This window comes from Melozone crissalis, unplaced genomic scaffold (assembly GCF_028551555.1).
Source record: "Melozone crissalis strain CALT ecotype California unplaced genomic scaffold, PUWL_Pcris_2 ptg000260l_1, whole genome shotgun sequence".
Taxonomy (NCBI): domain Eukaryota; kingdom Metazoa; phylum Chordata; class Aves; order Passeriformes; family Passerellidae; genus Melozone; species Melozone crissalis.
In genome coordinates this window covers 387,206-459,294 of record NW_026536015.1, presented here as the reverse complement: position 1 = coordinate 459,294, position 72,089 = coordinate 387,206, and the positions used below count along the sequence as shown (strand labels likewise).

Below are 72,089 nucleotides of genomic sequence, written 5' to 3'. Positions count from 1 at the left end.
AGCATTAAATTCAGATTGCAGTCTCAGAACTGTGATGGCAATGTGTTACATCTTGCATCATTTGCAAAATCTCAATGCAGTTAGCAACTCAGAAAACTGTGATCAGTTCCATTTTCACTGCTGAAGAATGTATCACTACAGTGATGGTAATTTGCTGTAAAATAAAGTATAGAGACAACAAGTGTTATGTCTGTATTCCCGCTGGTGCACAATATATATATATATTTATATATATATATATACACTCATTGTTATGAAGAGAAATACATATTACTGTGCACTACACCTTTTTCCCTTTTGTTTTGTGTCTTCCCTTTTCTAGACAGTGGAAGAGGATGAAGATTATCAGCCAATAAAAACTGTAGCAAACACTAGGCAAAGAGATAGAGGAGTTTGACATACAGCCAGCATCCCAAGGTCAAGCTCCTGCGACATGGATTGCTGTAGGGAAGCACAGAGTAAGAAAATAAGTATGAACATCCAGCTGCCTCAAATAAGAATAGATATAAAGCTCTCCTATCTGCCTTGTGTGCTGATCTGGAATTTAAGTTGCCTTAATTGCTATTAGTCTTCATTTTGCTGTTTCAATAACACACTAGAGAAATGGGAGATATTATGACACATTTTCTGTCAAACCTAGTCATGAACTGAGCAGTACACTGGGAGAAAATGATTGAGGAAACTGTTGAAGTACCATGCAAGAGGGCTGCAACTTCTCAAGTTACCAGATGAGCAATGAAAGCAGGAAGCTAGATTGTAAAACAAAATTCTGGCAGAGGAAAACTAAGTACTAGAAGCTTCCTGTGGTGTCATAGATCTATATTGCTGATAGTGGCAGGGATTTATTGACACAGAGATGATTCAGATTGAGACTCACGAGAGTATTTAATCCATAGAAGGAACTTCTCATGTGTCTGGTTATCTTTTGTAGTATCTTCTTTGAGGACATGAACTCATATCTACTTATGTAGGTTATTCATTAAATCATGAATTGCTAATTAGATCATAACTTAAAAAGGAGATAGGAGGTGTTAGAGCAAAACAAAAGGCCAGCATATTTAGTAGGTCACAGGATTATGACAGTATTTATGATCCATGAGGGTGCAATCACAAACCATGAAAATACCTGAAGGCCATTTGATCCACACAGTTCCCTTCTTAGCTAAGGTGCATCTACCCTTCTCCCTAACACTAAGCAGTGCTCAGCTGAAAAAAGAATCCGTAATTCGGAAATGTGCCTTTCAGAACACTAATCATAGAAAAGAGTTTTGAATTAATGTCATATTGTAATGAAAAGAAAAATCAATTGACTCAGCCCCAAAATGTTCCATTTAAAACCTGTCACATCATAGCAGTCTTCTTCTCCAGACACCTAACAGGTATGGGGGCTGCACCTCAAGCACAGAAATTAGTGGGAGTATTCTGTAATGCTGGCTTTGCAAAAGTCAGGATCCTGTGTTTTGTGTGCTTCATGCTCTTGAACATAGCAACGACGTTTTCTTAACTCTACAATTTTCCCTTGTGCAAATGGCTGTTTGCGTGTCTGTTTGTGTGTGTGAGTGCAGACAATTAATAACTTGACAGGAATTTCAGTGCCTTAGTAGCACTAGAAGTTGTCATATTTTCATTTTAATGGTGTCCAAAAAAATTATCTGTTAAAAATAAACTGCATGGTAGCACAATGGGAAGCAGAATTTAGCAGGCGGAAGATCAAAAGGAATTTAGTTCCAGAACTCTAGCCTATGTGCTTGTAAAAATTGATTTGACTTAATAAGTTTAATGCAAAAGGGAATTGCATAGTGTGCACTGCTTTCCTGTTGATTTTTAAAAAGTGTGGGATCACATCTCCCCTGCTGATGTCCATTAACCATGCCATTGAATATGTGAATATAAACTGGGTGCTCCACTTTTTTGTTTTTTGAACTCTTACTCAGTATTTTATACCTAAGTACACTAACTGGATTCACACACAAAAAACCTGCTAACACCTACTACTTCCCACCCATGAAATGATCACTTCTATTTCCCATACTGATATTAAAAAAGCAAAAACCTTGATTTAAATTTTTTTTTTAATTAATTCTTTCTTTCAACAAAGCATGGAGGTGGTGTATCATGAGGAGGTAAAGGTAGTCATTAAAAGTATTCATTTATACTAGATGATGTTATTTTGTGAGTTGTTTTTAATTCCTGCTGAAAATTACCTTGATTTGTATCAAATATTCCCATTGAACAGTGTAAATAATTAACCGATTTAAACTTAATTAAAAGTACTTAGAAGCAAGTAATTTATATTTACATTAGGACTTGCAATCAACCTCTAAAATTTTCTTTATCTTTTCTTTATCTAAAATGCTTTGTAACCTTTGGATGTGACTACAATTTTTATCTATCATATAAAAAGCATTAAACCTTGATGCATTGTTACACTCCTTACCTCCTCAGCTGAGCACTGTCCTCTTCCCTTGCTGTTGGCAGAATGTACAAAGTGGAACAACCATTTTTCCCTCAAAATCATTTTGCCTTTATGAGAATGTTTGTGCACAATATCTGTTTGGCCAATCAGCAACAGCCTTGTTTGAAAAATAGGAAAAGCCAGACTGTAATATTTCCTACCAGAGAGAAGTTAAATTCAAATAGAGAGTATTGAGAATCTACCTAGATTTAAGTAGGAAACCAGACTTAAGCTCCTATTTATGTGATGTTTTTTAAATGCTGATAAGTGCCCAAAAAAGTTGGGTATTAGATCATACTAACAAACCCAGACCCCATTCAGATGCTTTTGAGTATTTTGCTCCACTAAAAAAGTCCATCTAAAGAAAGTGTGCTGATGGCATATATTTCCTTCTGTGCACAAGTTCATTAGCATCAGCTACTTATTATAATAATTTACAGGAAACTGCCATCAACTTCCTTGCCATGACCATGAGTAAGTTCTTCCTGTGTGGGGCCTTGTACAAACAAAATGTTTTTGCAGTTCTGAACCAAAGTTCAGGAATGCTAATGATTCTGAAAGCAGTCACAAAACCTGCTCCTTGGAGTTTCTCACCTGAAGTGCCCCATTTCTGGTTCTTTGCCTGTGAAGAGTGACTTTAGGACTAGAGCTTAAACCTTTCTGCCTCTAAAAGGAAACTACTGAGGAACAGTATCACCCAAGGGGTGAATTCTGCTCTGGTTATCTACGGCAGTTGTTCAAGTCAGCAGTCCTGTAAACTGCAGCAATCAAAATTATTGTTCCATGAAAAATGGATATAACATGTAGGCTTTGCTGGGGAAAGAGAGCAGTATTCTTTCCTTGTTGTTCTGCTGTCATTCTTCCAGCTTTGCACCTGTGGTCTGGTACTGGTCTTTCCCATTTCTCTCTCTGTTTTTTCCCCAGAAGCAACTTACTATTAGAGTCACCACATGCAACATGCCACAAGCTAAAGCTTTGTTCATGTGAGCCTATCTTTGGTGCCGCACTTCCAATAGCAAAACTATTTGATTGCTACAAATATCACAAGATCCATTTTTCAACTGATCATATGTCACTGCCCTTTCCTATCGTACAACATATAAAAGTATTAAAATGTAAATATAACATGTATGTATATACGTGTAAACAAACACATAGAAGAAATCTTTCAATTCAGCTTCTTATCCCAGCTTATTTAGAAGCAGTTTACATCTATGCCTCTAATAACGTCAAGGATTTTCCCTGCAGCAGAGCAAGTGTACTTCTCATTTATGCCCTGGGCTAGGACTGGGCACAGACAGCCTACACAGAAATGCAAAGGGTCAGTTTAGTTAGGCATAGCAAACAGCACACAGTCCAGTTTGCATCTAGAACCTTCTTGTCCTTAATTACATGAAGAGCATCTGTCACATACCCGTTGAAGGCTGTGATTTGTACAAGATTTGTCACTCACAGGAAAGCTCTTGCCTAGCAGAAGCAGCATTTGTGAACACATTCTGTTACAGGCAGCAATGGTCAGCCCAGTGTGGAACCCTGCAGACTGTGGTTCAGAAATATTATGTCACATACTCAAGCATGCTCTGAAGTAGCACTGGAAAGGGAATCAGTGAAAACATATTTTTGCTATCATATTATTCTATTATCTCACTTCAGCTTTAGGTTCTTTCTCCTTTTCTGTCTTACATCATTGTGAGAAGAAAGCGGCTCCCAGTTTATGAGGAAAATAAAATCCATAAACATGCAAAGTGAGACAAAGTAATTTTAAAATACTTTCACTTTTATTACTAAGAGACAAAACTCCTAGGCTCCTGTTAGCTGAATGCTAACAGCTTTTTAATTTATTTCCAAAGAAGCACCAATTCCCAGTGTTTTCTAAAGGTTATCAAGAACTCTGCAAGCAATTAAAATCTCACTAAATATATTTTAGTAAAACTAAAAATGCTAACATATAAACAGAGTTATTAAATTATGCAACCACCTTCTACTCGTAGTACTGACAGTACAGATGAGCCACATTTTATCATATACCCAAACAGAAGATCTGTTTGCTACATTTCAGCCAGCCATGGGGAACTTACCTTTCATTGTGGTGAGGGATCATATAATAAATCCAGATTCCAACAGAAACTCAAGAAAACAGCACAGAAGCGATCCATAATTATTTCCCAAGGAAATAATTTGCTGAGATGGTGAAGATGTGATACCAGACAAAGCATGAGACATCACCTTTTTAAAAGTCTTCATTACGAAAAGCCTTGATCCCACCTGAATTAAAGATCAACAGTTATGTGAAAGGGATCTCCTTATGGGCATTTGAATGTTTTGTTTGCTTTGAACTAGAAAATGCATGACCCACCTGGTTCTGAGATGAAAGTTATGGTAAGATTAAGAAGAATATGAACTATTAATTTTTGCCCATTGCCGGCTTTTAAATGTTATTTCAGAACTTTTCTTAAATCCTTGCTCCTAGAGGTGATGAGACCTGTGAGTGGGCTTCCCCCAACTGCTTCAGGAGGGAACACACTCTCATCAGCATGGACAATCCTCCCTCTGGGCAACGCCACCGCAATGACAATGAAAAATGAATAACGAACAGAAAAGTCAGAAACATAAAAAATAAACATTAAATTTATTTAAATAAAAATATACACATAGTGTACAATGGACATGGCTTACAGACAGCAATGAAACAAAACTGATAAACCCTGAAATATAAAAAGCATTGAATTCCTATAGTTGTGCTTTGTTTCTCTGGACACACACATGCTGCGGACTGAGGTCCTGTTAATGTTACTGATACACAGCCCTGTGTGCTCCAGAATCTAAGACAGGAACATCACAAGGAACAGCTACACAAAAGGAAAACAAGTACCAAAGTAATTTGGGATTTTAGAAGTTTTAAAGTCAGACCATTCATAAACAGAAGTGCTGAAAACTTTCAAGGCATTTTGCATGCAAGGAAGGAGTAACCAAACACCACTGCAGCGTGGTTGAATTCTCACTGCTCTGAACCTGGCATGGCCAGGGCACTCTTTTAGCACAGACTCCAACTGTAACCTTTTTTCCCAGTCAGCACACAAATCCTGTACCTTATGTTTCAGCTCTTTGGAATAGGGAGACGCTGGTTCACAAGTGTCTTACAGTTCATTTATCCTGAAGTATTTGCTCATATCTGAGCAAATGTAAGTTTTTAACTTGGATCGTGAGTATCATGCTGATAGTCACGGCTGTTATATTACTTATTCAGCAGATGCTATGAAAGAAAGAGAAAATAAATGTTTGAGTCCTGCAGAGTGCAAGCCAAATGCTTGGCAGCACAACAGTTGAGGTGTTGTATGGCTAAGGGAAAACCCCAGTGTTTTAAGGACTGAAGTCTGTGATTTTTTTCTCTCTAAAAAAGCCTTTGTATGATTTTTTTTTTGTAAACACGCAATATACAAGGTAAGTTTGTGTTTTTGAGAACAGTAAATTACTTTAAAGCATTTCCATTGTAAACATCTGCTTTTAAGCTGCAAGGAAGTGAAAAGCAAGATGCAAACATGCGTCATGGCACTACCTATGCAGTGCACTTCTTTATAATAAAAAAGAACATAAATATAAATATCAATAGTTTCAAGTTTACAACATAACCAACTGACACAATGTACGTATAAGACTGTTAAGTGATTACATACATTAATTCACACAAGTAATTTTGCTGCATAGTTTTCAATGCAATTCCTTTCTTTATTACACTGGTGGATGTTCAGTGCATTTCATGCTTTTTTTAAAATGGACCAAAGGATTTCTTGGAACTTGTGTTTAATCTAGAAATAAAAATAATTTTTTCCTGAAACTTCTAATAGGCACATTATAGAGTAGGCTTCAGAACAGAGTGTTGCAGTTCTTTATACCAAAATTACTAATGAAGATTTAGAATATCATTACAAGTTATTCCACTGCAACTAAGTGAATTTTCATCAGGAGAGATTGATTTAGACACAAAATTGTTTGTTAATTTCCTCATTTCACTTATGTAATGGCAAAATTCAGACAGAAAAAAATTAACATTGCAAAGGGCTTCATTAAGGCTACTTCGCAGTTAATATTTTGTTTCAGCTGTCCTCCTAAATTATTTTTTTTTATAACACAGACATTGCTAGGATTCCATAAAAATACATAGCTTCACATAGGCAAAAATCACACAACATGATTAAAAATTTTTGCTTTCTAATTGCTCCATAAAAGCCAAAGTATGAACATTAATCAGAATGTATTTTAAATTCCTCAAAAGACTTAAAAAAAAAAAAAGACCTGCCTGCTCAATGTCAGTCATAAACATGTATTATAAACAATCGGTAATATAATGTCACTCATAGACATGTATTATAACAATATTACAATCATTTCTGGGGAAAAAATACTTTAACATTCCTTTCCTTATGTTTTTAGTTATTTTAGACTAGCTCTCTATTTAGTCACTACTCTGTGGTACAAAACTCCCATGTAAGTGTGTGATGCATTGTACAAATATTGAAAGCTAGAAGCCCTAATTTCAGGATTCCTCGAAACAGATCCTGATTTGATTTCTACAAATAATATCATCTCTAAGACAAGATTTGGCTTTAGATGCCAGATGTATTTTTGAATTTTCATCTTCTAGCTCTTGAGAACTGCCCTCCTCTAAAAGCAGATTATTTTATACCTTACGAAAGTTTTAAGACAGCAGTTATGGAACAGTTTTTGTGGAGCCACCATCAAAATCACTCTGCTTATGTTATCCCTCTGCAAGACAAACAATGTAGTTTGCTCATAAAAATTAAGTAGTGCACTGAAATGCACAGTGAGCTAGAAGATAATGTGCAAGACCCCAGGGATGATTTAACTCCTCTGTCAGACACTCAAACAACCCACAGGGCTGGGAGCAGCTGCTACAAAGAGTAAATGTACTCCATGTAACACAACCATCAACCTGCAGCAAGCCCCTTTTTGTTTCTCCATAAAAGGCAAACCAGAAAACCCCAAAATTTTGAATCCATGGCCAGCTGACGGCACAGCCTTTGCCCACAGGGACCACAGTAGCCCCAGCAGGCACTGACCAAACAACAAAATCTTTGGGCCTGTTTTGCTACTGAAGCAATGAGGTTTTTCCAGGAGACTTGGAGCACTTGTGCAGGTTTTACAAAGCTCTCCAGACCTACAACAAGATGTTCCAATCCAAATATCAGTGAGAAAAATTTCAGCACTATTTAGCACAGAACTCAGGCAACTCTTCTGTAATGGCCCAAGCACGAGGCTTCACTGCAGCTGACTGATGTATTTGTGGTTTTGTCTAATTATCTTTAGCAAATAAGGGATTTATTTAATTTCACAAGAACATACTGTGAATGGTTGTTAAAACAAAAAGGATAGCAATCCAGTGCCATTTTTTCTTTCTCCTCATCAAATCCATGGCTTCAGCATGAAAAACAATTTCAACGCAAAAATAACATGGTAGTGATAACAGCAATTTAGAGCCTGGGCAGGGCTAAAATGCTGAGGCAAAATCTTGAAATACTATTTTCCTGGCAAGAAAATCTAGAATAATTTCATAGTTTTAATTTGACAGAATGCCAATGGGACTCAGATGAAGAAGTCTAGGTACCTATAGCACCCAGCAAAGAGCACCATCTCCACTGAGATTTTTGCAGACAGTTTCAGAATTACTGTGCAATGGTTGGCATTCTCTACTGCATGCCTGGAGGTTATTTCAGAGACCCATAAGTAATTTATCACTATCGCTAAACTGCATATGTAGGGGTTCTTTAAGCTAATAATAAACATGTATATAGTGAGGGTCAGTGCAGCAGCCTGACAGAAGAAAAATTACTTTTCTAGGAAAGATTATGTTCCATAAATTCAGAAAAAAGTTTCACACAGATCAGCTACATTATATTAATAGACAAACACTAATTTATGCACATATCCAGCCACCCAATGAGTATTGTCCCCTTCTACCGGCACATGACAAGAAGAAATCAAGGCATTATGTTCTCATGAGTCTGAGCTTATCTGTGATGCATTGTCAACTCTTCTGACATATACTGAATACATTCCAAGAAAAAGGAAGCAATTAATGACAGCATATTATATAATAGAAATAAAAAACTAATGCACCAAAACACTACTTACATTATCTACTTTTCTTGGAAAAAATAGTTCCAATTAGCTAATGTATTGTATAGGTGAATTTCTGGCTCCACTGAAGTCAATGAGTATTAGAACAAGAATCTCTTTCTGATGTTTTCCTACAAACTCCAAAGCCTGATCTTGCAAATACACAAGATGGATTTAATTTTAGGCAAATGATAGATCAGTTCCATGGATCACCCAAATAGAATTTGCAGAATCAGGCTCTTAAATTCTGTTATAGTTACAGATTTATACCCAGTAATGAATATTAATGGATTAAAAAGAACAAATAAAAGTCACAGTGTATAGAGATTTCTTTGACTTCCATAGGAGTAAGCAAACATTTACTTCTTTATCCATGGCAATTACAATTTCCTACAGATGCTCAAATTCCCAGGGTAGTTTCATTAGGCTACATTTCTCATACTTCTGCTCTAGATATAAAAAGAAGGCATTGCATAAAGGTCAGTAACCAGTGAATACTTGGGAATTTTAAATTGTATTCCTCTCTGGGAGGCAGAAGAAGGTAAATAGAAGTAAATAGACACAATTAGAAAACACAAATGTTCTTTGCAAGACAAATTTCAGGATTAACACCAGCTGGCAGAACATTAACATTCATTTTTAAAGCTGATAGCTCTTCATCTTAGAGTGTCTACCTGCAGCATTACAAATTTGATATAAATCAGCTGCTGTGGCTAACTAGTCCTAGTACAGCAGTTTACTCATAACATTTATTTTAGGCTTTCTAATAACATACAAGTTTTCAGAGTCTAAAGATACATTAACTCCTGTATATACAACTTATTTTCCCTAGCACTAAAGAAAATTTGCTTTTAAGGGTTTACACCAAAGAGGAGGTGAAATTCAAGTCACATTACTTGTGGAATTAATCGTCCTGATTTCAGTGTGATCTATGTGAAAGTGAATTAAGTGGTATTTGGCTGGGGTACAGAAAACCAAGAGTGATACATCCAAATGAACCGCAGGGAATCAAAATGGAATTACTGAAATTACAGTCTGCAATTACTAAAAACACATTATGAAGTTACCATGCTTATGTAAAGAAGCTAATTGTAATTACCAAAATTATATTTAGCCCAGGTATTATCATTAGCATCTATCATAAACATTTCTGTGAAGGGTTTAATCCTTAGTGATCAAGACCTCAGTGCTCTGCTGGTTACAGAAAACACCTTTTCCAGCAGTAAGATACCCCTTAAATCAAATCTCAGGGTTTGGTTTGGAGTCAGAATGCCACCTTCCAGATTACTAATCTCTGTTCCTACAGCAAATGCCATTTCCCTTTTTAATCTTCAATCAAATGACCCCAGAAACTAATTCCAGCTGGCTTATGAGTCATACTAAGCTTCAATTTCACAAAGATAAGTTGAATATATTTGATTTTCAGAATATCCAGTCCATTGCTTTTTCATGGTTTTATTTCATAATGACTAATCAGATTAATTTCAGTGTAAAGTGATAAAACCTGCTAAAAATAACACCTCCACTGGTCATACATTCCCAATTCATATGTCATAAACAGCAGTTGTTATATTCACTAATTAGCATGATACATGCTCCTGATTACACTTTTGTTAAACTTAGGTGTCAGCTTTTCCATATGTCCCCTCTGGAGGTCTGTAGTACTTTGGGAAAGCCATCAGCTGTATCATGTTGAATGCATACTTTCTGCATTTGACATTCTTCAGAACATTCTCTATGCGGCATCCTTCTCTAGTGAAAGGGGGAAAAAGTACAACTACATGAAACATCGAATAAATAAATATGTTTTATTTGTTCATTGCAGAGTTTCAGCAACAGTTGAAGTAAAAATAACAAGGATTCAACTCTACATTTTTGTTTTCCATGAGTGATGATACATCTTACAGAATTAAATCCAAGGCCAGGCCCAGTACACTTATTGCCCTCAGAAATAGGTGATAAGATTCCCCTAATATATCTGCCCTTGCGGTTTAAAGTTCAGTAAAAAAATTTAATAACTTTAATGATACATTTTGTTCTAATTCCAGAAATATATTTGCCTTTTAAACCTTTTCATACCTTTCTTTTTCAATTGATTTGTTATATATGTGTGAGTATACATTGCCCTAAAATGCGCATTCTAGGAATAAGGAATTTTATTAAGTCTGGCCCTAGAGATTCGTGAAGGAAAGTTTCATCTCTGCTTCATTTGCTGTATGTTCAGCTTTGCAATGAAAAAAAGAGAGAATGGCTTTTCAAACAGCCCAATCCACCTCTCTGCTTTATAAAGGAAGGATGTTCGTTCACATACAGTACAAAAGTCACAAGTGCCAAAGTGGTGCATCAAGACATAAACAGGACTTTGTTAAAAAGAATATAAAAGTGTACTGAAAGCAAAAGCAACTAAAGCAACAATTACAAACAGGCTAATTTCATTACAAAACAGAACTTAGTATATTCTATTTACTCTACAGAAAAGGGTTAGTTGTAGCAAAGTAATAATAATTTATTAAACAAAAACAATCCCATCAGCTAGTTACAATGAAAAAACACAACGGAAGATAAGTCTCACAAACCATTGCCCTGCCATATTTGTCTAGGGGTTAGTTTGTGTTGTGCAAATTTTTTTTCTTTTTTTTTTTTTTTTGTCAGACTAATTACTCTGGAAAGAGGGATTCAAGCATTCAGGATTCCACAACTTCTATACAGTGACAGCATTGTAAGTGGGTTTTCTTTGTGCTAATTACAGTGGGAAAGCTTTACCATGAACAGAAAGAGCAAATCAATTCACTCAATGCATAGTATACTTCTCGGAGTTCAGAAAAAAAGAATGAAAACGCAGTACATTTCAGACATTGGAATCTTAAAGATGAATCCTTGGGGTCTCAGACTGTAGAAATATTACAACGTGATTCTTTTTTTCTAGAGTTAGTTCGTTGCTGTTTGTAGAAAAGAAAGGAACACAAGTAAAGTTTATTGATATTTGGCTAATAGCAAAGCAAGACTTAAAATAAGCCACACAACCAGCAGGTGTGAGCTGACAAGCAGCAAGGCAACAGGATAGAAGTGTCGAGCAGTTGGCTTGTTATCAGTTAGACAGCCTGTTTCGGGATCATCCGAGTCAGTCAGTGCTCCCTGGGTCTGTCTGCTGTTAAACAGGGAAGTTAGGAACAGATAGAACAGCATTTCAGCAGCAAAGAAACCCAACATGCAGGCATTTTGACAAAATGAAAGTACAGAGCCATTTTGAGGAAATAGATTTATCTAAGTACTTCCAGTATAACTTTTGTGTTCTACAGCTGACACAGGAAGCATGATCACTGGGCAGCTACTAACATACTAATGCTACTAGGTGCCTTGGAGTAGTATTCACAAGTGAACATTAAATCACTTCCACAATGAACTACACCATCACTAAAATCAACACACACACTGAACAGAAATGAAATAAGGAGGTTGAAAAAAAAAGTTAAGGAAGCAAAGAAAAAAAGATCATGAGTACATCATAATGCAACACTGAACAAATAATGTCTCCATGGTGCTCACAGGCTTTTCAGTCCTGCTTCAGTATCTATTAGGAAGTTTATTGGCAGAAATGAAAAGGCCACACACTAACAGCTATTCTAAAATAGTATTAAATGATGGTAAACTGACTTCAAAAATTCATCACTGCTGGTGACTCAAAGTCAATAGCAGTTCTTTTTATTCAAAGGCTCGCACCTGCATTCCTGTAAGTAAATCACCTTGTATCTTTATCAGTCAACACAGGGAGGAGCTAATCTACTTAGAAGGAAGTTCTACTGAATCACGCTGGATTGTGTGGTCCTTGTCCTACCAGAGCAACAGGGAACTTCCACTGCCAGGCTTTCCTTTTGTATTCTTGACAGATTCTCTGTAAGTAGAATTACTCACACTGCAACCACACTTCTTCAATTCCTCTGAAGCTTACTTGCATACACTCAGGAGTCCTGTTTATAGACTTCCTTTGGGCAGCAAGGACTGGCAAGATTTTTTTTTTTTCTATTTACTATGAATATCCTGTGATGAAAAGATAACTTGCCATTTTTTAATGTGGACTTGAGAATATCCAAATATATCAGATGACAATGCAGTGCCCTTTCAGAAGGACATGTCACAAGTATGCTCTTGCTTTCAAGAGAGAAAAAGCTGGCAGACATGATCTTTACTGTCCCACAGCTGCAGGTAAGATGAAAAGGATACTCTGAAAACAGCAGCAGCCACATCACCTTACAGAAAGCCTGCCTTCTGACTCGTGTGTTAAAGGGCAACGCTACATTTCTTAAGCTTGGATAGCAAGAGAGGTGCAAGAACTGCATTTGCAGGTGGAACCCTAGGCAAGGGGGGGGTTGATCAAAACCTTTCCTTGCCCAATTTCTCTTTTGAACAAGCCTTCCATAATAAGTTCTTAGTCTTAGTCTTTGCTTTGAACTTCAGTCTGTATGTTACACTAGTAAAGGGATCAATACATACTATTTTAAATAGCAAAATAAGAGAAAAAAAAATAAAATCCCTGCTATTTTCATCTAGGTCAAAGTAATTGCTGGTGGCAGGGTGTTTGCAGCTTTTGTTCTACAGATTTGAAGTGTCCATGGATAGAACTTGGGCAGAACTCAGACTTTGCTGTAGACATTATCTCAGAAACTATCAAGAAATTAAGCTAATTGCATGGTTTATTGGCCTTGTCAGCACTGAAATAAGTAATTCTGTGTTTCTCTATCAGACTGCCCCAGCTATGCCTCTGTCCTAGGGCACACCTACAGAACTTCCTTCCTCTTCTGCTCACAGTGACATTACTATTTGTGATCAGCTGGGAGGACTAACTTTATTGTTCCCAGTTAATGTTGTCCTCCATTATGTATTTCTATATACCTTTTTAAGAACCTGATGCTTGCTGGTTTTCCTTTTTTTTTTTTAATCTCCACAGCATCCCACAGGTTTGTCCCTTTGACACTGTCCCCTCACTCCCTTCCAACTCTTCAAGGTGAGCCTGCAGGTTTCAGCTTACTCCCCTTATGCCCACAACTCATGAGAAGTCCAGCTCAACCCTCCCAGTCCCATCTCTTCCTTCCCAGTCACAGAGTCCGGGTGATTTTTGTTAGCCCTGCATCCCTTCCCTCACAGACATCACGTGTGCTCCTATGCACACACCAAACTTTTTTCTTCTGGAGAAATCCATCTGGCCAGCAGTGAAGTTGAGCATTCAGTAGCTTGCACAGCCACTGCATTAATCAGATTGATTGTTTACACCAATCTGGAGAGCCCTGGCTTTGCACACCAATGGTTCATTCCAAGCAGGCTGAGTCACACACTTGCAGGTTGTTCCTACAGGGATGAACCCTCTTGCTTCTGTGGTGTGCCTTGCTCTGTTGGACTCCACATCTCAACAGTGTCTGGCTTTTATCTGCATTGCTACAAGTCACATTAGCTTCAGTGAGATTTATGCAGGAGTAATGATGGAAATACAGATAAAAGCCATTTGTTCTCTTTTTTTTTTTCAACAGAAAAGCCTACAGTACATTTGTTCTTTGATATGCTGAAAAGAATGATCGGTGTCTTTTAACATAAAAAGTTTATCTTCCCCCCAGGAAAGCAACCGTGAACAGCTGATGCACAGGCACTCTGTTCCACAAATTAGTCATATCATTCAATGCATGATTCAATAAGATGTCCCCAAAATAGAGCAAGAGGATCCAAGTCCATTATTAGCTTCCTAAGAACAAGCTGAGCAGAATAGCTACGCATGCTTTTAATTGAGGAGGAATATTTGATCAGGGTCAGATGCCTTGCTACAGCGTGTGCCAACATTTCTCAGTGCAGTGCAGTGACAGTGCCTTCCAACACATCCCAAAGTGTCCTCTGCAGTGACTATTGAACAAAGCAAAGACCTACACCCAGCTGTCAGCACCATTACATTGCTTCCCCTGGCTCACCCCACCCTGGAGGAGTTTCACTGCAAACAGCAGAAATCCCACTAGTGCCCTGTCAGCTGGATTCATGTGGCTTCTGACTGACAGCACAACCAGAACAGAGCGCTAAGGGTGCTACATGCTCAGGTGTGAAGATACAGCCATAGTTTCAGACGTTATCTCCATCACAAATTAACCTTTAACAGCAAAAGGAAGGAAGAAAACTTGAAAAACAACCAGCAAGTTTCTATTTTACAAATAATTTAAACAGAAGTAGTGAAACCACCTAAGTTCGCAATATCTGGAGTCATGAACACCCCACTAACCTATCATACAATTTTTATTCATTTACTCTCAAATTGTTCATTTGACACCTCCGGCACAGCACAAACACATTGTAGCAGCCAAGGGTTCTGTAAGTTAATGACAATATAACCATTTCAGCCTGACTTCTATCTCATTTGATGTTTTATCATCCTTAACTGTTAGGAGTTGCTACATGCTTATCAAATGAGGCAAAGGCAAAACAGCAGGTATTTTTTGTTCTTTTCAAATTCAGCTGATAAATTATTTGGACCTCAAAGTAGTGAAGCAGAGATGATGAAAATGGTGTGAGGAAAAAGCCTCTCAAGTCCTTAAGAGAGTCAAGCACACACATGAGGGAACATTCTGGCTTTCGATTATCAGTCACACTGATGTCCCTGAGCAACGTTTTTGGAGGAGATGATTTTCACATTTTGGGATGTATGCTTCTTTTTTAGAACTTTTCCAGCTACAGTTATTAGCAACACTGGAAACGTTGAACTCTTCTACACGATTTCTTCAGGTGGAATAAATAGGCAGCTTTCTATTAACAGGTGTCCCACATGCTAGTGGTGACTACAGTTTGAATTCATGTCCTACTGCACTTGTACTTTATGGGAATTTCCCTTTTTTTTTTTGTAGACAGATTCAAGCAAGGTTTTTCTGGTCCTGATGTGTTTTTCTTGTTAAACTTCAGTGCTGACACAGAAAATAGCAAAAATAAGTTGCCTCTCTAGAGTGCCATCTGGTAATAGTAGAGACATTTCTTCAAATAGAAAGGATTGCTAACAGTTCTCAGTCTTACACAATTTTGATAACTTACCTATTCCATTTAGTTCAAGACAGTCAAGTTCATAAGCAGCTTTCAAGAAGCAGCTTCTCTTAAGAAGTTTTTGGAACGAAAGCATCCTAATTTCTACATGATACATGTTACTGGGATTGACTGAAACACTTCAGAGAATAATCACCTGTATCAATGTACAGCACTACAGTTCAAGAAGGCAGCCTTAACTTTTTCAAAGAGAAAATGTGGGATCCTTGTGAACATCTCCTAGCCATTACCAAGCTGCTGCACTAGCACATCTAGAAGAATAAAACATTATGCAGAAGGAAATAAACGAGTATCAGCCTAGTCCTGAAGAATTTCAGTATCAGAGCAGAACTCAGATAAAACATATAAAGGAATATCGGGAAACAAAATTTTATTTTGAAATATGAAGTTGATGCAACCTCCAACAATTTTAAAGAACAAAAAATGGTTCTGCATTGTTTCAAAATGGAAGATAATGGAGGGGAATCAGCAGAGACATCTTTTGTATCAATGATCTTTAAAATTATTCTTTTTCTGATACGCATTTAATAACTTAAATGTTTTCCCTCAAATCTACATGGCACTAAATAAAGTAGAAGATGCTAGAAATCAATTTTTGCTGCTTACATGATCCTATAATCTCAGCTCAAAACAACTAGAATTGCTGAAACTGATAAGCAGTCTTAGATCCAAGAATACTGAGAAATTCAGTGAGTGATTTAGAAAGCTGCTATTTAAACATACACAAAAAACCCAGACTGTTTATCAAATCTGTTTTATCAAATTGTCACACTAAATTCCCTCCTCCTGTTTTAACCTTTTGTAATGCAAGTTTTTCCCTACTCTTGTTGCTAGAATAGAAATCCTCTATTTCCCCACTCCTTTCTTCTCTCCTTGCTTGGTTATAACACACGACTTTTCTAATGCATTATTTAGGAAATAAAAAGGAAAGTAGATCATACAAAATGAGGCTTGACCACTGAGTTGGACCATGCAGCAGATTCATGGTGCAGTCATGATGATAGGACACCTAGATCTTGAAAATCAGCTATTGTGAAGTAACTGTGGGGTTTGGGCTCAAAACTATTATGGAGTTTCAGTCTGTACAGAGCTAAAAATTCAGTTTTGAGGAGGTGGTCAGAGACAGCAAGCTACTGGAGGCTCAGTGCTGGACAGGGTACAGGTTTTCAGCACTATTATGAACAGGCCTTAACAGTTCAGTACAGAGCAACAGATTAATAAAGAAACCCTCTTGCAGCAATATTTAATAACAGGCAAGGAGACACTTGGTCCCACAGCCACGCAACCACATCCGGGAAAACCCTGTTGTCTTATGTGCTGACATGGACAGGGATCCTTTGGAAGGAATGCTGAAGTCAAAATTCAATTTACACAGTTGCTCTTTTGCTCTGCTGTGTATGTGTTCTCCTTGAAGTCAAAATAATTATAAATGTGCAAATTTATGACCTGTTTTATCAGCTTAGCTGTGTTTGGTTTTCCCAGAGCAAGTGAAAGAGGCACATACCCTGCACTGCAGGCAACAAAACAGCACAACTCACTCCAGCTTTGGGCCATGGAAACATCTCCCAAATTGCTGGTTCACACAGAGCAACACCCCTATATTTGTCTATGTTTACTTTTTAACATACAATTAACTCCAAAGAATAGACGGGAAAAGGGCAGTTTCAAGCTTGATATCTAATATGCATAAAACATGCTACTGGGTAATATACATCTCTACCAGTGTTCATCTTAGCACTTTAGAAATCTCTGCTGATTGCAAAAGAATTAATATTTTCCTTTTTGACTGATACAGAATGCCTTCAAGAATGTTTTTCCCTCAATGTTAAAGAGTATCTATGTGGTAAAAAAATAACATTGACAAAATTATTATAGTGAAAATACAAGAAACATTAAGAAAAAAATTCCAGTTAGAATCACAATTTTTGTCACTGGTGCATTTAGGACACCTCCATTAGCAGGCTAAATTCACCCGCAGCATCTGAACAGCAAAGCCAAGTTGACTTTCTGTGCCTGTGTCCCTTAATCTGCCAAAATGGACAGCAGATGCTGCCCCATGGGCACAGTATCCTGGTCATGCCAACTCCCAAAGTGCCCTGGAATCACTTGAGAGCACACTTAATCTGCCAAAACTGCATCCGGAAACATTTAATAATTTCACTGTATAAAATGACTGAGATCATGTTCTAGCATCTATCCCCAGAGGTTTTCAATTTACAGCTGTGGCCAGAAGCTTCAAGTCCTGCAAAGTCATTGTGGTGACTGTGTGAGAGATTAGCTTCAGAACTGAAAAGTGATGAGTTTGCAGAGGAGATTCTTCTTTACCTGTCGAGACAGCAGAGCAGTTTCTGAAACATGATTTTCACCTCTACTGTACTCCAAGGAAAGGATTTGCTATTTCATTCTGCTTTTTACTGATAGTCCTCTGTAGTATTACACATCAATTTTACAAAGGTTTCTCTGTCTATCAAAAAGTATGGTTCTAATAATCTTCCTAGACACTCTTCTATAAAGTATTAGGATTACATGTGTATGGGAATTTCTCAGGTCAAAGTCGCAAAATCTTTCCTGACAAATTTCTCTTACAAGGTGTCAAATTCAGTCTAATGTACGACCAACACTAAAGCCAATGTGGTCTGTATCTCTGTGCAGGAAAACAACCAAGCAAAACCCCACGGGTTTGACCTTCACTTGAGCTCTGAATAGATCCAACATTTCCCTTCCGTAAGGGTATGGCACTGGCATAATTGGTTAGCGAGTCACACTTGTTTCCAGACTGTTTCTGTCACAGCAAGAGAGTTTTACTGAAGATGTAGTTATACATTTAGCTCACATAGCACAGTGAAACATAAATCCATGATAAATTCTTTCATATGTCTAATCAGGTTTAAATACTTTCTGTTGGCCATGAAAATAAATCTTTGTGAGTCATCCCTTTTCTTTTGGCAAAAATTTTTTTAGTCTTTTTCCCCATGCTGAGGACAAAGTAGCAAAGCTGATTTAAGAGGCAGAAAGGGCTTCCTACACTAGTTAACAGACATGTGTGAAAGATGAAGCTTAAAATCTGTTATTCATTTCGAGATGTCCAAATCTATGGGTAGGATGACAGAATTAAGGTCAGAGAACTGCTGGTGTAAACAGAACATCATTTAATCTATGTTGCATCCCTAATTTGGGTATTTTAAGGGAGGAGGGTGCTGAACAGCAGGAATGCTAAATTTGAATGTTGTGACTTGCTGGGTTTTCACTTTGAGATATATGAAAGGAGGAATGCAACTGCTTTTCATTAATGACACCAAGTCACATAATCTCTTCATGGGATTAACCAAAGTGTGAGTCATAAACTACAGACAACTGCTAGTCTCTAAATAATTCAGCTAAATAATGTCAGTTCATTAAAAACTTTCACCTAACACACTGATACATTTTTTAAAAACCACAAAACCAGTTTGAGATTTTATCTGTTCTGATCCCAGCTGTTCTTTCAGCAGCACACAGTATGGGGGTATATTTATACAAGGTGAATTTGTGCACATATAGATTCCCCAGCCACAAAGAAAAATGCATCTAAATCTGATTTTAGCTGCTACCAGGAAAAAAAATGCAGTCCTATCCAAAAAATACATAGGCTGGGATGCACACTGCAGCAACCTGAAAATTGTGTCCCAACATTACTACCAATAAACCATCTTCTCCTCTCTTCAGCAGGTAGATTGTTAGAGAACTTTGGAAAATGCAAGGAAAATTCCATTTGAATCAGAAACACACAATTTTTCCATGTACTTCCTTCAGGGCAAATGACAAGGCTGGATAAAATTCTAATTTAAATGCCTTGAATGCATTTGTCATCTTTTCTGTTAACAGGTACAATGTGGAGACTTAAAGAAATAAACCTTTCTATGAGAAATTAGGAGTGAATGTAATTCTTTCATCTTACTTGTTTTGTTTCAGTATCTTTTTAGAAGATGGCTGAAATTTTGGAGTCTGTTCTTCACTCAAGTACCAAGGAGGAGAACTGAAACTGAAATCTTTTAAACAATATTGAATACAAGCATTTTCTCTTTGGTTGTTAAGCTGCATTTGTAAGGAAATCTTTATTTGAATGCTACTGCAGATTTGTTAAGAAGTTCATTGTATCTCACAAAGACAATATTAGCACAGATTCACTTTTTAAGCAAAAATACCACTGCACTGAAAGGGAGAATAAAGAGATGAAAGCCCATACTATTTTTCCCCCAGTATCAAGAAAAAAAGAAGACTTTCAGAAGATTTGAGATCACTAAAGACTAAAAATTCAATAAATTTTTAGTCTTCTGCATTCCTAAATCTTTGCTGGCAGAAAGGAGTAAATAATTTATAACACAGGTGCAAATACCTTCCTCTCTGCAATAACACTACATTTTTCTCACTGTTACAAAGAGCTGAAGGACATGGTTTTGCTCAGTGCAGTAACAGTAATTGTCAGTTTGCCAAAGATCAAAGACGCAGTTCTCAGGATAAGCTCTATGAACTATGCTCAAGACTCCCTGAGCACAAGAGGAGTTCACTGCACTGTCAGCAGCACTTAACCATGAGCTAAGTCTCTGACAGATGAAAAAAATGGCAATTTATTTCCTGACCTGGACTGAACTATCAGATACATATGAAGTTTTTTATAAAGTCAGTCTTTCCTGTGTTGCAGACTGTGTTCCCTCAAGCGCATGACCAGTGGTGCTGAAACATTATCACCAGAGTTTAAACTACAATGCCTTGGGACCTTCTACAGAACCTGCCAATTCCTGAAACTTTGGAGTCTCTGGGTTTGAGATATTTTAAGTATGAATGTTCCCAAGCACATGTTCAGCAAGCCACATATGCAACTGCCAAGCAGAACAGCAATGGGGCTTTCCACATTTGGTGGCAATTGCAATCACTGGGAAAAGAGGGTGTTTTCCTGTGAGAAATCCAAAACATTAAAAAAAAAAAAGGAACCATCCAAGATTTTGTGGGAAACATTCATCCATTATTATTTTCTTCTGAAGAAGCAGCATGCCAATAGCAATGTTGGAGTATTCCTTCCTTCCTTCCTTCCCCAGGATGGGACACAGAAGGTAGCAAGTGGGTACAAATGTCTCACTGGGATGGTGGAGAGTGACCTTTGTCTGCAGTGCATTTTTCTGCTCTATTATATGCACTGCTTATTATGTGCACTGGAAGGAAAACAGCTCAATGTACATTTCAGAGTTTCATCATCTCACGGTGCTCCAACTTTAGCTAAACACTGCTCCAATTTTCCAGAAAAACCCTGTATTTTGAAATAACTACAAAATATTAGACTACACAGATTGAGGTTGTGCTGGGGGCAATGCCAGTGCCTCTGATTTTACACTCTCTTTATAAGAATACAGTTCTCAACTATATTCGTACACGTATATAAGGTTACATTATTATTACATTTGTATTACATTCATATATTCTGGTATGCTTATGTTTCTGGCCATGCCTTCTTCAGTCACTAGGAAAACCAATAACACTTATTCATATGCTTCAGGTGTTTGGATCAAATAAATATGAGCCAGAGGCCAGGTGTTCATACAGAAAAACCTACAGTGCAGCCAAAAACCACACAGGTTGTTAATGAGAAACATTTCATCCTCTCCAAATGCCTGTAATGTCAGGCCTTAAGGAATTCTGCTTTCTTTTCAATTTCTAATAAATGCTAATGTCCTTCAATTATATTGCAACTCACTCCACATTAACCTCATTAGGAATAATGCTGCCTTTCCAGGTGAGTGAGGGATGTCAGCACTCACAGTCCTCTCTAGCACTTGCTCGTGGCCAGGGGACTACGAAAAAGGGCAGCCACCCTCCAAAAACATCTGAGCAGGCTGATTCTGTCCCTGGTTTTTGGATAATCCTGAGCTTCTATGTCTGTTGGACAGCACTTACAGGCTTCTGGTAACTAAACAATTTTGGTTTGGTTATTTTTTAAAGATCTCAACAATTCTTATAGCTTTATTCTCAATTACCCTTTATTAAAAACTTATTATCAGTTAACATCATCTTGTCAGAGCCTGGTTTACACATGGAAATTAGTCCACTTGTCCCTTTTTATTAGTATTCAATTCTGTGTTAAATGCACTATTAATGTACAGCTACTGATAGCTTAAATAAAATCTATAAAACACAAAAGCTGCAATTAAACAGCAAAAGCAATTTTAAAAAAATTATCTTTGCTGAGCTACAAGCATCTCTTGTTATCTCATTAATGTACACATGGGACAGGGCTTGTGCACTCTTTATGTGGTTCATAATATCCTTCCTACTCTCTTAGAACACTGGAGTTGGTTAAAACAAGCACTCTGAATTCCTTGAACTATTTCCTTTGCTTTTCCTGCTTGCATGAATAGTTAATGATGGCAGATATGAGATTCAAATAAAGCTAAAGATATGTGAGTGCAGGCCAGCAGCTGCACTTGTCAGACAAGAAGGCTCATCAATGCAGACAGAGTATTTTGATGTATGAAATAATAAATGACATTTTCCCATGTATGGTGCACAGTAATGAAGCACATGCAGAACACTACAGAATATGAAAAATATTATAATCCTCCCCAAGATGGAATTGCTCACAGATAATGGAAATTTCAATGGAAAAGTAATGGGTTTAGATTTGACCAATAATGTTCTCTTGGGTGCAGAGGAATTCAACAATCGAAGAAGCAACAGACAACCTGAGGGCAAGGAAAGAGCTCTCTACCAAACACTTGCTTCCATAAACAGGACATACTTTATACATACAGGAAAGCTTCCTCTCCCTCCCATTCATTCAAATTATTAGCTGTATATTTTTACTAAGGAACACTGATTATAAGTTCTTTTTCAAAAATAAACACATCAAATCACAATGGTAGAAAAACTAGAGCAACATCTAACGAAATACTGAAAAAGTGTTCTTCAGTATAGAAGTATAACTTCTGCACATGTATCTACTCAAAATGGCTAAATATCTGCAGAATTTGTAATGTTGCTGAAATTATGCAAGCTAAAGTAACTTTGCCTGGAAGAGTTATCAAATAAAGTTTTTCTATGAAAATAAACAAGAATTTAGCATAAGGGCACTATAACTACATCACTTGATGGCTACTGCTCTCTATGTAAACAAGGAAAGTAACCAAAGTGGACTTCTACCCTTATTGCAAAGCATGCAGTAGTTATCATATGAATTGAGCAAACAAGCAGCCTATACCTTGTAGCAGCTAAAGTTTAAAGAGTAACTTAACAGTACACATTTCGTTTCTTACCCATTTCTTCTTTCTAATAACTCCTGGCTTCCTTGACCTCATGATAATAAATAAATTAGTGTCTAGTGACAAGCATATGTTTAAAAGACCATCAGGTTCTGATGTCAGCAAAATTTTCCTCAAGCTAAGTTTTGCCCTCATACCTTTATTTCACCTTCAGGTATTTACCATGACAACTACAGAATACACTTCTGAGATCTGATCCAACTCCTTTAAAAGGCAACATTCCCTAACCATGAGTGGCAAGTCTTTGGGTGCCAAATTTAACAGCCCAGGCTTCCTCTAGTTCTACAGAGCATCCCCAGGATGATTCAGGGCCCCTAAATCAGGCTACTAACCATCCTCCCCAGGACAGTATTGGGAACCTGAGTCCTTAACTGGGATACAATAGCTATCTAAAGTTTTATGATAGAAACAGCTTGATTATAAGTGTTGCACTGAATTCAGTGGTCTTTGGAAATAACTTCTCCAATGCCAATCGCCCAATGTTTTTTCCCTCTCATCTTCAAAGAGCTTCATAATCTCCAGTCCATACTTGCACTGCCACTGTATCCCCTAAAATATGAAGCTCACAAGCCTAGATTTTATCTCCAACACCATAAACATAGTCAAACATGATGGATAACAACATAAACTTTCAAGCTCACTTGACGACAGAGTACTTTTGAAGGACAGACTGGATTTTTGTCTATAGTGTAAATAAAAGAAAAACCAAGAGATTTATGAGCCAGGAATTGTCAGGTTTGGGCTACATTATGATGTGGTACAGAACATTAGGCTTTGCAACAAGATGAAATGTATTTTATTTCTCTTTTGGCATTCCATACCCAATGGAGTATGGATAGCGAGCTTCAAGCTTTTATTTTTGCCATATAAGATCATTTGACTTTTTCCACTCCATTGTAGTATATTTTTAATTTAATAAAGCTTATAATTAAAAAAACCCTTCTAGTTTATTCAAGGATTACAATTCAGAGGGGGTTCATTTAATTCCAATTGTTTTAACATCTGTGGTTTAAGTTGCAGAAAGCTTCAAAAGTAGCTATTGAAGTAATGTATTGCTTCATTTACAAAGGAAATTGGATGCCTAATGCATTATGTGGTGCAATAATAACGAAGCTGTAGTATTTGCATAAGGCAGCCCACAGTAATACCAGGTGTAGGTCCTGTCTGAAGAAAGGCTTTTAGACTTTTCCTAGCCCAGTGTGGACACATTATTCCATCGGGTTACACATTAGCATAGAGTTTTGCTTTCCAAATGGCTTTGATTGGTCTGATCAGAGGATCAGCCTCTTCATCTTAACAACCTATTATTTGCTACAATGATCTCATCCTGATAATCATGAGCCATACTTCTTCTGGGTATGAATTTATGTAGACCTAATTCAAACCTAGGAGGTGAAGTCCAAACGGTGTTACCGTATTCGCTGCAACAACAAGCAAAGCAGAAAATTTCAGGGTTTAATCTGCTCGAGAGAGAAACACTCTCAGAAGAGAACTATGTCTCAAAAATATCTGTCTTGTGTTTGAACATCTGTGTAAGCATGCAGGAGGTAATCTGTACTAAGTTCAAGTTCATTACCACCTCATTGCAAGTTTTTTAGATTGGAATTAAGTTAAGACTGAAATGAGTTTTTTTTAATCCCTATTGTGCTGCACCAAAGATGCTTTGTGATAGCAGGAAGAATGATTGCCTTTAGGATAGAAAATATAAAATTTGAGATACATCTGTCACAAAAAGATTTTTAAAAAGTCTGCTAAGCCTACAAATACTTTTCTACACTACTGTACCCAGCATTGTCTTGCCAGTGAATACCCTTGGTGTAAAAGTAAGAAAATGTGTCTGATTTGAAAAATGTTACTGCACTCAAGTTCCTCTGAAAACCAAAAACAAGAGCTTGATCACATTGTATGAAATGACTACATTTTCCTAGAGCTTCTATGCCACCAAAATTTTCATTTACAAACAAAGATCATCACATGAGGATAATAAACCTACAGGGCAACACAGGACATGAAAATCTCAAGTGTTTTAATTACCTTTTAATTGCCAATCAGAAACCACAGTGATGCAGAAATAAAGTACTCTAAAACCATTTTCCTGAACTGGAAAAAGATTTGCAAAGTTTGTAAGCCATTTTAAATAATTCGCTTCATTAAGTCATCTAATTAATCAGCAATGTGACAAATACAATTCTGCATTTGTATATAATCACGTGTGTGTGTGTGCATATTATGTGCACTATAACACAGACCAACATACCTAGAAAGCAAAGCTTTGGTGTATGCAATGTTGCCCTGTCAAGCATCACCAAAAGGTGATCTCAATCCCCTTTAGCCAGAAAAGCATTTTATTGACTTTTGCTCTACTAGATTGAAATTATGCACCTTACAGTCAGACCGACAACAGCCACAGTCACAACACAGTATTCTGTATCTCCTGTAGAGCAAAGACAGCCTGAAGCATAAGGCTGTGTTCACACTAAGGGTTTCATGGAATTGTGGGCGCCTCATCCCTGGAAGCATTCAAGGCCAGGTTGGATGGGGCTTGGAGCAGCCTGGGATAGCGGAAGATGGCCCTGCCTGTGGCAGGAGGTTGGAATGAAGTGATGGTTAAGGTCCTTTCTGACTCAAACCATTCCATGATTCTATGAAATATTGTACTTTTCCCTCCAAGAAAGAACAGAAGGATGTGAACTGCTACAAGAGCGTGACAGCATTTACAGAATGCAGCAATGTAATTTAACAGGGGAAAAACAATCCTACAGAAGCAAAAGCAAAATACCTCTACCTGGCAGCACATCTTGGGCTCCTTGCATGGCACAGGAGAGAAAATAAACAGCATCATAGTGGTCTGATATGTGCCAACTTACTTGAAAAATAAATTCAAAAAGCGTCTTCACACGGCAAATGAATGTCAAACTAACTTTAATGTGGTTATCTACAAATTTGCTGATAATATCATTGTGATAGCAAATTTTTACAGAGAAAGGTGACATAGGGAGCAGCCTTCTCCCTGAGGCTACCACACAGCAGGAAAGCCAGAGAGGATTTTATTCAGGATGATGTTGAGGGAAGACTATCCATCAGCACTCAAAAGCTTAAACACCAGTTCAGCAGTGTCTAGAAGGCAGAGAGCCTTGAATTGTGCAGCCAGCATTGCTGCATTTGCTATGTCAGCATGAACCCAAGTAGTAAGAAGGAGTGTGAAAACAGAATTAGTACTATGCAGAAAAGTGAATGTCAGTAAGGTAATGAACATTATTTACAAGCTTTGCTATTGCACACTCAAGTACAGCAACAGGACTCTTATTTAAAGCAAAACAGTCTATGAGAAGAGGCCCTTTTAAAGAAAAAGTAGATTCAAATGAAATTTCAAACAAAGGAAGGACTAGGATGTCATAAAGGACTTGGCACCTCTGTACTAGTTTTCTCCCACTTTAAAATTGAAAGAGATCCAAGAGCATTTCTTTCTCTTGCCCTTTGGTTGTCAATTATAAGCTTTTTAAATCAAAAAACTTTTGACTTTAAAAAGTGCAAGTGGAATAAATACTCAAACCAGTTATAGCCAATATTATCAAAGCAGTCTCTTGTGGATTTTCAGAATCATTTAATGGATCTTTGAGAATGAGATATTGTTGTAGCTGCTTACCTCTCCCTGATGCTACTTTGATCATTTCAAAACCAGCCAATAATGCCTCTGCCACAGTGCCAGTTTACCCATTTTCATTTGCTTTCCTGAGGCTTTCAATGTAACAACCATTTAGGAGAAATAAACTTAGAACAGAGACCATGCCAGTCTTGGTTAAACACCATGAGCTAAAACCCTAAAGAAACAAAACCAAAACCATATGAAAAACACTCCACAACAAACTGCTTTGGACCCTCACATATTTTACTTACTACACACCACAAGGCAGTTTGCTGGAAGCTGCAAATCTTTCTGAGCTGATTACTTTGTATTTTGTAGATGCTCTGCTATCAACAGTTATGAAAGAATTATAAAGGAATTTAAATTAAAAAACCACCAACTTTGGAATGATGGCTGCAAAACAAATATAAAAGCCAACACTATTTTGACAGGAATTATATATTTTCATCAGATTTTCAGTTCACCCAGGACACAAACTGTTAACCAGATGATCCTACAACAGGGTTTTATAAAATACATGACTGTGTGATCAGATTGCACCTCAGTCTTTTCAATGTTTTAGTAATCTAAACAAGTTCCTCAAATCTGAAAAATGCTGACTGGAGAGGGGCTGAAGAGTAAATATAAATATTTTTTAAAGTCAAGTGTATCTCAGTGATCTATTGCAGATAATATGATGCCTTTTTAGCCTGTCTTTCTCTAGAAGCAAAGGGCACATGCTAGCTCTTGGTGTGAGGGGAAGGAACAGCAATGTGTACATATCCTCTTTGGGCACAGGGACTGAGTTCAGCTAAACTGAAATGTGGGATAAGAAGGCTCACACATTACAGTGTTCCCACAAGGGTAAGGAGACGTGCAGCCAAGGGGAGGCTGTAGCATGAAATTAAAGCTGATGATACATCAGAAAACCCATAGGATGAATGAAAGGGACAGAAAGGAAGGTTTCTTATCTATGTACTACACAACAATTTCACGGAGCAGTAAGTGAAGTTCCTGAGTAGCACACACAGAAGCATTGTCTCCCTCAGCAAGAGGCAACCTAACAAAAGAGGCTGGTTCACATACCAAAGGATGTCATCCCTTAACAGAAGAGAGAGGGAGCAGTGATTCCCTTCCCACGCTCTGATCTCCGTGGTCTAAGGGACTGTAGATCTTGGCTAAGCCTTGTCTGGAATCACAAGACTCTGCAGAGGCAGAAACGCGCTCTGGCATCTTCCTGGGGCATTAGGAACATCTCCAACAGAGCAGAAAAGCCAAGGGCTTTTCCCACTGCTGGAAGACAACGCACACATGGCAACTTGCAGGCTGGGGAGAGGAGACAGGCTGGTAGGGAAGTAAACCCAGACCAGGGCACGGGAACAGCACTGCAGATGTACAGCCAAAGCAGTGCCCAGGGATTTTGGCATTAGGGGTTTGGTTAGACCCACAGGACAACTGCAGCACCACTAAGTCCCAGGGCTGCAGAAACTACTTTAACTGTTCTATCATTAGGAGTCAGCTGTGGAGTGGGCTGTGCACTTTGGCAGGACTCCAACATTTCCTTTGCATTAACTTCCTTATAAACATGTGCTTTCTATTCATACAAATTATAGCAGAGACCTCCACTACTAAGAATGCAAATTCCCCAAACTATCTCCCAGCTTTATCTCTGGATGACCTAGAGAATAGGATAGCAATATAATACTGCTGTCTCCATTCCTGGGTTTAGTTCCAGCTGACTGCAGACAACATCATGAAAGTAGGAAATACATAATAGGCACATAATGATCCAAATGGAAACTCCTCTGGTCACTGCACTGCAAACAGCTACCAGGACTTGTATTGCAGGTTAATACTGAGAAACAACTTGTTGCTACCAGGGATTCCAGTGAAAGGTCACCAGTGGCTGCTGTAATGGTAAGGACACGCTTACAAAATGTCACTCACCAAACCAGAGCTGCCACAGAAAGCAACAAGTAGAAACTACTGCTAAAACTAAGCTGAGAAAAGCCACTGTCAGAAGAGTTTCTATAAAAATACCACACACTAAGATGTTACTGCAAGAGAGTAAGAAACAGGGAAATGCTCATTGGAAAAAGAAAAAGCAGCAGACTGAAGGGAGAAAACCCCCATACATCAAAGACAGTTCCTCAAATTATGGTTATAAAATACGGGGGCTGATGATGACACACAATTACATCTCTCCTTTTATTTTGGTATCCAATATGATTTTAGGTTCTTTCCCTAAAGAACCTGAGATAGAAAAATTCAGATCCAGTGTATGAAGCTGAATAGGACCCTAATTATTTGAAAGCACAATTGTATAACAGAATGTGCCTGGTCACCTTATGAATGCATCATAATAAAAAATGGAAAAAGATAATGTGGAGATTGAATGCTGAATTCTCTCATGTCATGTACATCTTAAGCACTAGGCTAGCCCCCAGAGATGGTGGCTGGCCCTGAGCCAGTGTTCCATCCCAAAGGATGGGACTCAGGGAAAAAAAACCTGAAACCAGGCTGCTGGACAAGAAAAGATGATTATCTGAGCCAGAGAGCATTCCTACAATAGGAAACTAAGTTTATGAAGGGATCAAGGGAGTCTAAAATGAGAGGAAAGATAAACCTAGAAATGTATTTATCTGCTTCCTTTACAAAGCAGCCAGAGCTATAGCCTGACACTCCGTCACCTTTCTCCTGAAGGAATGCAGGATCTGCTATCACAAAACCACCTTGTCTGGAAGAGCAGCTGGTTGCTTCTTCCTTGTGTGCCCCCTCCCACCTTTGGACAGTCTGTAGGTTGCTGGGACTGCAGACAGGAAGTTATGAGCCCTCCCTGTCCAAGTTATATTACTCTGAGAAGAACACTTGTTTAGAGGCCAGTAACTTCTAGAAGAAATTTCATGTTTGATAGCTTTAACTAGCTATTGTATGCTACTACTGCCCTCTTACTCTCATTTCCTGCTTCTTTCTTATCTAAATTTTAGACTTGGCAGTGTTGTTCTTCCTGAGATTTAGCTGAACATGGCCAAAGCCATGGTAATTCAGCTGTAGGAACTGGATTTTCAATAGATAATGAACATGCATGCAGGACTTTTCCCACACACTCTTCCAGGAAATCTTAATCAAAGTGAAATATAACAGGAAGAAACCTGGTATTACTCAGTCTGGTGATTATAAACATCTGGTTGCTGATTTCTGCTAAGACTGAGTTTTTCATGGAAGCTCTTAATAAGCAATAAAGCACTAAATGAATGAGAAAATTAATGAAGTTTTCCATAAGCAACTAGAAAAACCTCAAAAGTGAACACCAAACAATATTTTACAATAATCTAACTACTTGCATGCTAGCTTTGTCTAATCACAACAGGTGAATTCACTTTTAGAAAACAAGATGGATGGCAGTTCAAAGCACCAAAACTGGACCTTACTGTTACTTAATGCCCAGGCTCCTATCAGTACATCAGGTGATGCAAATCATCTACAGCTTCCACCTCCAAATAGAGATGTTAAGTTTCTAAAGAGCCATAGAATGATGTAAAAATCTATACTGGAAGTCAGGCTTGCCTTTTGCAAGTTTTGTTTGCACTGTGCTTATACTTTTAAATGAAAAAAGAAAAGGTGGTGGAGGTCAGATATTCCTCCTCCTCAACTCACTCATTTTTAATGTCCTCAAACAGCTCTTTAAAAAAGGAGATATTTTCTTTATAATTGGCTCATCAAAAGCCCAATACTTGTCCAGATCATTCATTCTTTGAACTCGTGCTTCAGGGAGATTTTTGATAGGCAATTTATCTAAGACACCCTGAAATATCCTTAACCGTTTCAAGTGGAAACAGTGTGTGCCACACTGAGTCAAATTTTGTATTCAATGTCAGAAACACGTGACAGGTGTTGTGCCCAGCTCAGAACGATGATAAGGCTGACAGCATGGAGGATTCACCATAGACAGTGGATTTGTCATGGCCTTTGTTACTGCTTTGAGGCTTTATTGGAAACATGCCCAATGACAGGAGATCCTGAGGTTATTCACGACCCACAGCCTCCAAAAGGGATCCTGTCACTGAAACAATAAAGCTAAATAGAGTCAGAAAATAAATAAATTTTAAAAAGGGAAAAAAATCTATTTTTTTTTACAGATCTACTTCATTATGCATTGCCCACCAGTCCATCCTCCCTTAACAGCAGTCAGCTCTAAAGACCAAAAAAATAGAACCATGTGACAGATACTGCAATGAACTCAGGCAAACCAGTTTTGTGGCTCTCTGTCTCTTGGAATAGACTTAACACTGAATTATAGGAAACATTCAGGTATGGGTGAAGGGAAAAATAAGAATATTGATGCCTGCAAAAAGAGACTTGGAAGTGGCAGAGACATTATAAACCGGATTTTAATACGATGTGAATTACAAGCACTTGATACAGAGGGGATGATATATTGACTTTCCTCATTCTGAACTATGCCTGCCACTAAGATCAATGGAAGTCACAAACCTATATCAAGGAAATTATAACATGTGGAATTATTTATAGAATGGCTGCTCCAGGTACACATCAATTGCAGCATCATAATGGCCAGACATGACCGAGGACAAAGCCATCTATTACATGTTGTAAATGATAAAGTGTGCATTGCCATCATTGCTTCATTTTCCACATTTTTCATAAGTGAAAGGAAGAACTAATAGAAGGATTCTTGTACAGCCTTTTTTTATAAAGAAGCAACAAACATTGTAGAGTTTATCACTAAATGACAACAATTCCACTTACAAACTAAGTCATTAAAAGAACAGCTACAGGCAGTATTTTCCAAAACAGAGTTATGCAATGTACACCAAAGCAAATATGCTGAAACTTTGGGAATCATTTCTGGATTGCTCAAAATTCTGGGCACCCTGAAGAAGCTGAAAAGCAGCAGCACACAGGAGGGCAGCATCTCCAAGCTGCTGGTGGCAAGGAAGCATGAACCTGTAAACACATGCTTCCCTTTTCCACTGCAAAAGCTCTGTCACCACTGGCAGACAAAGAAAAAGTCTAATGGCTACACAGGCACCTTTATAATTTTCATATCTCAAAATTATAGCATTTCCAATAAAGTCTGCTTTTGAATCACCATTTACTTCTACAGTTCACTTAGTTTCACAGCAGTCTCTACACTGTTAACTCTTAAAAGAAGCCTTTCAAAGGTCAACCCAAACTGTTAGGATTCTAGATGGTAAAACTGAATTTTTCATGTCTACTTGTTCTTCTGAAAGGCTTAAAAGCAATTTGTGGCAATCAGCACAAAGGGATTTGATTGACAAACTTTAACAAAGTGATCTAGAGAAGATTCACTGGGAAAAAAACTGCTAAAATTGCAAATTAAATGGCAAATAGTTTTTCTCTGTCTGCCCTTGAAGGAAAATAGGTTCTCTTCTTAGATGTGAAAATTTTGAATTCGGGAGGGAAAAAGAGGAATTTGGCTGGGTTTTTTTTATATTTTATTTTTAAACCTCTAGTATTGTGTTAGACTGATAGCAACCAGCATAGTTAGAAGATTTATTTCTTTATTATCCTGATGGTGCAAATTATTTTGTATGCTACTGCCACTACTGCAAAGCCCTTTGCTTTAGTCCTCAGACAATCCTATCACCCAAGTCAAAGTAACTCATTTTTCACCTACTTTAATTCAGTTCTGAAATTCATATACAGGGCAAGAGCAGGATAAAGCTTTTGTCTGTTTGAAACTACAGCATAACTGATAGATTTTACATTTTTGTAATGGTGCTGCAACCTCATATACCCATTTACTTGTTTAATTTTTAAGTATTATGATTTTTTTGCCTTTACAATATTCTTCTGTGACTTCAAATTACTGTTGCCTGCAAATATAACTAATGTGTTAATCTTCTCAACTTTCAAATCAGTCACACGACATAAACCCACTCAAAACCATTTATATTTTGATCTACAAAAACCTACTAGATTTTTTTACTAACAAGTTCAGGTTTTTTAAAATTATATTTATGTCTGTGAAAATTTTCCAATCTCCTACTCTACTCAAAGCTATTCTAACATTATGGTGATTTTATGTAATTAAATTATTTTCCTGTCTGGTAACTTACTGTAGCTTACATACTTTTGTATTTATTGGAGACATACCAGAAGAAAAAAAAAAAAAAAGCATTTGAAATGCCAACAAACAAAATTTAACACAGAAAAGTCAGAATTCATTAATGATAAAATATGTAGTTATGAAAGACTGCACAAAACTCATTCACTCACTGAATCACTACAGAGACTGAGGGATTTATGCAAGGTGCAATACATCCAAAACAATACAGCTCAGTTCAACACACCGCATCTCACTGCATTAGTAGCACTTGTGAACTAAACCTACAGCTAAGCCATCTCAGCTCATTTACTCTTTATAAAATTACCTTTTCTCTTTAGAGCAGCTATCTTTGCCAAAGGACAAAGGGTTTATGTGGGCAAACCTACAGTGTTAATCTACACATTAAGCACCTATTCTGGCAATAATAAATATGAAGGTCCAGAATTACCCATTACAGACCATAAACATGCTTGTTTACTTATTAGGATCTTTATAAAGCCACCATACAAACAATTTGTGTTTAAGAAAAGTCCAAGATATGATTCAGTTACTTTGCAGGCTGACCAAAATATTTTCTATTAGTTTTCTATTGTTATATGTTATTCTAGTGTCGGGGATACACATTTTAAAACTCCTCTTGACAATGTGATTAGAACTGTTATTATATGATTAAAAATATATGGATTAAGCTCATTAAAACCAATGATGAAAGTTTCTTTAGATAATCTAGCATGTGGATTAATTTTATGATTGAAATTTGTTTGCTTAAGAAGGTTTTTTTATTCATCAAAGACCCAGGTAATGAAAAATCTTTACATCTTTTAATTACACATTCCTGATAATATCAGCCTCAATTTCTGCATAGTTGCAATTTAGAATGAAACATGTTTTAATTCACTTCTTCTAAAGCGCAGTAAAGATTTCATCAGGTATTAGTGGCAAACACCACCAGTCCAAACCTACTTGGATGTTTCTTTTCAATAACGTGACTAGTAAGAATTGCCATGTGTAACAAATTTTTCTTTTGCTTTCTCAGTGTTTGTGTAGATGTCGAACAAATAATTTAATGACTGCGCAAATGGTTTTTAAAATACCCTCAAAATTGAAATATAGCTTTTTTTAGAAGCAACTGCTGCTCAGACTACTGCTCATATTCTACAGTCGGTGAGCTGACCCTTGCAAGATTTCACATATCTGTCTCACAAACTGTTAATGACAGATAAAACACACCGCTGCAAAGAGCCTGCCCTGAGGTGACCCAGCAGCAGTCAGGCTGCTGCTCAGGCAGGCCTGGGCTCTGCTGGGCACTCAGAACCAGCCTGGGCTCTGCTGGGCACTCAGAACCAGCCTCAGACCCTGTGCAGGCAGGCCTGGGCTCTGCTGGGCACTCAGAACCAGCCTGGGCTCTGCTGGGCACTCAGAACCAGCCTCAGACCCTGTATGCCCGTGGCCCTGGGCACTCAGAACCAGCCTGGGCTCTGCTGGGCACTCAGAACCAGCCTCAGACCCTGTATGCCCGTGGCCCTGGGCACTCAGAACCAGCCTGGGCTCAGCTGGGCACTCAAAACCAGCCTGGGCTCTGCTGGGCCCTCAGAACCAGCCTCAGGCCCTGTTCGCCGGCAGCCCTGGCCTGGCTCAGAGTTCCATGGAGCCCCACCTACCTCCTCATGCAATTCAGCGCCCGGATGAAGAAGTCTTTGTGCAGCTGGTGCTTGTCCCTCAGGATGGAGCACTGCTCCAGTGTCACTGACATGGATGTCCTGTCTTTGGCACTCTTGCAGCAGGTGAAGCGCACTCCGTTCAGCTTGCGGCAAATCTGAAACACGGGCAGGCCCCACAGGTCAGCCCTTCCTTCCTACCAGGCTGCGCAGCCCTACAGCTCTGCAAGCCCAGCGAGGGCATCCAGACAGCTACAGCACTTCTCAAGAAGAAAACACCTTCTAGAAGTTAGTACCAGTACACAGAATTCCTGAATTTGACATGGGACTTTCATAACTATAAAAGAAACAGTTCCTTCACCATTTCCTCACTGAATGTAGCAGCTGCCCTGTTCAACGAAAGCTAAATTGTCTGAATATCTGATGAATGAAGATATGGTGAGTCTTAACTCACAAACATGAATGTAGCAGACATACTTCTTGTGAAGGTATGGATGTATGGACACGTCTAATTTACATAGTTTTTATTTTCAACAGGTGAACTGTTCAATGTATGGCTCACAATTAATAAAGTTTAACAAATTGCTGCCATGGATTGTCTACTTTCACTTATACTTTGAAAAAGTTATAACACATAAAGGAAACATGACATTTTGGAGGATGATTCCTCCTCTTAGGAATCAATCTGCGGTTGTATCATTCCATTAGTTTATACTATGGTTTCAAATGATATTTTACTAGAAAAAGAAAAATTGAAGGAGAGCTTCTGTGCCCAAATCTACCATTTCCCAGATATAACCTGTCCTGAGAAAAGGTAATAATTTGCTTACACCTATCCCTGGGGAATCACAGGTGTAATGGTACGAAACCTCAAAATGTTTGTGAGAATGCAGCAAGGCAATAAACTACAGCAGGAATCACAAAAAGAAACTTCCCGCATTGGCTATCATGGGAGAGCTCACAGGATGAACTGGAACATGAACTGAAACATGACCAGTGTCAGTCCAGCAAATAAGTGTTTCTTCATCTAATGCTAATTGCATTCTTAGAAATTCTATTAAACAATAAATACTATTAAATTCTATAAAAATCAAAAAATACTTAGCGCCTTTAAGTTCTTTGTGACACCATGGTGAGGACAATCTCAAAAGTTTAATTTAGGGAACCAATTAAGGGGATCTTACTTAGAATCCAAAGAGGTACAGGATAGTGAAGGAGAATCTATGAGTGTTTCTTCCATCATATAATATAAAATTTTAAAAGTTAAATCTGTTTAAAAATTTGAACAGTTGCACTGGGATTTAAAACAAGTACTATATGATAATCTTCTTAAATAATTATGTGAAAGAACTGTTTCATTGAAGAGATTAATTCTCTTTGCACTAGTATCTTTGGAAGTCCCCGATTCATTGGGGCTATTTGATGTGAATGAGTCCTAAAAAAATTTAAAATATTAAAAAATCATTTATAAAATAAAGTAAAAAAATCCCAGGTAATTATTCTGGATGAGCGATGGGCTCATATGTGGAATCTTGTACTTCCACTGCAATAAAAAAGTGATATTGCACAGCTACTGCACTGACAAAGTTTTCTTCTTACATCTTTTTCAATAAATAAATGGAATATAGAATAACAGTGTGTAGATCACTAGGACCAGAAATACACATTTCAGAAAGTTAAAGTAAGGGAACCAAGCAATCATGTCCCACATCATACCTCAAGGACACTAAAAAATTATTTTGAGCAATTTTATATTATCAAAGAATGGATATCAAACAAATCACTCAAATTCTAGCAGGTTCTACCAGTTTAAAAAGTGAGAAAAAGAAATTGTCTGCAAAAAACTATTACAGCACATCTGCCTCCTTTAACCAGTGAGTTTTCCAGTCATTTCCTTAAAATCCATTGCAGTTACAAAGTCAGCAAGCTTATGAAAATGAGTTTATGGTTAGTTCATCAATTTCTTTGAAACAAGAGAGCTCACCGTTGCAGCCAGCCACATGATTTCTGGACATTTTGATGAAGACTTTCTAGCAATCCCTTTAAATCATTTTGTTCTTGAAAATGTGGTAAACCTGGGAAAAAAGGACAAAAAAAGTTGCTAATTTTGATAAGGTTGGTGATATCATTGTCCTGACTACAGAATGCTCATGGTAAAGAACAGGTCTATTATTTACAGCCTTGTTTTGGAACACGGGATAGAAATTACCAGCTAAATATTTAAGGAATAAGCAAACCTTATGTCTTTTGAGTATTGCCTTGTCCTCCCTAAGATCTTCATGTGGAAATTTGAAGTATCTTCAACCTTTATCTTATAAATGGATGGTGAAAAACAAAATCAAATCTCTGCTGTAGTTCTGTTAATCAGCTATTACAGACATTCAAAAGAAATCAAAAAAATAAAAAAAACCTGAGTGTATTACAACCTGCTTTGATGGGATGATTATTTTTTAATTTTAAAGTCAAAAATTAGGGTTTTGTTTTCAAATTGAAACATCTAGTTTTTGTTTTAAAATGTGCCTTAGATTTTTCTATAATGTAAGATAAGGGTTAAACAGCACTTAGTATCCCCTCTAAAAAGTAACAAAGTATATTTCTCCTGAAATTAAGTGGGGCTTTATTTTGAAGTAGAAAATAATTTCAAGTTTGCTTAAAATCCAAAAATTTACCTGCTTGTTCTGGGTATGGCATTTAAGTTGAAGTTTAATTTATCCTACATCTCCAGCAAAAATTCAAGAGTAGGCAATTTAATTTCCCCCTCTGTTTCATATGTATATAGAGGAGGGATTTTTCTAATGTTGCATTTATCCTTGCTAGTTCTGAAAATCAATAAAAACATGCAGAATCTGTTTTTTGAAATTATTTCTTCTCATGGTGGCAAAGTAAAAAGAATTTAAATCATAGTTATCACCAAATAAAGGGGCCAGAATCAAGTGGAACAAAGTGAAACTAAATTGATCAATGGATTTCTTCAAGCAGAGAAAGTAAATTATCCATCCAGTGAGGGGAAAAAACCCCACAACCCAAGCCCCAAACCCAAGCCCAAAGACTTACACTCAATTGGAAGAATAAAAATGAGGGAAGTATTAATGAAGGTCAATATCCATTCTCCTAACGTGATCCAAGTTGGAATGATCCCTCTCATCAACAGGCTTTTACCTTTTACATCTAATAAATTCTGTAGTTTCCTTTATCCATGATTCATAGTAAGAAGTACTTTAAATCTATTCAAAAAGAACTAAGTTGCTTCAGTCATACTGTGCTGTCTAAAAAAACTCACAAACAAACAATAAAAAAAGAAAAAGGGAGGAAAATGTACACCCAGAATCTGTTTTGCAATAATTTTAATGTGGATTGTTTTACCTCTGTATCACAAGCTCTGATTGTACATTAGATAATGTAGAGCACATAAAACCACATCACACTCTGCTAGACTATTACACTTATGGGTGCATCTGTTTCTTTAAAACAGAGAGCACAAAATGGCAAAGATGCTTTGAGATGATGCAAATGTATCACTAAACATTCTATTGCTCCCAGCAGCTTTCCTTTGGGTCACAGCAGAAAACGTGACATCTCAGAGGGGTGACTTCAGCACAGGTACAGCAAGAGTCTCCTAATTCACAGTACTGCCAAAGGGGTTGCACCTTGACTGGAAATGATCAATGGCCTAAACTCCTTGGGTCCCCCACAGTACCAAACCACCAAATCAGGCTAATAAGGGGGAGAAGCCTGGAAACACCAAACAGCCTTGTTGTTTTCAGGTACTTATGTACTACTAAACAACTATCCTATGTTTTTGGACCCTTACTGTCTTAGTATTTCTATAAAAGCAGTACCATTTTGAGCTATATTTGGTCAGCATTTTTGGTAGGAACCTTGCTGGAAACATGCTCTTATTTTCAATTTCTGCTAAAAGAATTTAAGAGGTTAATGAATGGGTAAATGACGAAGTGTATGTTCATCTTAAAGACAGAAAGTCAGTGGATGCTTAGTTACAAGCAAGACTATTATTGCCAAGGAGAAATACAGACACAAGAGGAAAACTAACAGCGAAGGTGGCAATACCTTTCAGGGAGTGGAAAATTGAATTCTTTGAAAGGGAATATATGAATGAGGCAGCAGGCCAGGGAGGCTGCCAAGGGTGGATCCAACAGCCTGGCAAATAGGGCTGCAAATGCTCAAATTCTGTTGGGCTTTTTGAGCACTGTTTGGAACTGACAGCTTTGGGAACACAGTCCTGCATTTATTTGTAGCACAGATTTGGCATTATAGGAAATTATCTGGATAGGTGGGACAAAACCATCAAAAAGCCATCAATATTGAATGCCTCTCACGTGGCCCCAGCACCAGGGTTGCTGCCAGCCTTGTATGGAGGTTTGTCTTCCAGAGGCAGGGGAACAGGAGTGGGATTAAGTCCTGCCACAAATGAACAAGTTTGAGAACTTCCCTTTTTTCCCAGGGGGCTGGTTTAAAAGGCACATTTCTCCAAGGCAAAAGACTGACTCTGTATACTGGCAGGGAGCTACTGGGAAGGGCAGTGGAACCAAAAGGTGCTTTATGTTCCACAAAAAATTGTATAAAGAAGAGACTGTGTTCTTAAAGGTAAAGAAAAAAAGCAAGAAAGTTATAATAACCAGAAAATACACGATGAACTAGACACAATTAGTTTTCAAAAGCCTTCACAGTCTGAAAGAAGTCCAGGAACTGTGTGGCTCACTAATAATCCTTCAAGAAGGCAGTACAAGTTCAAATTGTGTTAATGAAAAGTAGCCAATACTGTCTGCATGCAAATTTTTGCTTTTATAAAATAAAATCCATTTATGAGGTAGCAGATCTACCTTAGTCCTAACCTGCATGAGGTTAGTTTTTCGAGGATGTTTTCTTAGCAAGATTCCCCTCAATTAATCACCCAACTTATTGTATGAGTTTCTCTGTAGACATCCTGGAAATAAATACTAGATCTGTGGGTGGATGGATGGGCATCCTGCCCATCATTTAGGAAGGGCTTTTGTTTCTGTCAAAATGATTAACAAATTAAAATCATCCTGATATAAGAGATAAACATGTATACATACACATGTGATGTATCAAAGTTTTACATAGCATTTAAACATCAGGCAGTTAAATCTCCCACATTTGGGACTATAGTTTGGGCATTAAAACTAACAGGATTCGATTGATGCAGATGTTTTCTTCAGTCCTTGCTTCTGGCAATCAGAGTAACAGCATAGTAATGTTTATGTTTATAATACAGATGTTCTATAGAAGTGGAATACAGAGCCTATTCCAATGAAATCTTGTCATTCATATAATGATGATGTGGCTCATTGCTTGTATTTGATCTGCAGATTTCTCCATGGTTCACCAAACCTCAACATATTTTCAGAATAAGAACAGAGGGTATGACTGAAGCTGATGAAATTTCCCACCAAGTATTTATGTAAAAATACAGTAGGTACAGACTGTCCTCTACATGAAATATTAACAAACTTATTATTTTAATAAATTAATATAGTTTAATGATGAACTGAACAGCTTAAAATAGCTGTTCAGTTCATCATTCCTCTCTGTAGTTTCATTTTCTCTGTAGTTTCTGCTGTGGCACAGGGCCTGAAATCACTCCTGAGACCAGCAGGGTCATGTACAGGTAAAAAATGTTAAAATTTATGGAACAAGGTATGGGATTCTGCTAATATTACTGTCTTATAACCTTCTACCTACTCAAAGCTTTTCAAACCGATTTGGACATTGCATTATTTTGTACTCACAATCAGGAGGCATTTTTTCTGTAAATAACTTGTAATATTCTTTGAGAAGTTCTAAGTTTTCCTGGTTAATGTTTTCCTGCAAAGTGGTATCTCCAAACCTATGAAAATACACAATAAATTATGGAAAAAACCCAAAACCCACAAACAACAACAACAACAAAAGATAAATTATCCTTCATAGTTATTTCTTTGCATAAAGAAATAACTTTGGTGCTAAATGCATTAGATTTTGTCAAACATGCAGTAGTTAAGTTCTTGTATGCTTTGGAATTAATTTTTGGAAACGAGATCATCGCTGATGCGTACTTCTTCCAAAAGTTTATTAACAAAGCAATCTATTTACAAACATGCAATAAGGCACTTATTCTTTTCCCCTCACAAATCTTGAATAAATGGAAAGGCACTTTGGGGGAATTCCAATTCCAAAAATTGGGTACCACAGGCAGAGAACACCAACTCCTCCATCTCTTAGTGCTGCTACTGCTTAAGCATATCAATTTCTGTAAGAGCTGGATAATATGGAAGTGACACAAGATGGAAGAGAAGCTTATCTACAAAATAACTGTAGCTACAAAAACAAATATCTTTCTCTCTGAGACCAAGATTTCTACAACAGCCACATTTCACATGCCAAGAAACTAAATCTCACGGTACTACAGGAGATATGATTGTAAAGACACGAATGTCCCCATGACAGTTAGGGCCAAAGTTTTGAAATTCATCTTCAGAATAGATTTGAAACGGGAATGGAGGAGTACAGGAAGAGAGGCATAAGTGAGAAACTCAGAGAGAAGGGGACACAGATCAGAAGATACCAAATATGTTGCTAAATTGGGAACAAGGGAAGCAAATATTTCAACAGGCCACAGGGAGAAGATGTAACTACTTCCTTAGTAGCCACTGCTGCACTGTCACATGAGAACATTTCTTTTAAATCGGAAATATTCTCAAGTGTATTCTATCAAAAAACAAATTAAAAGATTTTTTTTCTAATAGAGTAACATTTCCTAGAAATTTGCCACAAAAATGTTTTTATATTCTCAGGTTCTTTATCCCACAAACCCCTCCATGTTTTTAGCCATAAATCATGTGTGGTGTTTTCAGTCTCAAAAACAAATGTACAACTTTAGGAGTTAAGCAGCATTTTGAATTAAGACAAAAGCAGACTGTAACTGCATGCATTAAAGCTGCTTCTGCATTGAAATTATTTTCTTGGTAGATATTAGTACATATCTGCCGGGGGATGGGTAGATATAAGTCCAATTGTGTCAGGAACCCACGCCTTAAAAAAGGAACCCACTAGGCCGCAGCAAAATGTCCAGTATGGACAACATTGTAACCAGACCAGTGAAGAGATTTTTGCTTTTATTTCCAGCACATCAGTCTCATAACACAAAATGGAGACATGACAGCTCACTGATCCACCCCAAAATGTCTCCTCCAAAATGTCCCCCTCAGGAGGGCCCATACAGCAATACATAAAATCATCTCAGTCTAGTTTCAGCCAATCAGATACAGAAAACACGTATTGACAAGCATTCTATCCAATCCCACAAAGTATACGTAATCGTAGCTAAAACAAAGACTAGTTCATAAGAGACAAAGAACAGAGTTCTATTCATGCTAACCTTCTAAAGATATACATTAAATAACCTTGTTGCCATCCTAAAGCCAATTCTACAAAGGCCTATTGTTATTTGTCACGTATGCTCTACTGCTTGGGAAACTTTTCTGCTTGCATGGGAAACTTTTCTGCAATGCTAACAAAACTCCAATCTAAGGCCTACATACCTTTTTTTAACCATTTCTTAAAAATCCTCTAACCTTATGGATTCCAACACATATCCATATTTAGAAATATGCAGTTATTTTGTTTTCTCCTATGGCTTTCTTTGCACACAATGTAAAATGACCACTGGGAACAACACTTCCTGCCACTTCACTTGCAAGCCAGGCATCTTTTCATACCAACTCCTCTACAAGCCCCCAGGTAATCAGGCTATTTCTAAATGTTGTCAAATTTTTCCTCAGACTATTCATAACTCAGTCCTTCCTGCCTATCTCACTCATGTAAGCTCCCACCAGCCTGCTTCTTGCTTACCACATCATGTCTTACCTCTTATTTTTTGAGTGATCCACTCAGAACTGTCATGACTGATTTTGTTGGTTTTGCACATTATGAGTTTGGCCACGTCACTCCTCTCAGCACTTTCCTCTTTATGTCATCAGAATAACCTATTTTCATTTTCAAGAAGTTTCCAAGTTCTCTAACCAGCTATCCAGCTCTTTCACAGTAAAATGCCAGATTTTACTGTCTTTAGATTCAGTCTATGTCTCCCATTTCAATTTTCTGCCTAAATTTTCTCACATATCACCACTCAACTTGGAAAAGTGTCCCATAAACATTCACAAAGCTACCTGATGGCATTCTTTAGTAGACTTCTTTAAAAGACTGGGTTTACTTGGCTGTCTACAGTGAACAGGAGAAAAAGTCCTGTGGTGTTTAACTTCTTGCCTATTACCCAGGTTAAGGATTTTCACTGTCTCCCTCCATTACTCCAGCTACAGCTTTGCTATAAGCTTTTGGCTTAGAGCAAATGCAACCTCAAGATAAGCATTAGGTATTTTGGATGCTCTGTTAATAAAAGCAGCTAAAAGAAAAGAAGTTTTAACAAAGTAGCTGTCTGTATTGACATCTTGACTTCTACCTTGCAGTTTTAGCCCTGCACAAATGTGGTAATTTAACATGACTGACAGATACCCTTCTCTTGGAAGAGAAAATTAATACGTTGGTGAATCCATGACTATTATTATACTAATTAATTAGTTTCCAGCAATCTGTTGCAGAGGAGTACTAATTTCTCTAGCTTATCACTTGTTTGGTCTCTTCAAACCCATCTTCAAGATGTAAGAATTTTGAATTTTCAAACTTGTGTGAGAATTTCAGAGTACTGCATACAACCAAAATTCTGCATCTGAAATAGAAATCCATTTTGCACCTGTATCCAAGAGAAACATGGCACCAACTCTGTGAAACGAAGCCCTGCTTATGATCTTATCTTCATCTGGACTTTTTCACTGTTCTACATTGCTTCATAGCTTGTGTTTATTTCCTTTAATACCTTTGACAATACACACTGAGTCAATGTGAGATTGTCTAAGAGCAAATAACAAAGAAGATTTGTTTCTAATCCTGAGAGATAGCCTGTACCAGCATGGAGTACTTGGACAGAAAATGCAACGTGACTTTTCCTTACCTCTCTGCCAGTGTTTGCTGCTCATTAATTCCAACATTAAAGAGCCCTGGATACATGCGAAGCAGCTTTCCCTCTTTAATCTCTTGTGGCAGCAGCTCAAACATCTTTGCTGGGAGCTGGACCTCTATAATGTAATGTTCACTAGGAAAAATGAAAACAAGAGTGAGGATGGGGTTCTTGATTGTCAGGAAAAGTTTCTTCAGCCAGAGAATGGTTGAGCAGGTTGAACTGGCTCCCCTGGGAAGTGTCACAGCACCAAGCCTCACAGAGTTCAAGAAGCATCTGAACTCTCAGGCACGGGGTGTGATTCTTGGGAAGCCCTGTGCAAGGCCAGGAGTTGCACTTGATGATGCATATGGGTCCCTTCTAACTCAAAATATTCTGTGATTCTGTAAAGAATGTTCCAAAAGCACCTCTAATAAAAGAATGACCTCTAATAAAAGAATGTGAGTTCCTGAACAGAATTTCACCTCCCCTGGGTGGCTGGTGTCTACCACCCACACCAGATGATCAGTGCACTGCTACACAGTGCCACACACTTTGGATTGATTTGTTTGTGTACACAGAATGTCAGGTTTAAGCACTTTCCTAGAAAAAACAATTACAAGTAAATATGCTGACTCTTCAAGATAAGAGTTTGTAGTTTGGTTTTTCTGTCTTGCATTTCTACAGTCTTTCACTCTCATTTATTGAGCCATACCATATAACAACCAAAGTAAAAATGGAGGGTTTCTAAAAAAATTATTAGAAAATAACTAGATTTTCACCTTTTCATCTTTTCTTTTTATGGTTGACTTCCAATTTGTTTGATAGGAGCAGTCTTATCACAGCTCTAAGAGGAATGGGACTCCTCCACATAAACCATGGAGATTTTATTTTTAAAATTTTTTTAATTTTAATTATTCCCAATGTATTGCCTACCATATTCCAGCCTTCCTGTTATTTATTCAATCCCTTCTCAGAAAGCCCATATGATGAGAGTGAATCATCCAGATTAATTAAGTAAATCAGTGGTGAAAACCCCCTTCAGAGGAAACATATATTTTCTAAAAGTTCCTGCTTTTAGCTGAATTTAATTTACAGTCATCTTAAGAGCAATGATACTATTAAGGAAGTGATTTTTGCAAAATAAAACTATTTGGAGCTTCAGACTAGAATAATAATAAAGATGAAAAATCCATTCCAATCTTGTTAACCCTCAAATAGCCAAAATTAATGGAGTATTGCAGTTTATGTCCTGACATTCAGCAGTACTCACGTGAGATTCATAAAGGATAAGTGATTTTGTGCAAGGATTTCTGACACTGCCTATGTCCTGTGTGATTTTCAGCAGCTAAAAAAGGCTTCCATTTTTAAAAGTGACTACTAAGTTTTTAATACTAAGTGGCATCGGAGTTTTTTGGTTTCCATCTTAAAAACAATCAAGGCCTAACTCTTGGAACTGCAATTTCATTTCTCATGCTGAAATACAAATTCAGGACATTCAAAAGCAAAGTTTCTCAGTTAGAGACCACATTTGTAAATAATGGCCTTGTCACTTGTCCAGGATTCAGTATCCATGTGTGAATAATGCACCAGCAGTTCTGCACAACACAGACATTGCTCAGATTAATCTGTATTAGTAACTGGAACTTTAGCTTTTTATCAGGAGAGTAACCCAGAGCCTACTGGCTTTTAGAATCCCTACTAACTCACCTTCTAAAAAGTAAAACAATGCACTTTCAATAAAACAGAATTCAGCAACAAGAAAACCATTAGACGGGTTTCATGGGCTACAGATTAAAACTGCAACTCAGTTTCCTGGGCTCCAAGAAACAAAGTTCTTACCGCCTTCCACTTATAATAGGCAAAAAATCTTCTGACTTGGCTTCAATTACTCTAAACATTACTTTCTGCAAATCTGAAATGCCCACAGCCATGTCTTCGAGCATCCCTGCTTCTTCACCTACATGAAAAGATTAAAGAGACTATTAACAGAGTTGGCAGATCAGTCACTGTATAGGTCAGGGCAAAGCAATATATTTTCCAGTCTGTGCATCTAAAAATCACAGTTCTAAATCCACATTACAGTAACCTACATAAAACCAGACTAATTTCTTAAACTGCTGACAATTCTGTGGCCTAAATGATAACCATGAGTATTAAGCAATTCTGAAAATCAGCCTGCTCTCTATATGCATAAGATAACCTCAGAAAAGCCATTTTTGTCTATTCTGAAAGTTTTCAAAATGCTTTCCTGCTGATGGAGGACAAAGGTTTTGAGAATAAAAACAAGCGTCATGCAAAATGGAGAAGACAGCTATCTCCAAATGAGCAACTGCATAAAAAAGCTGCACAAATGCTAAATTCCTCTACTTTAGTCAAAATCTCTGATTCAGGGAATGATTCCAGTAGATCTAGTTCAAAGTTTGAAACATAAGGCAATTTCTCCCTCCAAATTTCCTTTTTAATACATATCAAACAATGGCATGTGTAACAAACTATGAAACTGTTTTCAGGCTATCTTCACATTATCAGCACTGAGGATCAGGGCCGAGGCTGATAAAAGCAGTGTTTAAATCTTCTGTTTGCATTAGTTTTATAAACCTGCTATTTTGGGTCAGGTCTGCATGGAACAATAAGCAGGCCGTGTTCTCTGACGAACTCAGAATGTAACAGATTAAGAACTTTTGCTGCAGAATTAACAACACAGTATCAATGACTTCAGCTGTGCTATTATGTGCAAGTCTACTGTCTTGTAAGGACAATATTTGATTCAGCAAGCCAAATTATTGGAAACAGAGCAGAGGTTAAAATAAGAACTTCCTGGGTAACTTCTGGGCAGGGAACATAAGGAACTTTGTCCAAGAGCAGTACTTACTGTATGTACTAAGGAGTCCTTCATGCTGCACCAGCAATCCAACAGTGTGAAGCTGTTGTAAAAATCCTTGATCATGTAAACCTGTGTGCAATTTGATTACAAAACCACAGACCAATCCAGCGAGCTGTAAAGATAATTAAAACACGTGCAAGAGTGTTACAAGACAAACAGATACGAGACGTTTCAACTGTTACAAAACAGTTAAAATGAGGCTTGCTATCATTATACACAACAGAGGTAGCACCTACATATTTGAGAAATCAGCATAGGTATTTCTGTTTAGTGACTAAGTACATGATTTCATAATAATTATTTTGATGGGTTTTTTGAGGGTGTATAAAGTAGTGAAATATTCTGTTAAGGTATATTAGATAAGCTTAATTTGTTTTGTATCATTGTGTGTTATTTACACTGACATAAATAAGACCAGAACCTCACTTGTCAGGCTTCAAACATGCAAGACTGTGAATTATGATGTGAATTATGTGAATTAAACATGTGAATTATGATGGATTTGAAAGTGGTTCAACATCTAATGTAACTGAATCTCCTTGGCAGCTGCAACATACAACTTAAGAGAAAAATTAAGTGAAATATTCAGAAAAAAATCTATCTGAAAAAAACATGATATACAGGAGAAGACATAAAGAGCTTCAGTTATTTGCCAAGAAAAGACAGTTCTAAGGAAAGACATGCTAGTGGTATTTAAACACTTAAAACACTGCCACAAACTGAAAACAAATTATCTCCTCCCTGTTTCCAAGGTGACCAGGAGAAAAAATCTCCCTGGCTTGGATGCTGCCTAGCCAGTACCCCGTGAGGCCACATCTAGAGTGCTGCGTTCATTTCTGGGCTCACTAGGACAAGAAAGACAAGGAGCTACTGGAGAGAGTCCAGAGAAGGAACACAAAGAGGATTTGGGTCTGGAGCATCTCTCTTATGAGGAGAGACTGCACGAGCTGGGCTGTTCAGTCTGGAGAAGACTGAAGGGGATCTCATTAATGCACACAAATACCTCAAAGGAGCAAGTGCCAGATTCTTTTCAATGGTCCCCAGCAGCAGGACGAGGAGCAAAGGCCACAAGCTAAAACACAAGACATTCCACCTCAACATGAGGAACAACTCCTTTATACTGAGGGTGGCAGAGCACTGGAACAGGCTGACCAAGAAGAATTTGGGTGCCCCTCTCTGCATACATTCCAACCCCACCTGGGCGTGTTCCTGTGTCACCTGCTCTAGGTGACCCTGCCTTGGCTGGACTGGGGGGTTGGATTGGATGATTGCCAGAGTCCCTTAACCCTACCTATTCTGTGATTCTGTGATTATGAATATCAGCAGGATATATTCAAAGCTACACTTGAGAACTATATCATCTAGGAAGTCTAAAAATAAATTTCTGGATATTACTTTGTGCAAAGGCAGGATTAGCCAACTTTTCCAGTCCACTTCAGACCTGCTGCTCTGACTCAGTGATAGAAGCACCGTGGATTTCTACTTACTATTTAGTTTCTTACCACATTATAAATTATTTAGGTGAATATCATGGAAAATAAATGAAAAAGCTGTATCAAATTGTAAGAAAAAAAAATGAGAAAGAAACCCACAAACACTGGCATGAAGAGTATGCTTATAATTAGAGCAACAGAAGGAAGTGAGTGACACAAGACAACCTACTGCTTGGCTGAAGACGATGTCTCTCCTCAGGGTCAGCATCAGGCACTGGGGCAAGCCACAGGCAAGTTCCTGGAGCAGGACGAAGGCCATGGACTGCTTGGCCCTGGTCACCACCTCTGCCATGCAGTCCTTCAGCGTGACCACCAGCGGGTACAGCTGCTCGTACCAGTCACCTACAACACAACAGGTCATCTGCTCCAGAGTGGAAAACTTGCAGTGAAAAACCCTTCTTCACTAGGAAGGATGGCAGTAGCAGCTGTGCACATCACTCTTCCCTTTAAAACAACCCCTGCAGCTCTCCCCAGACCACTGTGGGACCACAAATGCCACTGGAGAACATACTTATAAGCAGGATTCCATCTTACCACTGGGAATGGGGTTAAATCCCTGGCCTGAATCCAACTGCACTCTGAAACAATGGCCTTTTCTAACAGTCCCAGCATCCCTGCAAAACTGGTATTCAAGTGTCACAAACAGAGTAGACAGGGAAACACATAAAACCTCATTTAGCACACAGAGATTAATACAGTGGCGATGGAGTCTCCTTTCAGGACTCAGAACTGGCTATGTAAGAAATGAAATAGCATCAAAAATGCAAAACCAGAGAGAATAACAAATATTTAAGAAAAGGTGGGTGCTGGAGGGCAAAACACAATAACAAATAGGTATCTGGAAGGGTATCACCTACTTAATCTACAGGCTGGAAATATAAAAAGCTTCAGACCATATTCCTTTTTTTTTAGATTCTATGTTGTTCTCTTTAAACATTTGGAGATTTTGAACTCATTTTAGCTATTTCTATCAGAGAGATGCAGACTATTTTGAAACATGTTTTTCTCTGTAAAAATACATGCTAGGCGTATTAAAAAAAACACTCATGAAATGATTGAAAAATGTGATTCCTTAATACATTACAAATGAAACAGTGATAACTAGGAATGGAGAAGAATTGGAACACCTTACACAAACTTGCCCAATAATCCCAGCTACTCCTGAATTTTATACGATTTAATAAAATCAGACCTGCCTTGTAGCTGCATATGGCTTTGCCTACCCCTAAGTTGAGCAAATAATAAAAAAAAATAAATAAATCCCCCTCCTTTAGAATCTACATCTCAGTTTGATTGTACAGATTGAAATGAGGGAAATTAACACTCTAGAAGAATCTATATAAAAGTTGGGAATGCAACTGACAATGCAACAGTCTACAATTGGCTCATATTTTCTGTAGATCAGTGTAATTAAGAATCAATGATAATTAAAATCTGTTGTAATTAGGTGCAAGACAGCAGCGTGTTGTTTCAGGTAACATTCTGAGTCAGGCCAGTAAAACCTCATTAGAACTGAGGAAGTTCTTGAGGCAGAAGACAGCTGCCTGTTGCCAGTCAATTTGGCTGAGCTCCAGAAAAACACATAAATTAATAAAACTGCAGCCAAGAAGACTGGAGAGAGCTTTGAAAGCTGGGAGAAATTAGAGAAAGCAAGGAGCAGGAAAGGGGAACAAGGACAGAGCATGCACAGAGAATCAGAGGAGCTCTTTGTTAACTTTGTGGTCAGAAAACATGAGTTTTACCACAGTCATACATATTTAACCATGAGTAACACAGACTGAGGAAGCATTCCCTGGAAAAAAGCAGTTCTGAAGTGAGTGTCATCCTGACAAAACAGACCATGAGCCACCCCCAGGCACAAGCTCCAGGTGATTTTATACATGTCATTGGCTAACAGAGTGATGACACACTGTGTGCTAAACGCTGGTGTACACATTTTAGAGAGGCTGCTGGATAAATGGAGAGCTTGCAGCGCAGAGCTACCAAGATTTAGAGTTTAATCTCCTTAAGCTGATGAAAAAGACTGAGGAGCAACTAGATTTCCCCTCTTCATGAGGAGAAAATAACAAGAACTAACTGTGGTGTTTATTCCAGGGAATAAAAGCAAAAGAACAACCAGAGGCTGCTGCAAAACACAGACGAGTTTAGAAATAAGGTAGACAAAAAAGTGTACCAAAGATTGTCTTGTATGCAAGGCATAAATATATAATACCAATGCAATTCATAAATAGACATTATTTGCAAAGGGACCTGACATGTCTAAAGTAGAGTTCTCTTAGAGTGACTCAGTAAATCATATTGTATACATTTTAGAATAAGATATCTTTCAGAATACCTTTGTAGAATCACTTCAGGAAAGGAATAACACAAATTATTGCTTTTAACACATTCATGGACTCACACACATTGAGCCTTCGGATCTCAACTTTCTTTTAAATTAAAATCACAGTGGAAAATTGTTTGAAGAAGGGGTGAAGAATTAACTGAATGAGTGACCATCTGAAAAAAGGAGATTAGAAGCAAGAACAGAAGCGACAAGGAGACTCCAGGATGACTGTCAGGTTGCTAAAATGACATGGGCAGCCTGTCAGTTTGGAACACTTAGCATCCAGAAGAACTGTCAGAGTCTCCTGATAAAGCAAAGAAACTCAGCACAAAAATAGAGCTAGTCAGCCACGGGAAACTAAAACAAGGCATGAAAACCAAACATACTAAATTAAAAAATTAAAGGATGAAACTAAAAGGACAGTACCACCGCTATGCAGTTAGAATGAGATTAAAACAAAAGTGCATGTTCCACAAAGCACTGAGTAAATATTCCATGTTCATTGCCAAGAGAGTGATGGCAGCTCAGTCTGTGACAGCATTTGCCCTTTGGTTACTGGAAAATGCCCTTCAGCCCCGTGTTCCTAAAATCAACAGGCTGCGCAGGCAAATGACCTGCTTAGCACCCAGCTAGTCAGTTCTGCATGCTCATATCCAAGTTGCAATATGTCAAACCACATGTTAAATTTGATAAACTTTGGCAGAAAAGCAAGCTTCTGGTCTTTTCAAAGTCAGGTCCACTGAAATGCTCATTAAAATATGCTGGTAACCAAAAAGGATGCTTCAGCATAGTACTCCTATCTCCTTTAGCCCTAGCAACAGATTAAAAAAGCCAATTTTGTCACTATTTGTGCCACCTAAAATCCATAAATTGCTTTAAGTCACTTCAAAACTTGAATGGTATGAAGTTAAAAAATCAAACCTTAAAGCAGAAGAATGCATAATGTTGTGCCCTTAAAGCAAAGGGGGGCACTACAGCCATACAAATGTAAGAAATACAAATATAAATGTGACATATAAATGTAACAGCAGATACCCACGAGGTAATGTTTCACTTAAATTAATCACTCATTACCTGATCATAAAAATATTCCATGACAGAATTGAAATAATAGAGGTAAAAAAACATGAGTTGTCTTTATATCACAAAGTGATCATTAGACAAACTCTGTTTTAATGAAAAAGGCAGGCAAATCAAACCAACCAACCAACACAGCAGCAGTAAATCCCTAAAATCAGCATGAAATAATTAACCCAGAATTTGATTTTACTGACTTAGGAAAGGAACAGTCTTTGAATTAATTTTTTTTTTAAAGGGAGGTTTAAAAAGACAGAAGATTGCACATATTCAACTTTGCACCATAAAAAGGTCAGTGCCTTATTTCTTTATTTTGCCACGCAGCTCTTGGAGCTCAGCTGAACTCCGGCTGAGGGCTAAGCTCTTTGAAAAAGGAGGAGGCTTTGTACTCATAATGCTGCAGCAGTTCTTGCAGGAACAATAAAAACCTGAATAAGATTTCCTGGTGTTCCTGCACTTGAAGGTAGCAGTTTGCTTTGCACAGTTTGGGTGTCCAGAAATTTGGAATTCTTGGGATTTATTATTCCACTGCAGGCATCCAAGATTTTCTCCACTGTCACATGGATTAATAGCTAAACCCAAAACCATCCAATAATACCTACATGAGCATCTCAGCATGCTTACTCAGAGTGAAAACAGAAAGAGAAGACAAAGGTAATAAAAGACAAAGCTAAGAAAATCTAATACACTTTAAACATAGGAAGGTTCTGTGAATGCTGTGCAACTAAATATTCTTTTATCTTGTTTTAGTTTGTTGATTCAGTTAAATAGTCTTTCCCTTACATATTTTTCAGCTTCTGTTTTTAGCCAAAGTACTTAGAGAAAGTACTGCTGAAGGGGATTGTCTTGTATTGCTGGGCTACATTCAGCCCAGATAAGGATCCTATCAAAAAGAAAAGGATGACACAGAAGAGAGGGGAAAAGGGGAAAAAAAAGCATAAGTAAAACTTATGTAAAAATAAGCTTCAAAGAAAAGGAAGGAAAAATGTTATGAACAAAATTCGGGTAATATTTTTTTTGTGAGAAAAAGTTACAAAAAGGCAGCCAGAGCACGGTAGCTGCCCAAGTTCTTCGTGTTTTGTTATTGTAATCATGGGTCGTTGAGGCTAATCGCTCCTTTTGTATTAGCAGAGCCTTGCCCGAGGCTAAGGTGTACTTTTCCCAGAAGGGTGAAGAGACCTGAGAAGGTGAGGGGGGCTATGCAAAGTGACTCCAAGACCACAATGCAGCATGGGTCCCCCGGTGTACAGAGAAGACCCCAAAACAACGAGCCACCTAAGAGTTGAGAGACTGGAGTGATGTCTAGACGTGAAGAGCCGAATGCTGAGCCTGCAGAGATGCGGAACACCTTCGGACCCTCTCGCCCTGACCAAGAGAGATGACCCCGGCGGTGAGACCAGGCCGACTGAGTGGGAGGGGCACCATCTGACGGGGATCAGCAGGCCCTAAAGGCTCCCACGAGGATCTGATCCCCAGCTCCGCCCCTTGTGGACAGAGCTGTACATATCCTCATCCTCTGAGTCCCTCTGGGAGAGATGACGGATGCTGCAGACCTGTCAAGCTGCCCAATCCTGAGCTGATCACTTTTAATAAAGGCATTAAAAAGGAGAAGAAGTCTCCTGGCCCTGTTTATTTCAAAAAATGTGAGGAAGAGGAAGGAAAGAGAAAGCTTTTCACATGTGACTGCTCTAAATAAATTGTGTCTGCTACTCAAGGACACAGACCACAGAAAAATTTTTCATCTTCATGACTAAACAATATTTTATAATAAAAGCTTTTCTGAAGATTCAAATAAAACTAGAACACAGCTTTATTTCCCACAGAACATAGCTTTATTTCCCACTTCTACCAGCCTGCATTGGAAGGGATGCAATGAAAGGATGCAGTCCCCATCCCCAGGGCAATGAAAGTCCGAAATTTTGAATCTAAACTTATATAGTCCCGAACAGGTATGAGATAATACAAGAAAAATAAACCCACATATGTCTGTAGCAATGTGAGTATGAACAGAGGTTTCCTGTAATTCCAGCTAGGAAATGTGGCAATGTTCCCCAGGTGCTCTTTGCAAACCTATGCTGGAGGTTATCAAGGGCCAGTTCACGGAGCTCATGATTCCATAATTCACTTAAAGGCAAAATCCAGGTGCAATCACACTGGCAACTCAAATTGTTTGTGATGCTAGGTGGATCCTGTGTGTATCAAATGGGGGAGTCCTCACGCAGAGGTAGCGAGGGAACGGCTGGGTGGGAGCTCTGACGGGAGGCACGAGCAGCAGACAGAAACAACAGCCACATGCAGCAGCCAAGCACAGACATCTGTCGGGGCTGTGCCAGCACCAGAGCCAATGCTGTGTTCCACTGGCACCTCTAATGCTGCAGGACAGGCTTTCACATCACAACTCTCACAGAAAACGAAAAGGCAAAAGTGAAAAGAATTTAATGTTGTCACATATTTCTCCAAGGCAAACCGGACTAGAGTTAGAAGAACAACAAAAAAGCCCTCTCCTTAAAAATCCTTCTACTCTTCCTGATTTATCCTGCAGAGGATTCATAATCCTGTGACTGATGAAACCATAGCATGTTACCTTGGTACTTGTAACTCAAATTCAGTCTTTAGAATACACTCAAAGGTCAGACTGCATGAAAAGTTAAGGCTAAGGAAGGTATAATTCACATTGAAAGGCAGAGTACAGGAAAAAAAAGTGCTCCAGTATCTCCAATTACAAAGATTCCAAACAACAAATATAAACATGTTTGAAAAAAAAGAGTAAGATCACACAATGCCATAGTCACTGGGACTGCAAATATCAACCTACTTTAGGAAACTCTCAATATATGTTACAACAATATCTAAATTTATATGAAGATGCTATTGCATCAAAATATTGTCATAATATTTTCTATCATCTAAACTGAACAGATGTGCATTCTTTGAAAGGTCTTTCATTGCTATATGCTGTGGGATCTCAGTCTCTCAGAACTGGGGCGCAGGGTGAACCAGACTACCCCTGGGGGGCTCGGGAGTCCTGGAATGTTGCCAGAAATGTCTGGTGGCTGGACTTTGATCCCACATGGGAGATGACATCAGTATGAGGACGGGAGGATTTCACTGGGGTGAATTGTGAAGGGATAAGTTAATTGGAGTGTGAGATACAGGGTTTAAGATCCCTGTACAAGGGGGTCTAGAGAGGCAAGATGGAGGTATTGGGGCGTGCCCTTCTCCTTCTTCTTCTTCCTCTAGGCCTCCATCTTCTGTGGTGGAGTTGGCACTCCGGGATTGGACCTTACTAGGGGAACACTGGTTAATATGGGTAGAGGGTATTGGAGAAAAATGATAAATATTGTATACGTAACTCCGGGTATAAAGATAGACGACCGCCCCAGGGGCTCTCAGTGTGTGCCCATGGCTGACTGCTGAGCAGAACTCTGTCAGGCCAAGAGAAAATCTTTTAGATAAGCAATTAATAAACACCGAGACCGAGAACAAATCTGAAGCTTCCTCTCGTCCTTTCAAACCCGGGGGCCCAAGGCCATCTTTGGGCTTTTCCCAGACCATCTAAACAGCACCAAAATCCAACAATATGCTACAAAAAACCAGTCAGGTTCACTAAATAAGCAAAAATTTAATCTCATACTTCAAGGCATATTTGTTATTCTTTTGTTCAAAACTCTGCATTCTTTTTTCTTACAAAAGCAGCCCAATTTCTCTGAATATCAACTAAAGCAGTTTCAGACTTAAAGATCAACCTGTGCCATATATTTGCAGTATTAATGAAATACATTATGCTCAAATATGCTCAAATTATGTATAATATATAAGCAAGATGTGGCAAGCTTTTCATTTATGTCACATTTGTGAATTTTAAGTAGTGCAAAAGTCTGTTATTTTAGAAATGTATCTATGGGCATACACAGTGTGATTTTGTATCTAGGAAAATGCTGTGAACTCATAATCAGGCTTCAAGTTTAAAATGAAGCAGAATTAAAGCCAAATTTGTAACTGTAAACTTGCAATCTCAACCTCTATGTAGTTGCTTCACAGTGCAGCCTTAGGGTTTCATGTTAAATTTCAGAGAGGGAGATGCAGAGAAAAACAAACATCTACACCCACACTCTCATAGAGAAGTCAAGCATGAAAAATTCTGGCCCCAAAGTTTTGAAAATCATTAGGGAACCAACTTTGGCACACACCTGGAAAGCTCTTCGGAAAGCTCCATCTTTCAAGTTAGTCCTATAAAAGAAAGCAATTTTAAAACGTCTCCATCTCTATGTGACCTTGAAGGTCCTATAAACTGTCCAAGGCATTCCTAAAACGATGTCTTACTCAAAAAGGACATGAAAACACAGCAGTTTGCCCCACAAATCTCTGCAGCTCTCATGTGAGGGAGTGTTAGAGAACTTTCAGGACAGCTCAACAAAAGCACTGCTCTCACCGAAGGACACCTGTACTTATTCAAGAGAAATAGGGATGGTTCTGAAATGAAGAAAAAAGCAAGGATTTATTCCAGCATCATAGCAGTTGGATATTTTTTGTGTCTTTGGCCCACCAGCTCCAGAAGACAACCTCTCAGCTGGATGAAGCTCATCTAAAATTTTCTAACCATCACTATTATCATTATTGCTAAGCAAGAGCTACCTTTCATTCTACTTGATGACTTGATGGCTGCCTTATTACAGTACTTTAAATGATGCAACTTTGCTTTTTCCTTTTTTGTTTTTGGCTTGTGACCTAAAAGTTGTAACCAATATTTCATTTGCCTGTGCTGGTTAAATCCATAACATGACGTATAGCAGAGGATATACTCAGGGGGTTGAAGAGAGTGAAGGAAATTAGGGAAAATTCTGTAAAAGTCTGTAAAAGGTCCACCATCTAAGGATTCTCCCAAGTTCAAAACTACACCTACCTAGCTGTTAAATATTTGTACTTTCTCTGAGGAAGGCAGGAAAGGTGTAGAAAGCTGTGTTGATATTTTTCACCTGCAAGCCTTCACTAGAGAGCAGAGATTATATCACCGTCCTGTCTAACATTACATGCCTGGTAGACAGAAACTTAGAGAACCCAACAGATAAGGAATAAGTTGCTCTCTGAACAAATCATACAAAATCAAGTCCAACACATCTTGCACTGAAAACAAGGATGCCAGGACTCCAGCATAAACCTCTCACACTGGTAAAATGCAGATGTTACATCTGCATTAAAAATCAATACTACAACCAGAATTCACAGATCTCACCAGTACTACACAAATGACATAAAACTTTAAAAGTAATTTTAATTCTTGTTGTGTAAGAAATAAATTACAAGTTGAAATAAACAAAAAGGGCCAGGAGAATTCTTCTCCTTTTTAGTGCCTTTATTAAAAGCGATCAACTCAGGATTGGGCGGCTCAACGGGTCTGCAGTCTCCGTCGTCTTCCCGGGCGACTCAGAGGAGGAGGATATGCACAGCTCTGTCCACAAGGGGGAGAGCTGGGGATCACGTCCTCGTGGGAGCCTCTAGGGCCTGCTGATCCCGTCAGATGGTACCTTTGCCGGCTCAGTCAGCCTGGTCTCACCGCCGGGGTCGTCTCTCTTGGTCAGGGCGAGAGGCTCTGAAGGTGTTTTGCATCTCTGCAGGTTCAGCATTCGGCTCTTCACGTCTAGACATCACTCTAGTCTCTCAACTCTTAGGTGGCTCGTTGTTTTGGGGTCTTCTCTGTACACCGGGGGACCCATGCTGCATTGTGGTCTTGGAGTCACTTTGCATAGCCCCCCCCACCTTCTACTGTTCGGGAAGGTTCCCACCCTTCTGGGAAAGGTACAACTTAGCCTCGGGCGAGGCTCTGCTGATACAAAAGGAGCAATTAGCCACAACGACTCGTGATTACAATAACAAAACACGAAGAACTTCAGCAGCTACCCGTGGTCTGGCTGCCTTTTTGTAACTTTTTCTCACAAAAAAAATATTACCCGAATTTTGTTCATAACACAAGTGAGTACTGATAACTTTAAAACTCTTTATATAAAATGATGTAATTAAATTCTGTGGAGAACATGTAAGGGAAGACACAGGATAAAATGCACAATGAAAAAAAAGAAAGTTGAAACTATACAAAACTGTATAAAATAAAGCAGTTGTGTTGGTTCGTTGTTTTGTATGGGGAGTTGATTTATTTAGCCGAAGAGTGGCACAAAGGTTGGCTCTGATGTCCTTCCATTAGGACTACTACCACTATCACTAAGGATCTGTTTCATTTATTGCAACACACTTTCAGACTAGAAAATCTCATTAGACTTATTAAGCAGATATAATCTATGCATCAAGAATGCAAACATGAATCATAGGAGAAGATCAGAAGAAGATCAGAAGATGAGAAGGAGAAGATCAGAAGGTGACAAGGACCCTTGTCACAAAATTTTCTTTACATCATCCCACTGAATTATTCCACTTGACCTTTTGACACAGGCTGACAGGTATATCCAGGTAAAAATGAATTTTATCAAATCAGAAAATAAAAATCAGTATATCACCTCAGAAAAGCAGAAGCATTTGCAGGAGAATGACACTGATTCAGAATGTTCACCTTTCCTTACAAGTTTTCTATGGGGTAAGACACAGTCCAATTTTTTGTTTTCCTCAAAATACTACACGCAAGTAAAATCTAAAGTAAATTAAATTACATCAGCCTACAAAAAGAAAAGACTGTCGTTTCAAAAGGTTTACACTCTAGCACAAACAACTGAGCATGGCAAGCAGTCTGAGCACACATTAAAGCTGTACTTTGATAAATAACCTCCCACAAATGTGTAAACCTTGCCATTAGCACTCTCATCAAAGATACTATGGAGTCTTCTCTAGATGACTTTTCTGTAGCTGTGCAAATTTTTATTTACTCTTGTCAATGACTAAAAAATAAAAAATTAGGGGAGGTTGCTTACCGCCTGTATGCAACACTTTGCAATCTTCTGCTGAAGGCTCATTTTCACCCTCTTTGATGTTGCTGATGTTGTCCTTTTCAAGCAGCCTGTCCACCATGGCAATAAGGCAGTTCAAACTCTTTGCCACGTTGGCCCACACCCTGTCCTGAAAAGACCAGAATAATCACTGCATGTTACTGAAGAAAAAAAAACAAAAAGGGACAATAGTAAGTTATTCATGATGTTAGCATACGACTGCTCCTCTCATCCTTCAGCCTATTACCAACCTGAGCCTTTTTCATGGAGATTCTCTTGCAGCGTAAATGAACCCAAACTTTTATGGTTTTAGACACTGTGCACAAGTGCTTCAAACTCGACATAATGCAGACAAAGTTTCAGGTCTAATAGCAAGGAACTGAGCAGCTTGTCTATTTAAATGATACCTTAAGAGTACAGACACCCTCAAAGCTTGACAAATGAAACCTTGTGTGGGCCAGTTTTGTCACAGTGTTTAATAACCTCTTTTTGATAATTTAACATATCCTGTATTTTATCACATCAGTTACTCTGCTGAAGAAAATGTTAATTCAAGGACTAGAATGAGAAACTTGCTGTCATGGCATATTTATTAGCTAACACAATTTCAGTTTTGTTCCTCACCTCTCACATAAACTGCAACCACCACACTTAACTGAGTTTACAATAGGAGAATTAGGGGTGTAATAGAGAGGTAGAAAAAGTTCTGTACAAGCAGAGAGGAAAAGAAATCATGTGGAGCATAAGAAAGAGCTGTTATGGATCAGAGATATAGGGAGGGTCCTTCAGGTGCTGGATGCTGCAGAAATCAAAGCTTTTGCACCTACTTTTGCAGCACTGAATAAGAAGGAAGAAACCAAGCCATACAAGTAATGAGGCTGTTCACAAGACAAGCAATCAGACTAAAACCAAACCATAACAAACCCACAGAAACCACCCTTCCCTCTCCAAGTATATGTTTCAATGCTGAGTCATTCTGAAAGTATTGCAGAGCAACCAGAGTTTACTTGAGGGTTAAAAATGGGAATTTAACATCACTGCTTTGTTTCGTATTTTACAGAGCCAGAAGCATTATGTATTTGTCAGGTCTTCAGGCAGAAAAATGAAGTTGCAAAAATACCAAGAGAGAAGGTTAAAGAAAACTGAGAACTCAGAGAAATAGCATAGTTCCATATAAATGGCAACCCTTGGATTTTGAGTGGAGGCAAATCTAGAGCCACTGCTAAGGCAAACATTTAAATCTAATGTCGCTTTTCAACTATATGCCTCACTTCAGCCTGACTAGAGGGATCTTATCTTATGCCCTGCTTCCTCCTCCTGAGGACACAAAAGACTGAGGGCAGGTATAGATGCCTTCAAAAGTTTCCTCCTCTATGCACTTCAAGCAATCTTGAAAAAACATTTACAATATGTGTGAAACTACTGATTTTTACCGCCCACAAGCATAATTCTGGGGAGAAGGATTCTATGAAGAATCCTCCAGAGTATAAGGGAGCTTCAGAGCTTTCAGTCACTGAAGTTGCTGAGGAATATGCAAGTGAGGTTGCTCAGAGAAGTTGGAGCAATCTAATTTCCCTTTTCTTTTGTGTGATGGGGGAACTTAATTCCTGCACCAAAAAAGCATTAAGCTCTTAATGAGCATCTGGAGTTATTGCACAAGCAACACAAATATGAGCCCTTGTTTCACATTGGAAAGAGCACTTTTTTCAAACCAACTATTAACCCAGCATTGAGATGATTTCTATACAATATTCCCACAAACATTCCCTGAGGGTTTAGAAGCAAAATTCATAAACATCTGTTGACAGAAAGCTCACTCTTACTATCATGTATCTGGCTTTTTTATATACAAGCAACTGAGAGGGAGCAAGGGCCTGTTTCACAGCCCCTTTTCTCCACACAGGAGGTTCCTGGGATTGTGGGCAGATAGAAAATGTAGAGGCATCTATTTATCATTCATTGAGATGTTATTCTGTCTGCACCAAAGGCAGTCACATTTATCTAAGAAGGCTGTTGAAATTCTGCAGTTTGGCAGGAACAATTTTCAAGTAAAACTGCAGTTTCCCATCACTGAAAATCAAGTGGCTTCTATGATTCTCCATGAGAAGAAATTAATCCACTTCTTTGTTGGAGAATTTTGCTCAGACATGGCTTGAAGGAAAAAAGGCCATGAAAATATACAGCTGATTGAAAAGTAAAAGGCAGGTGTAAACAGTAAAGTTCTCAGGCTTGTTTTTAATAACAAGTAAATACCTTGTCCTTGGATAGTGATGGGAAAGCAGTGATAAACATGGAGGCCTTGAGAACCATTCATAAGAGGATGAGAAAAACAAGTTTTGGTCTCAATAACAAACCACAGGTATTGAAAACGAGAGGAGGGGTTGGTGTGTAATCTGTAGCCAATGATGAGCTCGGGTTTTGCAATATGTATGAACTTAATTAACACGGTTATAAAAATGTGCATGTTGGATCAATAAATTGGAGTTCGATGCTGATCAATTAAGATGGGCCGTCTCCCTTCACTTCGTCACTTCTTATTGTCATCTTTTACTATTTCCAGAATATTTTCCTGCAGCCTAGCACTGATCTTTCATCTTCTTAAGCAGATGAAAAGATGGAAAGGCAGGCCTTGGCATCAGTGAAAGCTGGGCACCTCTCCTAGGACAATTAAAAATGAACCTGTAAAATAATTCTCTTTCATTCATCCAACTGAAAAAATTGTAATTAAGTTCCATCTAATCAGAAAGTATCATTAAAAATTAGGGCACCTTCCTCATTTCAGAGAGCAGGAATGGACACTCCTTTCTGTCACTGCACCTGACTGGATGTCTTCCTTCTAAACACTGCCAGCCAGTGGAGTCCCAGAGGCTGTTTCTGTTTTTAAAGGATTCTCAGCCTTTCTGAATTCACCACAGAGCTCCTCAGCCACTTCTTGTCCGTCCATACACACCACTTCAGCTGCGTGCTTTACTTGTGCCATGTATGGCACAGCATCTGCACGTCCAAGCACTCTGAAGATGCTGTGTCGCCTTCATTTCAGTGGATATTCAGATAATTCCTTAAGGCCTTTTTGAGCTCTGTTCAGAGATAAAGGAAATATCTTAAGTAATGTGCATGATTAACATCCCCATGGGCTGCTTCAAGGGTCAGCTTAAAGAGTTGTTTAAGGATGTAGATTTCAGGCAAAACTAAAGTTCCAACTGCAAAATGTAACACTAGTGCTTATAATAGTACTTATAACACTTAGTACTGATAATAGTGAGGAAAAAACCTACAACAGCAAAGGAGGATAGAGCATTGTGCATACAAAGCAACATATATTAAAGTTTTTCCCTTTCTAGTTGTGTTTCACAGTGGATTAAGTGTTTTTTCAAATTTTACATGCCTTTATTCTTTCTCTTTCCATCGTGCTAATCACAATTTGATTATTAAAACTCATATTATTTATCACCTCTACTGACAGAAATAACTGAAAAGTTTAACCATTCAAATTCAGAAAAAAAATCACAAAATTTCTCCAAAATTTATACTGTCTCAAGTTTGACAATGACTCTGACTCAGCTCAATTCAGAAAACAGTGAAAGATACATTTAATTTGAATCAAGGTAATTTTACTAATTCAGCAGAAAAAAATGAATACTGTTTAAGATGACCCACTTACGCAGTTTAATAGGTGAGGACCAAGCACCTGGCAGCTTTTAGTTATGAATTACAGCAAAGCTATCTTCTCTTCAGAGATGCTAAATTGCAGTACTAAATTAAAATGCAGCTTTCACAAAGTGCCACATTTTCCAGTGCAAAATTTATCTCTTTTACAAAAGCTATTGTGTTATTTATATCTCTGAATGTTTCAACAGCTAAAAACAAACATTTTGGCTTTAGTTCAAGCAAAGAGTCACCATTCCAGCCCCTCAGGTTTTTGAGAAAACAAGAAAAAGTGAATTAAAGGCTCTAAAGCTGGAGGACAAATGAAATAATGAGTTATTTATTGTTTAAATCTCACGAATACTTAAGGCATGGGGCTGGAAATAATTGCCTTTCTTCTAGAAGAAATATATTCTTCTTTCTTTATTTTTGGCGTGGAAAAAAATTACAGTTTAGGTGGAATACCATAGCTCACACAAGTTATTAATTATTTACAATAGAGATGAATATGCTGACATCCTTTACGTCTATGAGAATACAGTGATGAACTCAAAGCATGAGCCTGGACTGAATAAAAATAGCTTGAGTATGTATGAAATAAAGTAACAGATCTATTAAGAAGACATGCACCAAAATAATTGATTTATAAAATTTCAGCCATATAAATAATACATATCTTTGAAAGATATGCTAAGAATGTTAAAATCTAAACATTGTATTTAATTCTTTTACAGAACCTCAGGCAGTTTCTAAGAACAGAGTCTAGGGGCAATGGGCTGAGGGTTAATTCAGTGTATTTAAAATTATTACAGCCTGAGGGCTGGAGAGGGGTGTTGCAGGGGGTGGGGAAGAAAAGAATATTTCCCTGTGAACAGCATGTACTGTTCCAGTCCTTAAATCTGCCCAACTAGCAAAACCAACCCAAGTAAGAACAAAGACTATTCTTGTGTCTGGGCAAGAATATACTCAACACCTTCACTGTTCTATGCACAACTAGGCAGTCTCAGAGCAGCACACTGTACTTAGGCAAAGCCTTGCAATTTAGCTTCAAAATCTGCGATGTATCTGAGAAGCACAATTTTACAGTTTTGCACCCCTTTGCCCCCTGCAACGGCACGTGACAAGGACACTGAGGGCTTGAGGTGGCTTATGCTAATTTGTAGGGTTTCACTGGCCAAGGGTTTCTGTCCACTTACCCACTCCTCCTCATCATACTCAGAATGATGGGGTATGGAGTCCTGCCTTTTGACGTGAGCAGGATGGTCCTGGTGCTGTGCATCAGCCCCTTCCTCTGCACTGCTCCTGGGCACAGCTGGTTTCTTGAGCACACAGCCAGGCCGGGCAGTGTACAGCGCTAGAAGGGCACTTCTCACCAGCTGGTCCTTGAACGTGTGCACAAATAACTCCGTCTAGGGAAAAAACCAAACCAATGGAAAGGTTAGAGCAAAGAATGTGGTATGGCAGCAAAGCTGTGTAACACTGAATTATCCTTAGGCAGAGCAACTATTTGTTTCAGGCCTGCCCGGGAGGCAGAAAACAAAGTAGGCCAACAAATAATGAGGAAACTTTCAAGAGTTTTAGAGATCACATTCTACAATCCCAGTGTTCTAAGGATTAACACAGGAGCACATTATCTGTCATAGAGATCACAATCTTTTCACATTTTATTTGAATTCCAAATTTTACCTCAGAGGCGAGCCTCAACAAGAACCACTTCCAAGAGTAACCAACCACAGCATGATAATTTCTGAATAAGTGTAAGATAAAACACAATTAACCAGTTGAATAATCTCTCTAAATAAAACCCACCACTCTACAATGCTGAAATAGCAGTATCTGCAAAAGCAGTACTTCCACAGATAAATTTTACTACTGGTAGGTGTCAACCCAGATATCATGGTAGGTGACACCTGATTTCAAGCTTGATTTTTTGTATATTTTAAAGAAAGGAAACTCTGAAGTTGTCTTCTCGGGTCTTCTGAAGATGCTATTCAATCTCTGCATCATTTTTCTATGTTGACTGTTACAGCTGGCATTTTACTGTATTTTTTAAATCCTTCAACCTCCCTGCATTATTCATCTCCCTTCCACCTCAACAAGGAAAGTATGCCTTCGTGCAGACAATCTTAATTAAACAGGGATGTGGGAAGGTATGTAGATAAGAGTCAGAGGATCCAGCCTCAACCAGCAGGAAATGCCAGAAATGAGGGCTGCCCAGCCAAGCTCCGTTCAGCCCTTATGTGCTGCTTATGCAAAAACTGGAGGGAAAAGTAGCCAAAAAAACCCCAAAACAAACAAGTGCCAAGTGCCAGCACCTCCCTGGAACTCCTGAGAAGATTCCTGGAAGTCTTTTCTCCCAGTTTCTGCATTTCTTATCCTATCCCTTCTTCATACTACTTGTTCATCTTTTGCACCCACTCCTACTCAACTTCTTTTTTTGCCTTCCTGTCTCAAGACCCTCTCAAAAGTTTACAGATATTTAAGACAGAAAGGCTCTAAAAAATTAATGGTTTTCTTAAGGCTCCAGCTGCTAGGTGAGGTACTTAAATGAGAAGTTTCTGCCTTTCCCATTTTCATTATATTTACCCAAAAAATGCTTTCTGAATTGTTTCACATGGATGGGCTGAAAATTTTACTCCAAATAAATCTCTACAGTTCTAAAAATAAGAACTGCAGGCACATCTAAGAAAAATTATTGATTTTTTAAAACCAAAATCAGACCTGACTTGGGATTCTTTAGACTTGGCAACACTACTCATCTCCCTGGCAATATTACCAGACCCATTCCTTCTCCTCATTACCAACTTGGTGCCTGAGGGAAAGGCCATTTTTTAACAGTTTTCTCAGGACTGTCTCCTCGTTGTCCTGAATTGCTCTTCAGGACAATTTCAGTTTTCTACATTTCCAACCCAGGTGGTGCATGCCTGGAGAATGACTTAGTCTTTGGGGAATAGTGCTATCACACCCCACCATTCTTTGCCTTACCATGGCACAATGAGATTTGAGGGGTTGTGTGATAACAGCAAAGCTCCTCTTCAACACCTTTCTACAGTTCCATAGCAAGAGAGTTGAAACTCCATTACTTGTCTACCCTTAAAAACAGCAATATCATGGTTTTGCTGAGGTTTAATATCTACCTTCCCTACAATGTCTGTTTGAGAAAATTTCGGGTTTCTGGTTCAGAATAATGCTAAAAAAAAACTTTACATTTCAAAAAATTATGAGAATTGGATAGCTTGATGTAAATAATGCCCACTAGGACTGCAAATTTTAAGTAATATAATTGAATAGAAATATTTTATAGGGAAATTTAGTTTTTAAAAGAAAATCAGTACAGAAGTGCGACTCCATTTTTCATGCAGCAACTAAAATAATTCTGTAATTAAATTCCATTCAGAGATCCCATTGGTTTAACAGCAGTCTATGTTTCAACTTCACTTTCTAACAGCTCAGTACAGCTAAATTTGCAGAACATCACTATTTATGAAACTGCACTGAAATCACAAAACCAGTCTATACAAAGAAATAAAAACTGCGCAAATTCTTTCAGATACTCTACTAAAGAGTATTTCTGCAAACAAAGATAGGCATAGCTGGAAAATTAATTTATCAAGCCTTCTGCAAGCTGCAAATGCTGATACACTTGTTGATAGCTAAAGGCTTCCTTAATCAACTAACAAAAAGTAATGATAAAAGGTTGGTCTCAGGAAAACACTACAGTAAACTGTAAATTATATATGGAGATGCTTAATAGGAGAAAATAAGCTCCTTTTAAGAAGCAGCAGTGGAATTATTTGATTTAATTTTCCACTTTCAATCCATGCAGCCAGTCCTTCCATTTCCAACATGAACACTTAAATGTAATTCACATTATTGATAATTCAGATTTACTCACTGCTACCTAATAATTATAGAAAGAATTCTTATATATACCAAGTGATATGTTTTTTAATAAACTTGCAGAATTTAATCACCAGGCAAATAATTTTTATGACTTCAAACAGACGTTTAATTTCTAAATATCTATCCAGTTAAAACATCAGAGCATTTATTTTTTACATACAAAAAGTGCAGGAAAGATGGAATAGCAAAGCACTACATATGCCTCAGGAGCACAAGCAGATATCATGTCATTATACTCAGCAGAGCATGTGCTACTCTGTGTTAAATACAAGCAGGAACACTCTGGTAGTCTTGGTTCTCCAGTACTGTACCAGACTATACAGACAGAATATTTCAAGACAGCAATATAAGGCTTTGAATTAACCATGAGGGATCTAATTTCAGTATTGTGTGGGTTCACTGAGTTTAGGGCTTTGAAATTGTATTTCTCTTTCCTGAAGCTGTTTCTTGGTCTCTCTTCCCCATCTCTCCTCCCCTCTTTACAAGCAGCTGTCCCAGCACACTTGCTTCCTCAGCAATCCACCCTATTTCTCTATTGTCCACCTTTTCCTAGGAGTGTATTTGGTAATAGACAGGGAAGCAGGTATTGAACCACTCCTGCTGCAGTCGTTCAGACAACTGGATTTGTCTCTTCCAAGCAAAAGGTGGAGGCTAGACAGACATCCAAGGAGTACATGGGGTGAGACTCCTTCTTCTGGGAACCTGAGCTCATGCACTAACAGCAATTTAATCCTGGTCCTGAAAAGCTGATATGAACACACTCAACTAAGTCACCAGCTATAAATGTAAAATACCTAAGGCTTTAGCAAACTGAATGAATTGTCTTTTTGGTCCCCTTTTTATAGCCAGAGTCTCTAGCGAGCCATGGTTCAAGCAGTACTTTAGTACCATGGCTCCTGCCTCTGAAATCATCCCCTCCTCCTGTCCAGAGGCAAATGGCAGAGGAAATGCACATTGCTCAGCAACCACCCCTTGGATCTTCAGAACAAACCCTTCTTTGCCTGATTTGCTTTGCCTCTGCATACAGATTTCTTTGAACTAACCTCTAACAGAGCAGCTTCACTCTTCTATGCACAGCTAAAAATGCCCTCCTGCATCCAGAGGTACACCATAATTGCTACAGTCTCCCTCCTTAAATTCCTCTGTTTCATTTCCAGGCTGAATTCTGCCTTCTTCCATCACCCCTGACGCTCAGAGCAACTCCACATTCTCAGAGCGAGTGTGGATTCACACATCTGCCACTGAGAGCGATGTTCCTCTCCCTCGTGCTCTTCTGGAATGCCTTCCCAGCAAGTGGCCAAGCTCAATATCAATATTTGAAACCCTCCTATGGCACAAGGAGCTGCTGGGGTAATGGTGCTCAACAGACCAACAGGGCTGTCACTTCCCAATAGCTGAAGATGCATGGAAATGGTTACTGATCGTGTTATTGAGCCATACTGGGATCACACTGCTGAAGGGATGGCCCATGGAGAAATGGGAAATTCTTCACAACCTCTCGGGTCACAGGGTTCATATTGTTATTCATATAAGGGTTCATATTTTTATAGGGTAACATATGCTGGGAAGCACTACAGGCTTCGGCTAATCTCCATTATCAGTCTGTGAGACCAGCAGGGAACATTATCTTCTCTAATTTAGAACTAAAGGAACTAAAATGAGGAAGAGGTTGCAGCTACAGACAGATATAATAGGAGAAAGAGAAATAAAATTTGAGATCTCCTAGAGAAAATTTCCCAGCTTCTCCTTCCAGGCTGCATCACCATTTCTGATCATGCTGTTATTCTAAACCTTATACACCAACCTGGCTTGAACTACCTCCCATAAGCAGCAGCTTGAAATATAATAGAAAGAGTGTTGGAGAGTTTTTCAAGAATGACTTAAAGAAAAGGCCATGAGACATACAATTGAGAGAAAAGTATAGGGGAAAAGTAAAGCAGTTCCTAACAGTTCTCAGCCTTCTGATTTCTATAAACAATTAGACTCTCTTTATAAACAATAAAGTTCTCAGGCTGTCTTCCCATAACAAGAAGAACACCGTCTCTGGGAAAAGCTGCCATCCTGAGAACAGATGTAGAAGTTTTGGGAACACTGGTTTCTGTTTTAGTTTCTGGTTTCTATTTTGGTTTCTGTTTTTAATAAACAATTGTAGGTATTCTAAAACAAGAGGAGTGGTTAGAAATGTCTCTGTTAGCCTATCATGACATTGGATTACAGAATATGCATGAAGTTCGTTAGTACTGTTATATAAGGTGATTGATTGATCAATAAAGTTGGAGTTCGATGCATTAAAGGATGGTCGTCTCCCCCTCATCTCCAACAAATGGTCGACCCCGGACGTGATATCGAATTACGAGGAACGCTCTTGGGGATAACGGAATACCACGGGAGGTGAGGAAGGTGTCCAGGTTCCGAGGAGCAGCTGCGGAACGGCATTAAGCATGATAACAAAGCGGACGGAGTCTGCCGACAAAGCGGACGGAGTCTGCCGATTCGTGCCGGCCCTAGGCGACCGTAAAAGACGGGTCCTAGCTTGGTAAGTGTGGCCGACGTCGGAGGTGCTGCAAAGAGCGCTCAATTTTATTTAGAGATGGACCGACAAGCCGCATATGAACTTTTTATAACTTTTCTGCAAAAGAGGCAGATTAAGGGAATTGATTTACAGAATGAATTACCGGGTCTTTTAGTTTATGGTGTAGAGAGGGGAATCTTTGTTAATCCTCATATAGTTCACGTATTGTCTGAGTGGCGTAAATTTGGTGATTTATTGTGGCAGGCTAGCTTAGATGATGATAAAACTGCCAGGAAGTTGGGTAAATTATGGCGGGTTGTTAACACCGAGCTCTTACAGTTTCAAGCTGAAAAAAGGGCTGCGCACCAGGCTTCTGCAGCCCATGATCGTAATAAGGAGTATGATCGAGACAGGGAGTTTGATAAGGATTCGGGCACTCCTCTTGGCCCTGCATCGAGGACGGTTTTATTACCAGCCTCGCCGCCTCCTTTAGCAAGCCAGGCTTCCAGCCAGGCGGCGAGCCAGGCTGTGAGCCAGGCTCTGGGCCAGGCTCCGAGCCAGGTTTCGGGCCAAGCTTCACAGAGCACTGTATTACCCGTTTCGCCGCCTCCTTTAACAAGCCAGCCCCCCCTAATGGGTCAAGCTCCGCAGGACGGTTTATTGCCCTTAACGAGCCGCGCTCCGCAGGGTGCTTTATTGCCCGCTTTGCCGCAGGCTACACAGAGCGCCTCTGACTCTCCCGTATCTGCTATCTCACAGCAGCCGGGGCCACAAACGTATACTCCGTTCCCAAAAAGCAATCAGTCGGTCCCTAAGTCAGAAAACGATTTGGCGGTGACGATTGCCAGGGATAGAAGAGATGCGTGGGCTGCCCTGGCCAAAGATGCCATGGAAAAGGGAGATCAGGAGCTAATGGGCATGGCTAACGAGCTGGCTTGTCCAGTTGTTTTTACCCCTCAGGCGGGGGGGGGATTTCAGGCGACGATCAGTGCTCTTGACTGGAAAATGTTATCTCAATTGCCAGCTACTGTTAGTCAGTCTGGATTTAAAAGCGAACCAGCCAGGCAAATGCTCGACTATATTTTTGACACTAGCATTCTCCTTGTTAATGATGGTCGTGGCATAGTAAAATTAATCTTTACCCAACATCAACAGTTGCTGTTTAATGCCCATTGGCAAGGGCTCGTAAATGAGTGCGTAGCAGTTCAGAGACAGCCAGGCTACCCCTTGCATGGTATCACTATAAATGAGTTTATGGGTGTGGGACCTTTCCTTCGAACTGAGGCACAAGCTTTAATAGGCCAAGAAAAGTGCCGGGAGGCAATGCGGTTAGTCAGACTCGCAATAGACATGGTGAAGGAACCGGGAGAGATACCAGTGTCTGTAGGAATTAAGCAAGGCAGAGAGGAAGCATTTGATGCTTTTGTTGGTAGAGCTGCGGCTGCAATTAAGAGAGCAGGCGTGCCAGAATATTTGCGCGAGGTCCAACTCAGGCAGTGTGTCCTTCAAAATTGTAATTCTGCTACTAGAAACATACTTAATGCCTTAGGTGCGAATTGGACTGTAGAGGAAGCATTAGAAAGGATGGCTCTTATACCAACCAGACAACAGGCTCTCGTAGTAGACGCAATAAAACAGTTAGGAGTAGGCTTACAAGAACAAGCAAAGTCCTCTCAGACTCAGGTGTTAGCCGCTCTTGCACCTCTTCAAGCGTCCACTGCGTTTGCAGCATCAAATAAAGGAGGCCGCACGAAATGCTGCCGATGGGAAGGCATGGGCCGCTTGCGCCGGGAATGCCAAGCACCAACAGAAGTCATCGCTGCATCATCGGTGCTCTTTCCTGCCCCTAACCCGACACCACAGGGAGCCACCGCGGGCGAAGCTGAACCGCCGCGAAGGGAGTGACCCGCAGCGCAAAGCAGAGATGAATTAGTAGAAGGATTTAACAGGACTTTGGACTTATAGTTACGGTAAAGGGATTTTCCATATGGTTTACGGATTAACGGAAATGTGTGAATTCGGTGATTTATGGTAGAATTGCAGTGCTGTGCTACTCCGAACTCGGCACGGGCGCGCCGGAGGCAGCGGCGGGAAAATCAAAAGCCGCCGCCGCAGGAGCCGCCGCGCGGGAGCGGCCGCGCCACCCCGAGAACGGAGCCGCCGCCGCAGAAACCAAGCCGTGCCGCGCCAGAAGTGAACAAAGAGCGCCGCGGGGGGAGCGACCGGAGCCGCATCGCCCTCATGTGTGAACTGGGGGCCAGATGTCCACGGGCGGCCAGTTGCTGCTTGGGAACAGTAACTGGACATCAGAGAGCAGGTGATGGAGGAGCAATCATGCTGTGCATTGATAGTTTTCGTCCTGCTGTTTAGATCGACCGACATCTTTTTTGGGCTCTGATGAACGTCTAGCGCCATCCATTTTCAGGGCTAGTTGATTCGACAAGTGAGTTGTCACACACTCCTTAGCGGATTCCGACTTCAGAGTGCTTTTTCGAGCGGGAGCGCTTCTCCCTCCGCCCCGTAGCCGGCAGGAGCTACAGTTTGAGATCTAACAGCCGTAATAACTGTGACTCTTGTCAACAAAAGAAAAGATTCCTATTGCAATTAAAAGACTAGTGAAACTAAACAAGCGACACCAAGGACTATTGCTGTCAGGATGTTTTTCACCTAAGTTAGTAAGGATCTTTTGTTCTCCCCAGCACAGACTGTAAAGCAGATCAGCGTAAATGAACGCAGGAGTCAAGTTTCGGCCGATTTGGCTCGGCATTGGTTATGCTGTCTTGGAAACATCTGTATTACCAGAGACTTTGAACATCAGAAGCCCGTATGGCTGGGCCGGTGGAACATTAGACTTTAAAGCTGTGTTTTGAAAAGTTTAAAAATGTTAAGATGTGTTGGATTGATTGTATGAGTGAGATGTTGTGAGTGTGTTTTTTGGTATAAATGCTGCAGCAAAGACGTGAGAAAGGTTGTTTTGGTTGAGTGTTTTGGAATCAGGCCTGTGAGTGAGTGATAGTAAATGTTATATATTATTTCTATAGTAGGTTTTATCTGTTATTAAGTAGTTTAAGTTAAGTTATCAATTAAGTGCCATTAAATGTTAAGGTTAAAATTGTTGAGCTTGTTTTCGGTTGGGTTCGAGGTCTTCTAAGTTTAAATTATATATAGGTTTGAGTTGTGTGAGATTTAAAGAAAATTAAATTTTGTTAAGTATTATTAAGTAAGTTAAGTTAGATTCTGTTAAGTTTGAATTAGATTTAAGTGATTTTACATGATTTGCAAATAAGTCTGTTAAGTCAAATATTTTAAGTGCCTTAAATGCATACTATCTTTTCACCACTCCAAATTAACAAAGGACTGAGAATTGCCCGGCTGATGCCATTTGAGCCAAATGACTAAAGGATTACAAACTGAAAACTGACTTTGAACATTTCTGGGAAGCTCATGAAAAAAGGTGGATGTGATAACTTCAAGGACAGAAAGAATCATTTTCAGGCTTGTTTACGTCTCTCCAGGTTGCATGAATGAAAACAGTTAACAGCTTTCTTTTCTTAGTCCAATTACCGCCTGTTGTGCAATGCCTGATAAGGCCTTAACACGCCGTTGCCGGACGACCAGAGAACTGATTGACATTATTAAATCATTATCATCTTTACATATACGAGGACTGGCAAAAGAGGACTGTTTTGAATGTCACAGTCCAAATTGTGTTGCTTGGGTTGCACTGTGTTGTGGGAATTGTGATAAGATTTTTAGGTGATCAGTTGTTACTTTTTCATTTATGGTGCCATACCTGTAATTATAGGCACATATGGGAACATAATTGGAAGCAGGCACTACGGAATGAGACAGGGCTAAACACTGCTTCAGCTTCAGACCTTTATAAATCTCATGAGCAAAAATCTTAGCTTATTATCGATGGGAGGTACAGTGTATTTTGAAAAAGGTTAAAGATCAAAGTGCTTCATATATAGCCTCAATAA

General features: G+C 38.8%; 1 long non-coding RNA gene across 1 annotated transcript; it reads right to left on the bottom strand.

Moving 5' to 3' along the window:
* Positions 1-43,415: 43,415 nt before the first annotated feature.
* Positions 43,416-46,272, bottom strand: LOC128949668 (uncharacterized). Its single transcript, XR_008484226.1, has 3 exons — positions 46,207-46,272; positions 45,174-45,291; positions 43,416-43,487 (listed from the first exon to the last, which is right to left on the bottom strand). It is a non-coding gene; the product is annotated as an uncharacterized LOC128949668 (long non-coding RNA).
* Between the last annotated feature and the right edge of the window lie 25,817 nt (positions 46,273-72,089).